The sequence below is a fragment of the Podarcis erhardii genome, assembly GCF_964252035.2.
Source record: "Podarcis erhardii genome assembly, chromosome: 3".
Classification (NCBI taxonomy): domain Eukaryota; kingdom Metazoa; phylum Chordata; class Lepidosauria; order Squamata; family Lacertidae; genus Podarcis; species Podarcis erhardii.
The window spans coordinates 98,841,428-98,913,516 of NC_138507.1; the positions used below are offsets into that span (position 1 = coordinate 98,841,428).

The 72,089-nt window shown below is 41.8% G+C and overlaps 1 protein-coding gene across 3 annotated transcripts; it reads left to right on the top strand.

Annotated features, from left to right (window-relative positions):
• Positions 1-413: 413 nt before the first annotated feature.
• Positions 414-52,000, top strand: LPGAT1 (lysophosphatidylglycerol acyltransferase 1). Of its 3 annotated transcripts, XM_081854942.1 has the most exons (9): positions 501-640; positions 2,424-2,653; positions 3,611-3,878; positions 28,019-28,137; positions 33,596-33,691; positions 35,327-35,600; positions 45,058-45,184; positions 48,518-48,624; positions 50,187-52,000. In XM_081854942.1, exons 3-9 carry the CDS (start codon positions 3,641-3,643, stop codon positions 50,336-50,338), a joined length of 1,113 nt encoding a protein of 370 aa, XP_081711068.1. In that variant the 5' UTR covers positions 501-640; positions 2,424-2,653; positions 3,611-3,640; the 3' UTR covers positions 50,339-52,000. The 3 variants fall into 3 exon arrangements, with proteins under 3 accessions (XP_081711070.1, XP_081711068.1, XP_081711069.1); XM_081854944.1 differs by lacking the exon at positions 2,424-2,653 and having other exon boundaries at positions 414-640; XM_081854943.1 differs by lacking the exon at positions 501-640 and having other exon boundaries at positions 2,281-2,653.
• The last annotated feature ends 20,089 nt before the right edge of the window (positions 52,001-72,089 follow it).

A 72,089-nucleotide genomic window follows, 5' to 3' on the forward strand; every position in this document is an offset into this window, starting at 1 on the left:
TGTGTCCGCGCAAACATATAGCAGCATATGTTTTATGTTATATATAGGGCTGCTATTTATAATACTGCATTTCCCCCTTCTGAGTGAGTGAGAGAGAGAAGGGGAACCCCCCGCACCCCACCCCACCCCACCCCAGGAGCCTTCCCCCTACTTTCCCCTCCGAGGGAAGGGCGACGCCGAGCGCGCGTTTCCCTTCCGGGCGCGGGGCGGGGGTCGAGCGAAGGAGGCGGCCTGCCGAGGCCCTGCCCGCCGCCGGGGGGATTCTCGGCTCGGCCGCCTGAGCCTGCCAGCTTTCCGAGGCTCGTTAGAGGGAGCTGTCGGCCGGAGGGAGCGGCGCTTGCTGCAGTGAGGGGCCCGCTCCTGCCTCGCTCGCTGCCGCTTCCACCACCACCAGCACCGCCGCCGCCTCCTCCTCCTCCTCCTCCTCCTCCTCGGGAGCCGGAAAGGAAGCGAGCGAGAGGGACCCTTCCGAGCGCCAAGAGGCGAAGAGGCGGCGGCGACGGGCCGTCGCGGCGGAGCCTCTTCCCGGCGCGAGAGGTGGGCGAGGGCTGGCCGGGCCCTGTGGCGGCCGCCGGCCCGCCGCTATGCATCCCGCGAGCTCCTGGGAGCCGGCCTGGGGAAGGCAGCCGGCCGGCCGGAGGTACGGAAACAGCCCCGCGACGTCCGCGCTTACCCGAGAATAAATGGGGCGCTGGTTGGGGGGGGGTGGCGGGAAAAGGGAAAGCAGGAGCGGCGGGCGCGCGCGCAGGCGTGTATGTGGAGGGGGGGGAGTCGCCGTTCATCCGCCTGCTGGGGCTTTTGGAGAGGCAGCTCCCTCGGGAGGAGAAGCGGAGGACGGGTTCCCGCGCCCCTGGGCGCCCTTGAGAGGGTCCCCGCTCCACAGCTACCGCGCGGGCCGGGAGGAGGCTCCCGGTGGGGCTTTCCCGGGGTCCTTCCTCCTCTTCTAGGGGAGGAGGAGGAGGGTCTCCCCCTGTCGCCCTTGAGATGGATTCCCCCTCAGGCTGAAAGGGTATGGGGTCTTCCTGCCCCCCTTCCTCGCTGCTGCTTTTCTACGCCCTTTTTAAGAGAGGGGGGTGAATATGCCACCTCCTCGGGCAGATTAAATACGGACATTGGTCCCTCTGAATTCGGATTGAGGGGGCGGGGGGGCCATCACCCCAATAGTGCCCTTGAGAGGCCAGCCCTCTCTAGGCGGGAGGGAAAGGGCTTCTCACCAGGGGGGTGTCCTTAAGAGCCTCCTCTTTCCCGACAACCGGGAAACTCGCCCCACTGACGCCCTTGCGAGGTTCCCTTTACACGGAATGCATGCATGGCGGTGGTAGTCATTGCCCTATGGATGCTCTTGGGGAAAGTCCCCTTATTTCGGGTGCCCTTGAGACAATTCCCCGCGTGGTGGCGGCGGGAGAGAAGGGAATGGGCAGTTTCAGGCTCTGGGAAAGGTCACTTCCCAAAACCGACAGCTCAAGGCGGGAGTACAAGGGAAGGACTGGACTACTTCTCGGGGGCAGCCTGACTTCACCCCAGCTTCTTTTCGTTGTATGGTGGAGAGACTGAGAGCCCACCTTACTGAGGAGCAGAATGGCACCGTTTCTGCCCTTGAGAGGACCTTCCATCCCGAGTGGCTCACCCCGAGGACCCCCCCCCTTCCCCAGTGGGTGAATACTCGACATGTGGGTCACGCCTGGTGCTCTGATCAGAGCCTGGGTCTTCCCCAGCATTGCCTGGCATCTGCCTCTTGTCGCCCTTGCGACAATCTATGGGATAGGTTGAGGTGGGACAGCGGATTCATAATAACAATAACAACAACAACAATAATAATAATCGAAGGTATCCGGCGTGCAACTCCGAGATTCCTTCCGAGAGCTGCCGAGCCCCTCCCTCCTCTCTGTGGGGCGCCTGCAGGAAGAGCACCGCCGACTTCTTCCTACTTCTCCATATTTGAATGGGGCGCAGATGCGTCCCTTTCCCCCCGGCTCTTCACAGGGTGCCCCCCCCACCTTCTGCCCCCAAATACGCTGCAGGAGCAGATCAGTAACGGGGCGGGGAGTTCCCGAGACGACCTCTAGCCTCCCCTTCCTCGCCGCGCCTCTGTACCCCAACAGGTGTCGCGCATGCTTCCTCCTCGCCCTCCGCCCTCTTGCCCTGCCCTCCTGCACCCCACCCACCTCGGGGGGAGATGCGGGGGACACCCGCCCGCTGGCCGCCAAGCTTAGCCTAGGAGAGCCGGGCGCCATAGGCCCTGAAAGCCGCGACTGGAGGAGGCGGCGGCGGCGGCGGCGGATTTAGCCGCAACCCCGGGACAAATCCTCTTGCCGGCGACCTCCCTGGCCGGGCGGGCAGCCCCCGGCGTTGGCGCCGCTTCTCTCTTCCCTCTCCCGTTCTCTCGCTCGCTCACTCCGCGCCTTTCTTCCCCCCGCACTCAGGGAGCTGCAGACGGAATAGGGAGCCGGCTCCCAGCCCGTTACTTTGGGGCCAGGCCAGCCACCTCCGTGTCCATGAGCCCGCCGCCCTCCTGTCAGAGCTGCTGCTGCCGCCGCCGCCGCCGCCACCTCCTTCACCAGCAGCCGCTGCCAACTAGGGCGCACATTGCTGCCGCCGCCGCCGGGCCCAGTTCGCTCGGCCCTGCCATCTCCTTCCCTCTGCGCAGCAGAAGGTGAGTGCTGATCCGCGGAGTCCCGTTGGTTGGCTTGGCGTTGTGGTTGCTCGCTATCCCTTTCCTGCCTTCCCCAGGCTGCTGGCACCCCCCCCCCGGATTCTCTGCCCTTCCCCCTCTCCTATTTATCTCTGCTTTTACCTACTGGCTGCCCCCTAATATGTTTGGATGTCCACTCTTTCCTGACTAACTTGAAGGCTAGAGAGGCCATTTCAGGTACTCTAATATCTGGCTTCAATGCTTATTGGTTGTAACTGATAAAAGGTCCTCTCAATGCAGCTGGTGGTTGCCTGTTTTCCCCTCAGCCACCTCCCCTTGTTAACTAAAGGGGAGTTGTCACCCTGCTTTTAGTGTAACCCATAATAATTTCCCACTTTGTTTGTTGAGGGGGGCAGACAAATGGACTGCCCCTTAGTGCACAGTTACTGCATTTGATTGTCTTCTTGCAGCATGGAATGTACAAATGTGTGTTTCCTTTTCATCCGTGCTATAACTTTACAAGACTGAATTATGTTGATGGGGTCCATTTACAGTTTATTTATGCGATTATACTCATATGTGTCTGTAAAAACAAAGTGAAACCCTAGATCCACAGGGAAGGGTTTTCTGAGATTTCTTTACAACCTCCACAAACATAGTTTAACAACTAACACAAGTGATCCTGTTGTAGCGAGGTAGATTTTTGTGTGTCAGTTTTTAAAAGTAAGCTTGGGTATATGCATTCTGTGCGGTAGACCCAAGTAAAAATCCTAAGCTCCTTATCAGGCTGGATAGATAGTTATGACTCAATAGATGATGTGTGTGCAAACAGGCCAATTAGTGGGGAAATCTTTGCTGTGGTGACTCAATACATACAAAGCACATAACTGTTTCTTTGAAATAAGGCCTTGTTGGACATTGGTAAGCAGGAAGTTGTCTTCTTCATGTTGAGTAATTTCTCTCTCTCTTATTCTGTAGGAAACGACTACAGACTCCTGTGTGAAGAGAATGGCTGTGACTTTAGAACAGGCCCGAAGGGCGGCCTATATATTTCTGAAAGCACTCTTAAGATTTGGCTTCATGGTTGCCAATAACCTTGTTGCTATTCCGTCCTACATTCTGTATTTAATAGTACTGCAACCTCTCCGATTGTTGGATAGTAAACGGTTCTGGTATATTGAAGGAGTATTATTTAAATGGCTTTTAGCTATGGTGGCTTCCTGGGGCTGGTGTGCAGGATATACAGGTAAGAACAACTTACTACTTGAAATTGATTATGCATGTATACAGAAGTAAACCTATATGTGGAAGTCTCCTAAAGTCTTTTTATGTATTAATAGAGATTTATATTCAATGCTTGTCGAATAGCAGAATTTTGGCTTAAAGATGCACTTAGCGAAAGGGAGGAGGGGATAGGACAGGTTGACTTCCGTGGGGAAAGAGAAGCCCTTTTGAAATGGGTGAGATTGGTTGCAAAGTAAATACAAACATAATATATACTTATAAGGCTTCCAGAATAGAAGGACACTTCATGCCCTTCCATGGGATCTATATTGGTGAGAACTCCTTAACTCGGTCATCAGGAGTGGTGGGTGCATTTTGCCCTCACTTCAAAACAACAATACTTTGCGGTTTTCCATATGGCTTAATAGTAAACATTCACAGGTTTTATTCTTCCTGAGCTCTATCCCAGATTGTGTCTTATGATTGTGATAAAGTGTAACAGAATATTGGGAACTGGCTTTTTAAAGTGCATGAATTATATGCGCACATGTGAGTGAATGATATTAAATGTCCAAACTGGAAAACATGGGCATTCGGTTATGAATGCTGACAGCTCTAGATATATTTTGTGAATACTTATGTACATATTTCTGTGACTTACCATTTACCAGATTTTGGACAATCGAAATTTGTGGATATGCCAGTGAACAACAATCACTTGTCTGTTTTTGTAAAAGGGGAAATAATACATATATTATAAATAGTTTGACTAGACAGGTTTCCTTTTTCTGAAATTCTTAATAAGTGACTTCCATTTTACTAATGGCTTCCCGAACTATAAAGATGCATGAGGACTGTTCTTCGCTTGCTTTTGTTTGTTAGAACAGTGTGTAATAGTAGCTTTTGGCTATTGATATGCTCACAGTTTGAAAAAAGAGGTAGATAACTCAGTATCTACAGAAAGTCCCATGCCTCTATGCTGCAAAAGGTTCTCTTATCTACTGATATATATGTATATATTTTGTAGAGCTTAGACATAATCATAGTGCCTCGCAGCAGTAACAGAAAGTAATACTGTAGGAATTTTAAAGAACCTGAGCTAAGTGCAGGCAACAACTGCTTTAGGCGCGTCTGAATGACATGCAAACGATCACATATGATGCTGAACCCAGAAGTGACACCCCCCCCCCGCAAAGTCATAAAGACGTTACAAAAAGGGAAGGGATAGGCTTATGCCTCCACTGATGTGTTCGGCGTCCAGAACATAACCCCCATGCGAAAAGAGGATTGCCTGTATGTTTATTGGGGGGAAATTTCCAGTAGTTCCTGGTCAGTATATTTTAATTAGAGTCTTTGTCAGTATAGCACTAGAATCTAGAAAGAACTTCCTCACTTCTCTGCAAAGTAGACTTCAAGAACAGCTGTCCTTTTTAATAATATGCCATGTTCTACTCTATTATGGGCTTTTCTGAGTAAAACTTTTTTTAAAAAAACCCCAGATGCTTTAAGATGAGATTTTGTTGGTAGTCATCCAGTGATTCCAGCTCTTGTTCATATTATATAATGTTCTCACTAAAGTTTTAATTGGCCTATAATGTGAATGTGAATGCGGTGCAAGTTTGTATTTTTGTTAGTCTTTTTGTCATTCACGAGCAACATTCACAAAAGGTACAAATAGCTGGAGCATGGCTCAAAGGCCCCTACGCTGGAAAGCATCCCACATCTTTGGGGCTTCTTGAGTATCGCAGCGCTTCAGAAGTGCTGTCCCCGTTATGGAGTTTATTCAGATAATCTTTTCATGCTGTAGATTTTAAAGATGTCTATTCAGAAAAAGTCTACATAGTATTCACAATGGAAAGTGTCCATCTGAGGTCTTCACACACACACATTGAAGAAAAACTATTCCAGCAAGGAAAGAGGATTTTGATGCTTTACTTGTTAGGTATGTGAAGTTTACTGTACGAATGATGAGGTTAAAGACCCCATTTATTATTCTGAGGATGTAATATGACAATTTTAGTTAAAATTCAGGCCAATTGTTCTGTGGTATTAGATGATGTTAGTGGTTCTGAAAGGCTTTTTTGTTTTTAGTTCATTTCTTCTGACAGCAGGTGATGGTTTTTTCTTCTGCCTGTTGCGTGAAAGGCATTATCGGCATGAGGTATATTCATAATCTGCCGTTGAAATTATGACAGACCTATTAGCTCTTTTTTCCTTTACAAACTTAAGAATTGTATAGGTTTGTTTAGGATTCATATATGGTCCTTGTTAGCATATCACACTAATAATGCACACCATGACTTAACCACTTTGCTCCTACAGTTCTGTCGATTTAAACCATGGTTTGGCTTAGCATGTCATCCATTCCTGAGCTCCAGGTTTAGCGCTCTCTAGACAAACCACAAGCTGTAAACCATAGTACAAACTTTGATTACAGCTCCTTATAAGCATAGGTTCAGACAACACATTATGCCAACCATGGCTAAAGCTGCAGAATAGCCAGAGGAGAAGAAAAGTAGTTGTAATCACCTCTCTGGGAGCCCACATATTGTTTGTTCACAGTAATGTTTTGGCTCATGCAAACTATACCATTGTCAACGAAGTGGTGATATCATTCTGTTTATGCTATACATGAAGAAATTAGTTGAACATATGAAATTGTAGGAGCCAGTGCCTTTTTTCCTGTAGATGTTAGTGTTAAGAAAGGAGAAGTACATTTCTTATTCCCTGTTTCCCTCCCCTCCCCAATTATCATTACCTCAGGCGTTCCATATACCTATAATACTTGTGAATATGTTCTTAAAAGACTTGATGTGCTTCTTAGTGTTTAGAAGGTAAGTGCCAGTGCTTATTTGCATAAGATCACATATTCTGGAAGATTTAGAAAGTGGCCCTAAAAAAGAAAAATTATTTCAGTTCTTTCTTTACATTTGTACCATGTGCTTTACAGTTATGTCATCTGTTAGTGTTTGTTCAAGCATTTGTCTTTAACTCCGCAGGTGTCAACATTTATTTGCATTCTTGTGCTAAAACAGAGCAGAGTTCAGATGCTTGCTTCTTCGCCTAAATATTCTATTTATGGTGACAAATTGGTTTTGCCACATGTGCAGAAACCCCCCCAGAAATAGTTTTGTGGCCTAGAATAATAATAATAATAATAATAATAATAATAATAATAATAATAATAATAATAATAATTTATTATTTGTACCCCGCCCATCTGGCTGGGTTTCCCCAGCCACTCTGGGCGGCTTCCAACAAAGATGAAAAATACACTAAAATGTCACATATTAAAAACTTCCCTGAACAGGGCTGCCTTCAGATGTCTTCTGAATGTCAGGTAGTTGTTTATCGCTTTGACATCTGATGGGAGGGCGTTCCACAGGGCGGGCGCCACTACCAAGAAGGCCCTCTGCCTGGTTCCTTGTAACTTGGCCTCTCGCAGTGAGGGAACCGCCAGAAGGCCCTCGGAGCTGGACCTCAGTGTCCGGGCCTAGTAATTAGCTGGCTTGTCTACTATTATAAGAGTACTTGAAAGAATTTATGCTTGGTTATATATTTCTGCTTTCAGCTGTTTCTAAACGTGTGCTCTTCAATAACACTCAAAAGAAAACACAAAGCTCTTGTTAACACATTGTTCTTTGTTTTCTGTTTTCAAAATAAGGCTTCAATATTAAGGCCAAAGTAGGCATAACAGTGCTTGTTCGCTGTCTGCACCCTTCACGAATAAACTGAAGGGTGGGTGGGTCTATATTTTTAACACCAAAGGAGGTGCACATGTGAGGAAAGCTGAACAGGTTCTCAGTATTGTCATAGGCATTTTTATTTTGTCCTTGGTTACTTCTGGTGTTGGAGTTGGGTTTAGAGATAAAGGAATTTGGGCAACAGACTACGTAAGAGTAAGGTAGGATGAAGTTCAACTGAGACTTCTTATTTTCTGTGACCAGTTCCTAGGAAGGGTCTTCCCAGAAAATTATATATCAAAACTAACTATACTCTTTGCTTTGAGCTATTCTTAGTACTAAGTGGATGAAATCATAATAGGAATGGTATTATCTCATTTCCTCACCTACACATCACTGATTATTCATGAACAGGTGGAACCATATGTCTGGATCTTTAACCAAGAGTCATGGTGTGCCATGGAAAATTGAGTCTTCAATTAAAGGAATTGGTAATGAGATCAAGACTGAGAGATATAAAATGTCTATGTACATGGGAAAAAGGTTCACTGAATTACAAAGGTATCATTTAGATCGGGTGGCGACTATGTGGTTAAATCTATAGAGAATAGAAGAGATTGGGGTAGATAGAATGAGAAGGAGGGATGTGCCGATGCTGAGAGAAGTTGGAAAAAGACACCAAATAAAGGGTGATTGGTGCCACGAAGATACAAAGGGATTCGTGTTAGAATAAGGAGGAGGAGTTAGGAGGTAAATAACAGTTCATTTGGTGACAGAACTTGCTTGAGAGTTTCAAAAGGGGAGAAAGAAAGCAGAATTAGAGAAGGAATACCCAAGCATAGATACCGAGCCCATTCAGCCATCATAGTAAGCCCTGAACTATGACTTACTACAAACAAGCAGTTCACTATTGCATACCATTGAACTGCTCCTGCTCTGCTCTACACTGCTGGGAGGTAGGAGCAACAGAACTCAGTGCTGACTTACTATGAGCTAGTGCTTTTGGTTTGTTTCTCTCCAAACAAGCCACAGTTGGTAAGCCAAGAGTGTTTTGATGTTTGTTGGGAGGTCACACAAGAACTTGGGGTTTTCTGTGGTCCATTAATAGGTCATAATTTGTTCTCATTGTATTAGGTTACAGATAACTTGGTCTTTTGTGCATCCACTAACCTGAGGCATAAAAGACCAGGCTGCTCTTTTTCCCATATAAATAGAAGGTCAGAACTGGCTTGGCAAACATTCCAGCTAGAGAGACCAAAGTAGGAATGTGGGGACAAAGTGGAAGTGACTTCGTAGACTCTGGTGACAGGATGTTCATAGGGAAAATAGTGCAAAGTTCAGTGCAGCATGCAACTATAGTTTATAATTTTACCTCTATCTGGTTGTGGAACAGTGTTGACTGGGTTGTAGTAAAACACCCAAGGGTGAACTTTGTAATTGCCATGGAATAACGCAATATGAAAAACCTAATACAGCTGGGTTTCTTTTTTAGTCCTTGTTTCTGAGTGTTCAGTATACTGTATTTTCAAAACTCTCATACGAGGTGGAAACACTCCTTTTCTTCAATAGAATTATTTGATTCTCAGGATTTTAAAGAACTATTTAGGCAGTATAGCTAGCACAAGTGCCTTGGGGAAACACATTGACTGCCTCCGCTACTGAAGAGACCGAAAAGCAACTTTCCATTATTGACACCATGCATAGAAGATGGAGCTCAAGAACTGTTAACATGGGGAGGATGTGACTATGCACACATGGTATACAGTTTTCCTTTCTGCAGTAGGCTTCCTAGGCTGTACCTAGTTTCTGGTAGATTAATTGTGGGTGGGAAATGACACAGTTGGAAAAAGTATAAATTTATAAAAGAAAGTGAATGTGTTTTACAGTTGTGGCCTATGCAAAATATCTCGTGGTAACCTCTGCCTTTTTTAGCTTCACCCACATTTACCTTAACTTATTCATATTGTGTAAGATGTGTGCCTTTGGGCTAGCTGGAAAAGAAGATCAGGAAAGAAATTTGCCTATTTATTACAGTGCTTTTCTTATTCATATTTAAAGCTAGAATCTAATTTAAAAAATAAATAAATAGAATGTGTTGCAGTAAAATTACTGAAGAATAAATCATCAGAGGATTTTTCTTGCCTGTCTCTGGGATTATAATATTAAAGGGAATTCACGTCTAACAGATGTGATTATGTAATTGTCACTTGACAAAGTGTCTTACTGGTGTTGAGTTCTAGAGTAGGTGGGCTGTGCCACTCAGAAGGCTACTTTGGTCCCTGCTGAAATTCAGAAACAGCTCAGGTCTCTCCAGCAGTTTTGGAGGGAGGTTACCATAGCAATCCATACATTATATTTGGCTCCTAGATTTCTAAGAGAAACTCCTTACAGTGGACGCTCGGGTTGCGAACGTGATCCGTGGGGGATGCACGTTCGCAACCCGCAGCGTTCGCAACCCGCATCTGCGCACGTGCGGGTTGTGATTCTGCGCATGCACAAAGTGCGATTTAGCATTTCTGCACATGCACGACCTCCGAAACCCGGAAGTAATCCGTTCCAGTACTTCCAGGTTTCGGCGGTCTGCAACCCGAAAAGATGCAACCTGAAGCGGCTGTAACCCGAGGTATGTCTATTCTTCTTTCAAACTTTGCTGGAGTTGTGGTGGAGGCAGGCTTCAGGTAGGCTTAGAGCCATGTAACCTATTCATTAGCAGAGAGGTGGCATATACACCTTTCATAAAGTTCTAGAGCTTTAATTGGTCTTAATGTATACAATTGTATTTTGATTACCGTATTTGCTTGGATTTTCCTCATTGTAAACTGCTTTGGAATCTGTTAACAATAAGTGATCTATAAATGGACAAGATAGATAATTATGGGCTATGGAACCCTGGCAGAATTCTGAGAACAAACATTTGAAGTGGTAGACATGAATTAGATGAAGCACTGGAAAATGGAAGTGGAGTTGGGAAAGGCCTTCAGGAGGTGTCCCTGAATGGTTGGGGGTCACATCGATGAGGACTACATTTGTCTTTAGGCACATCCATTTTTGGCTATACTAGAACCACCTCACTTTGAGGGAAAATAAAATGAAAACCTGTTTTCTATGGAATATCTCATCTCCAAAGAGTAAGGCGTGTCCATACAGAGAAGGATAAGTTTGCACTCGAACCATATTATCCACTGAGGGTGTGGTACATCTAATTTCATGTGTTATCAAAGGGGACACTGCTGCTGGGATTGTAGAAAGGGTAATAATACACCACAGATCACAACTGAGGCATTTGGTTACTGCACACAGAAAACTCTTCCGCAACAAGTTGATTCCCAAGGAGGAATATCAGGATTTCAGCTATTGATTTTGCTTTTTCTGGCAGGGACCTGCAACTTAAATTTGCTGGCATGCGTTTCGGTTTTTGTGTATGGATTATAACCTAGGGGAGTTACAATTGAGTTGAATTGGTGAGAAGATAAAAGGGTTTCCGCACAATGATAAGGATGATATTGCTGCAATTCTGAAAGATGTTTACCACAGCATAATTTTGAAGAATTGTCCCTTGTTTCAGAAGCATCCAGCATCCTAGAGCTTGGGGTAGCTATATTTCAGAACGTTGGACTTTCACATTCTTTCTTAGAATGGACACCACACTCAAGGCTGTGTGTGTAGCTGCCTTGAGTTCCACCAGGGAAAAAGATGTGGGCAAGTTGTTGTCTCTCATCCTTAAATTTCCCATCTGCAAAATAGGAATAATATTGAGCTTATTTTTTAGAGTATTTTCCTTTTTTAAAAAACACGTTTAACCCATGAGCTTCAAAATAGGGCAGAATAATAAAGCAAAGGAATTGCTGTAGTTGAGGATGTGCATTGCACAGAATCCAGAATGCACAACTTGTCAATTGTTCTCTTCTCACCTGGATTGTAAGGGAACTGCATACCTGTGCCTGCTGTCTGCACCCAGATGTTTGACATCCAAAATGGCTTGGAAAAGAAACAGATTTATTTGTTAGGTTTGTTTCCCCCCATCCTCCTCTCTGTCACTTAACTTGCCCCTAGTGAGTCATACTGCTGATTTTTGCTTAGAAGCCTGGGAGAAGAAAAAGAGAGGGGGGGGGCTGGAATAGAAGGGAGTGAATCAGTTGGACATGTTTTCCCTTCTGTTTCTTCTTCCTCTTCTGCTGTCACTTGGCTCACCCAGGGCATGTGTGCACCCTTTTTATTCTACTGGGCGGGGGGGGGGGGGGGCTAGCTCTGTACTCAAGAGAAAGATGAATGGTGACAGCACAAGCCTTAGGGAGTTCAAGTGACAACTGAGGCGGGTGGAACAGAAGGAAACACACAGGCCAAATTAATCCTCTCCCTTTCCCAGCCATGTCTACCTGTCTCCCCCAGGGTCAGTTGCAGGTTAAGAACACAAAGGATTAACTTTGTTTGACTAGATGATCTCTAGGCCCAAGCAGCTTTCTGTTTGTATCCAAAGGTGCTTTGTGCAAATAGGCACTTCTGCAATTCCACCAGTTTTCCTCTTATCTCGTTGCACATCATAGAGGATCCTTCTCCCTCAAACAGACTTCAAGTGGGCTTCAGTAGAGAAGAGAGGTGGGAAACTCCTTTTGCATGTACAGAAGTCTGTTTTCACTTCTTTGGGTCAAACCCTTCAGGTTGATGCCATGGATGCAAGATCAGTACAGATTAAACAGCATGTAATAATAATATAAAATCAAATAATTATCTAAATGGAATAGAAGGTAATGTATGTGAACTTGTATTACTTGGTGTTTGTTTGTTTGCTTGCTTGCTCAGTGGCCTAATCCAGATCTCGCTCCACACATAGAAGTGGAGGGTCTGGATCCATGAAGGGGTGGCTGTTAGTGACAGCTAGAAAGCAAAAGGGTTTCTAGTGCAAGAAATTCCCCCTTCCCCTTATCTTACTCTGATTGCTGTATACATCACATTGAAACTCACAGTTCTCCCATCTTCTGTTGGCTTAAATTCCTAATGTCAAGTCTTCCCTTTCTGGCATTCTTTCCCCATCCTCAGCCACCTCTTCATTCCTGGCTTTCCTTCCTACCATACCTTTTTATATAAAGGGAGTGGATGTTGTAGATTATTACTTGGGTTGCATTGTTGATAGCATTTTTCAAAAACTGATCGCAAATATTAAGCTCAATTTAGGTTATGCGAGGCAGGTTACTACAAGATGCGTATTGGAATGCATGTCGTGTTAAAAGCAATGCAGCGTGAATAGGCAGCTTTCTCTCTTAGATGCATGGATGGTTATTCATCCAGTGTACACTACAGTTGTCAATCTAAGTGATGTATGCATGAAAGCCTGCTTCTGCGTGCAGATTGGGGTTTTTTAAACTAGAGCAGAACAAATCCAGAAAAGCATGGAGTCACCGCTGGCGGTCCTACTGTTACTCTGCCTCACCGCAGCTACAATACACCATGCATGCCACAGGAAATGTAAGGGCAATGGTTCTAATGGATTTTATGGGCACCGCTTTAAAACCACAGCTTTTATAGACAGTTGGCAATAATTAAATTATGACTTGTTTGATTCTGTCAGGGTGCGTCCAGACTGGCAGATTTTTAGGATTCCTTTGCACAAACTGCATCTGTATTGTTTTTATGTCTCTCTTGCAGGGGATCCAATTAAATCTGTACTAAACAAAATGATGTGAGCGAATTCATACTGTGATACCAATTAAGCTGTGCTTTCTATAGTCCTGTGGTTAGATGAGCATTTCTTACTGGAAGCAAAGTGTTCTACCATTGCCACTTCTTGCATTATTATATGAATAAACAAGAAGTACTTCAGTTATGACAAGGATTATGATTTTTTCCTTTTCTGGCAATTGGGACCAAACGATTTCTCATGTTATTAATAATGGATTTATTCAGTGCTGTTTTTCTAGAGAAAAGAGGTGCCAGAACTCACCATGAACACCTCCCTCGCTCTCTTATATGGCGCCCACCTGAGAGGTACCAGAACTGAGTTCTGGCTAAAAAATTGTAATTCAGCATGCTTTTTGGGATGGGAAGTATGTGAGAGTATGTGAGAATGGAGACTAGAAACAACTGAAGGGACTTCTGCTTAAATGACACAAAAGAAGAAAATGTGCAAGTAAATCTTTTTATTATTTGCCTCTAGGAGTAAAACTTACCAGGGTGTTCTTCCTGAGGTGACTCTCTGAAGCGTACAACTTGTACACTCTTATCAGAATAATATGGACTGATAAAGTGCAGACTTGCTTAGCAAGCAGGATCACAGGACAGGATGGGTATAGCAGAAATGTACTTGTAAAATTGTATGTTTTGATTGTAGTTTTTTTTTTTTAAAAAAAATCCTATTGAGTTCCATAGAACTTAATAGAATTTTGGTTGTAGATTTAAATAACTAGATCAGCATGAAAGAGCTTCTCATATCCAAGAAAAGTGGAATGTTTTGTAACTTGCATAACGTTATCATTTGCAGCACCATTGCTGACAGGAGTGAGGCCTTGTCGGCATGTAACACCAGTGGACAGAAACCTGCACTGGTTGCCAATTTGCTACCAGGCCGGGTTCAAAGTGTTACTATTCGTATATAAAGACCTTAACAACTTAGGGCCAGTTTACCCATGAGATCGCCTTACCCTGAGAATGTCAACCCAACCACTTTGATCGGCGGAATTGGCACCACTACAGGTGCCACATAATACATGTTCCACATTTGTAAGGACTCGATTCATAGAATCATAGAATCATAGAGTTGGAAGAGACCACAAGGGCCATCGAGTCCAACCCCCTGCCAAGCAGGAAACACCATCAGAGCACTCCTGACATATGGTTGTCAAGCCTCTGCTTAAAGACCTGCAAAGAAGGAGACTCCACCACACTCCTTGGCAGCAAATTCCACTGTTGAACAGCTCTTACTGTCAGGAAGTTCTTCCTAATGTTTAGGTGGAATCTTCTTTCTTGTAGTTTGGATTGTTAAATGTGGCAGAGCCTACACTTTGGAACTCCTTGCCCCTTGAGTACTGTGCTTTCACAGGGCTCTTTTCTGCGCCTGTTAAAAACATACCTGTTTAGACAAGCCTATTTAGAGAGTCAGTGTGGTATAGTGGTTAAGAGCAGTGGACTCGTAATCTGGTGAACTGGGTTTGCTTCCCAGCTCCTCCACATGCAGCTGCTGGGTGACCTTGGGCCAGTCACACTTCTCTGAAGTCTCTCAGCCCCACTCACCTCACAGAGTGTTTGTTGTGGGGGAGGAAGGGAAAGGAGTTTGTTAGCCGCTTTGAGACTCCTTAGGGCAGGCGGAGGCAAACTCCAGCCCTCCAGATGTTTGGGGCTACAATTCCCACATCCCTGACCACTGGTCCTTAGCTAGGGATGATGGGAATTGTAGTCCCAAACATCTGGAGGGCCGGAGTTTGCCTCCGCCTGCCTTAAGGGGAGTGAAAGTCAGGGTATCAAGTCCAAACTCTTATTTTTCTATCCAGAAGCTTAGAGAGTTGAGGTAATTTTAACCCATGTCAGTATTGTAACTTTTGCATGTTTTAGAGTAGGGTTGTGAATCTTTCTTGATTTTACTGTTTTGTCTTCTGTAGACCGCTTTGCGGTGCATACATTTTATTAAATAAATAAATGACTAACAGTTACAGATTAGAGGTGTTTTGTGCCTTACGGGTGTTATTTAACCAAGTCTCACTCAAAGTAGACCCATTGAAATTAATGAATATGACTAAGGTCCGTTGCTACTAACATGACCAAACTACTAACCGTTGCTACTAACATGACCAAACTGCAGGAGGCAGTGGAAAACGGGAGTGCCAGGCGTGCTCTGGTCTATGAGGTCACAAAGAGTTGGACACAACTAAACGACTAAACAACAACAAGGTCTGTTAATTTCAGTGGGTTTACTCTGAGTAAAACTTAGTTGAGCTCCACCTGTAATTAAAGGTCAACAGCTTTTAAGCGATTAATTATAGTGGTGCCTTCCTTCATTAGTCCCATGCAGTGTATTAATTTAGTAATAACAGCATAGTAGTGAATGTTCTTCTTCGAACATTTTGCATTAGGGGTCTCCAATATTTGGCAGGTAAAATCCTTGCTGTACTAACCTTGTAGGAGAACAGCCAATGGTGATACACTGGCAATTTTTTCATATATAATGAGGAATAGCTTAGGTTTTCATGTCTGTTATTCTGTAGATTATATTTATAATATTTCTGTGAAAATGGAACAGTTGACCACAAGCAGTAGAATATTATACAGTCTCAGGCTCAGGCTCTACCACAGCACATTACAGAAGGCAGGAAAATATTGTAAGTGGTCTGTCAAGAACCTCAGCATTTTTAGTGAGTGGTGGGGAGTTTTGATCCCACAGCTATAAGTTATTGTATGTCATCTAGTCATAACTATTTTGGTCAGATTAGCAAATAATGAAAAAATATCACAGTGGTTCTAAATATATGCTCAAGGCTTAGTTTAGATGATGCCTTACTCTTCAGGGTCATTGGATCATAAATCTCTTTCACTGTTTTATTTTACAGGAGAATTCCATTTTAAAGAATAAATTAGAGACACCAGATGCTTTACCGTTATTTATTATGAACTCAGATTTTAATTTCCTCACCTGAAAGTGCTTACATTACAATTTCCTTATATAGTTAGTGAACTGTAACTATTAAAACCAATACGGCTTTTGATTGCCCAAATATATTTATACCTCAGTGATTTGTTGAGGCTTGAAGATCTTACATATGTGAAGGCATTCTCTTGCCACAGTGTTTATTCATAAAAATAACATTTGGTTGAAATCAGTATTGCAGATTATTATTATTAATTATTAAATTTGCAGGCAATCACACAATTGAGGGATTTAAGCTCGACTTAATTTACTTCTAGATTAAGTATTCTATTTCTGTCCCACATTCTCCGTAGTGGTTGTAGTAGTAATAGTAGTAGTAGTAGCAGTAGTAGTAGTAGTAATAATAATAATAATAATAATAATAATAATACTAGGTGTTGATGCCAGTTAAGCTTAGATCTTGAGCTTGATCCTAAAGAAGCTTAAAATTTGGACAAACGGTTTGTTGTTTGCATAGTTAGTTAGTGTGTTTGGATTTTTTATTCTGATACCCATTGTAAACTATTTCCATGATAGTAAAATTTGAAATCCCCTTTTTTTTTTCGTTCACTGCTGTCATAACTAATTGCCAATATACTGATTTGCTTTTTCAACTTTATTTCCATTATCCCTGAGACATTGAATGGTGGCGACGTAACTTCTGAATGTGGCTGTTTGGTTTTTGGGGGTTTTTTTCCGTTCTGCAGTACACCTGGCACATTTTGAGGATTACTTTGTTGTAGCAGTCTTCCAGCTATTGGACTTAGATAAAGTAGATAAGTGTGGGACACGGGTGGCGCTGTGGTCTAAACAACTGAGCCTTGGGCTTGCTGATCAAAAGGTTGGCAGTTTCAATCCCCGCGACAGGGTGAGCTCCTGTTGCTCTGTCCCAGCTCTTGTCAACCTAGCAGTTTGAAAGCACGCCAAAAAAAAAGTGCAAGTAGATAAATAGGTACCGCTCCGGTGGGAAGGTAAACGGTATTTCTGTGCGCTCCTCTGGTTTCGCCAGAAGTGGCTTAGTCATGCTGGCCACATGACCCGAAGAAACTGTCTGCGGACAAACACCGGCTCCTTTGGCCTGTAAAGCAAGAGGAGCGCTGCAACCCCAGAGTCATTCACGACTGAACTTAACTGTCAGGGGTGCCTTTACCCTTTACCTTTAAAATAGATAAAATATACCTAACGCCTTATAATATTGATACTTGTGATTGGCAGTTTATCCTTTTCCCCTGACTCAAGGGGGCTTACAGGATTGGAGGTAATTTCAATTACAGTGGTACCTTGGGTTACAAACACCTCGGGTTACAAACACTTCGGGTTACAGACTCCGCTAATCTGGAAGTAGCGGGTTAAGAACTTTACCTCAGGATGAGAACAGAAATCGTGCAGCGGCAGTGGGAGGCCCCATTAGCTAAAGTGGTATCTCGGGTTAAGAATGGTTTCAGGTTAAGAACGGACCTCCAGAACAAATTAAGTTCGTAACCAGAGGTACCACTGTACATTTTAAAAGCAAGCATAACATTTTCATGGGAGCTCTTACCAGGAAGACCTGGTCCTCAGTAAATTTATTGAAATGCTGACATGGATCATTGTGTTAGAATAAATTGCTTACTTCTGGAAAGGTCAGGGCTGAAATGTGCTGTGGAATTAGTTTTGTATTTTGCTGCCTTTTTATAGTAGATTGAACTCCTCCTTTGCTGTTCCTCAGTTTTGGTATGATGAGTACATGCCATGTGTTGAATGAAAACTGGAGATATCTTGAGGCAATTGTAGAAAGAACATGGTTTAGGCTTGGAAGATTCTTTTCTGCAGTCACAATGTTAAAAAGTACATCTTGGATTTGAATGTTGAATGGGCTTACTTGATTTTATCTCATTGTTATTCCGATAGGCGAGTTATTTTAACGGTTACTGTATAAAAAAGTTTTCTTCATCTTTGTTGTGGAAGTTGTCATCGCGTTCAGTGGTTTAGCTTTTTATTCAGTAGTGCTTTGTTATTTTCCTTTTTATCTTCATCTCTTGACTATTGGATGAATGGTTTACATTATTGTGATCCGGACCTGTTATCTCCTCTTGCTTGTTCTCTTCATATTACATTGAGAAAAAGACATAATCTCTTCTAGGCTGCTTCTTAAGCCCTTGGATCACACTGCAGTACAGGGCAAATATTACTTAACAGTGTTACATTGCAAATCTGAAAATAGCCCTGAATAATGACGGTCAGTAACCAAACTAGATGTGACAGTGGCAGAACCTTTTGTTTAAACCAGCTCTGAACCCTGTACATGCTACTTACATCTCTATAGTGATGAGGTAATCTTTGAGTGATGGGTTTAGTTCCCTTTCCTCTAAAAATCTAATCTGCTTTATATGTGATTGAGGCGGGCTTGGGCTTTGAACCCACCATATATTTGAAGCACCTACCCCTCCGAATTCTGGGAACTGTAGTTTATTTCTCTCAGAACTGTATTTCCCAGCACCTTCAACAAACTGCAGTTCTCATTCCTCCCCCTGCCCCCCCCCCCGGCCGGGTGGAAGCATGCTTTAAATGTATGGTGTGGTTGCAGTTTTAGACTGAAACGAATTAATCTTCTGCTGTTTGCATCCAATCTGGCCATAGACTAAGAAGTTTTTTTAGCATTCTTCAACAGCTGATCAAAAGTTGGTGCTTACCTTATTCCAGAGTGGAGGTGATTCCATAAACTGGGTACCACAACTGAAAGGGTCTTTTCTTGGTTGTTGCAAGACGGGATCTCAGCATGCTTTGACACAAACAGATGGGTCTCAATATACAGGTTGAGAGAAGGTGCTCTCCCAGGTGTCCAGCTTCCAAGTTGTTTACAGCTTTGTAAGTTGGCAAGAGAACCTTAAACTTGTCTCAGCAGCAACTTGGTGCCCACTGCCCAGTTCAGTTCTTTCAGAAGCTGTGGAAAATGCTCACGGCAGGTAGCCCAATCAGCAGTTTATCTGCTTTATTCTGCACTGGCTTTGGTTTCAGACCAGTGTTAAGGGCAGCCCTACTTAGAGTGAATTCCAGTAGTCTGCATTCCAGTATAGTCTTGGAAGTTACCAGTGTGTGGGTCACTGTGGCCAAAGTACCCAAGTAGATATAACTGGGTCGGGTCAGCATCCCCCCCCTATCCACATTTCGGTAATATACATCAGCCTCTTCATCCATAGTCAAATCATGAATGGGTCTTATTATGGACTGACTTGGGATGTAACAGTGAACCAGACAAATACAAAATTTAAGGTATCTACAGTATCAGGGGGGTTTTTTGGTCTACTAATTGCAAATCAACCAAAGTTCTGCACCCTGGAAAGCCATATCCTGCAAATTACATATTATGTACATTTTGCTGATTTGGTCTAACCAAATTCATCACACTATTTATCACTGAACAGAAATAGAAGCAGCTTATTTAAGATACTGCCACCCACGCTAGGAGAGCTGATCTGCCCCATTTGCAAAGTAGAACATTAGGAGAGAGGAATGTGCCTGCATCAGGATAAGCCAACATGGTGCTCTTCTGATGTTGTTGGACTACAACTCCCATCATCCCTGGTGAGTGGCCATGCTTGTTGGAGCTAATGTGAGCTGGAGCACAACAAGATACGGAGGGTACCATGTGGGCTTCCCCTGACCTATGCAGATGCGGAATGAAGAGAACTGTGTAAAGCAGATAGGAAGTGGCTGAAAAAGGAGATTATTTTTTAAAACGTCATTGCCCTCACTTGCATTCCCAGTTATATGTATTTTGCTGCTTCTTTGAAAGTTCATTGTTTACAGCTATATTCAGTTAAAAGGTGAATGATTTTGGGAGACTAGAAACTGACCTCTGACCTATTTCGTTCAGGATTTTGTCGGGCAACCCAAGTGTTAATGAGCAGCCAGAACTTGGGCCATGCCAAAGGTTGGTATACCAGTAGCAAGATGTGGTTAGAAGCAGTTCAAAGTCAAGGCTAAAGTAAACTTTGTTCTGCAGCTAAGCTTTTAAATAACTAGCTGCTTGTATATCACTGAACTTTTCAATTGTTCAAGCCTTTTTTTACATGGAACATCTTAATTTTTTAATTTTTTTTTAAATGGTAGACATCATAGAACAACTTGGATTGAAGCATTTAAAAATGTTCTGCCATAGATCAGGTATAAGGTGTACCAGACTGTGTTGATCAAGTTACGCCTACTTGGTTTGTACCTTATGTAATTTATGATGTCAGGTGGGGACAGGTAAAGACAGGCTTTGGCCAAAAGGGGTTTGCAGGCACCATTATTCAGCTGTTTGGCAATGCCTGCAAAGCCCTGTGCACTAGATTCTGCAAGCACCGATGATCAGATGATCATTGAGGCTTCCAAAGTGCTGCGTTTTTGCCTTTTTGGTTTGATTTCAACCAAAACAGCAGACAGTATTTCTTTCAGAATTTATATACTATGTCTTTATTTTTATTTAAAATTCTTTTCAGAACCGTGTTCATACAGCGTTAAAAACCACAACACGGTAATTATGCCTTGATTACTTTAATTCGCTCTACGCAGGGCTGCCCTTGAAGCTGACCCAGAAACTCCAGCGGGTACAGAATGCCGCGGCGAGACTCCTTACAGGGTCCTTGCCGCGGGATCATATTCATCCAGTGCTTTACCACCTGCACTGGCTCCCAGTGAAGTACAAGGTCAGGTTTAAGGTGCTGGTTTTGACCTTTAAAGCCCTGTGTGGTTTAGGACCCTCGTACCTACGGGACCGCCTTTCCTGGTATGCCCCGCGGAGAACCTTAAGGTCCATAAATAAAAACACTTTGGAAGTCCCGAGCCCCAAGGAGGTTAGATTGGCCTCAACCAGGGCCAGGGCCTTTTCAGCTCTGGCCCCGGCCTGGTGGAATGCCGTACCGCAAGAGATCAGGGCCCTGCAGGATTTGACATCTTTCCACAGGGCCTGCAAGACGGAGCTGTTCCACCTGGCCTTTGGGCTAGACTCAGTCATATATATATATATATATATATATATATATATATATATATATATTAATGGAACCCCTTATATGGGATTTGTATATAAATTTTCCCTCGGCTCTTTTTGCTGGCCCATGCATGGATAGTTGGCCCCAGTGAATATTTGACGTTTTCTCCCCTTATGGCTTTGATCTATGGGCTACCATTAAAATGAGGCTGCATTTTAAGCTGCTTTTTAAACTGTATTCTAACTTATATTTTAATCAACTATTGCTGTTTTTTACTGTTTTTACTGTATTTATATTCAGTGTTAGCAGTCCTGAGCCCGGTCTTGGCCGGGGAGGGTGGGGTATAAATAAATTATTATTATTATTATTATTATTATTATTATTATTATTATTATTATTATTAAAATATAAATCTTGGGATAGAATAGAATTTTGCTTGGTCTTTGTTTATAAGTGAACTGATATAATTCACATCGCCCTCACTAATGCATGAATTGGAACATAATTCTCCTTTAGTTTTCACCTTCTCCAAATTTTGCAATGCAGCTCTCAGATCACATGTAGAGCAAGTCCAGGGAGGCAAAGTCCACTTGAATTAAGGAAATCTTCTCAATTCCTTTGGTTGTGTCATACAAATGTGGACTTCTTGGAGAAGTTGTGAAAGATCTGGTTCGGGTTTTTATTTTGTGTTCTGTATTTTCATTATGTTCTCATTTAGTGTATCTCCATCACAGTGACAAACGTAAACAATGACTTACCATTATTTTGCTCCTCCCCGTTCATGTTAGCTGGGCACTGGTAGAAAACAAGTCACAATCCCTTTGATGTCCACACCAAGGGATCATAATTATTCTGCTTCCAACGAATCATGATTTCTAGCCAAAGTTTGTTCTAATAAATGACAATCAGTAATCCAAAAACGAAACAAAACCACAATCTCTGGTTCAGATAGGGTTTTTTTGGGTTTTTTGTATTTTGTTTTAAATTGAATATGAAGAGAAGACAAACAGGCCAGATAGGTGCATACATAGTAAACCATTAGCTAACTGCTTTGAGGCTTTTTTACATTCAAGCAGTATATAAATTCTAGTTTAATGTGGAGTGCAAACTGGGTCAGTTTGTATTATGTGCGCTGTAATAGGTAGCATGCATTAAGCTGCTCCATTACTCAAACATAAATCCTTTTAAAAGTCAATATATTTTACATACTTCTAATTATATGCTGAATAAGTAATATAACCATTAGCCTTTAAGGTCCCACGAAAGTCTTTGTTGTTCATACAAAGAATTGTAACATTATATTTTACTTTCATGCTTTGGTTTTAAACATGTTGTGACTTCCACTGAGCAATCAGGGTTGTTGGGTAGCTAGTTGTTTTTTTTTTTTTTTAACTGTTCATTGCAGTTGGATATGAACTCCTGCCTCCATAGCATGTTCAAACTACTGGGCCTCTCTTTTTTAAAAAAGGATTATAAACATTTGCTTGCTGCACAGTGTAATTCATTTCTCAGGACAAAGCAGGAGAAATTTAAACCGATGAATAAGAGCACATTTAATTGAATAAATTATTTGTTGAAACACATGGTTAAGCGAGGTTCCTCTTGGGAGCTTATTTTTCTGTGTGCACAGTGAATCAGACTCAAGAGCAAGGGAGCATTGTGGAAGCTGGCTGCAAGCTGTGTTCTTATTTCCTCTCTGCAACAGAGAAGAGACTAGAGATGTCATACATTTCAAGGCAGATAGGAATGAAAGGCATTCCTCAAACTCTCAGCCTACATTTGTAATAAAATAGGAGGACTTTGACTTATGGAGCTTGAAGGTTGGTGGGAGGAAGAAAGTCAAACTAGGCAGAAATAGCACAAAAATTGCCCAAGGCAGAACCATTAACATTTATAACATGATACACAGAGGGAGGTTTCAGAAATAGTTACTGATAAAGGCTGGAGTTTGCCCTACCTGGAGCAGAGAGTTACAAATGAGTTGAGTGAATAACTGATTTTCGACAGAACTTTAGAAAGATTAGTTTTCAAATGAGGCAATTGTTCCAGGGTTGCTGCACGTAGGAAGGGGGATTGAATGCCCCCATTGCTATTTACACTACTGATCCTAGAATCATAAAATTGTAGAGTTGGAAGGGACCCTGAGGATCATCTAGTCCAGCCCCCTGCAATGCAGGAATATGCAGCTGTCCCATACGGGGATCGAACCTGCAGCCTTTGCATTAACAGCACCGCACTCTAACCAGCTGAGCTGTAATGAGATGAGAGGGAGCCCGTAGGTATATGCAGGGGGAATAATTTTAAAAGTTGCTATCCTGCAGCTCCATTTCCCCACTCCAGGGCTGGCCCACCCATGAGGCAACGTGAGGCAACCGCCTCAGGTGGCAGCATCCACAGGGGCAGAAGATCTGGTCTCTAAGGAACGTATCACCTGCCTGACTTGGCAGCAGTGGAGGCCAGCATCCCTCATGCTGCCTCTACAGCGGCCTCTGCGCAAATAGGAAGCAGTGCTGGTCTCCTCCCAATCCTTGTTCCTGATGTAGATCCCTTCTTCCCTGGTGGAAGGAAACACCATTTTGTGGTTTGCCTCAGGTGACAAAATGTTTTGAGCTAGCCTCCCTGCCAGCCTCCCTGCTGCTTTGGGGGAGGGGTTTGGGGGGTGAGAACCATGGGAAATCTAATAATGGACCTCCGGTCCTCTCTTCAAGTTTAGCTCTCCACTTTGAGTGCAAGTAATAACCAAGAAATTGCAGGAGGGAGAGGAAGGTAGAAGCAGCATTATTGCACCTGGCAAGGAATGAGAGCGGCCTTCCTCACTTTGCCTATGTGTATTTTAAATCATTAATATCTGAATATGTTCTCATTTCGCTTTTTTGGTTCATGGATCTGTTTATATTGCAACTCTGTTGTGAATCACCTAAACTCAGAGCTATAGTTGCCTGCCCTCTGGTCCATGGTTACAAATAAACAGAAACTGAAATACTTTGCCATGCAGTAGACATTACTCCCTCCCTCCCTCCCTCCCTCCCTCCCTCTCTCTCTTTGGTGTACTGTAATTTATTGCTTGATTGTAGGTGCAGTCTTCAAATGTCCTCAAATGTCCGGCAATAGGAACAATTTGTAATGGAAGTGCTTGTTCTTGTTCAGTAGCCCTTTAAACAGTTTACCTCTGGATGCTCCTTGGCCATTTCACAGGGGAGCACATCAATGTTCTTGTTTAGTTGCTGCACTCCTGGTGATTGATAGATTGAGAGGTTTGTTTGTTTTTTAAGCCTTTATGCATGGAAAGAAGCACAAAACCACCTCCCAAACTATGTTTGTTTTCCTTGCTCCAGCGGTCTGAAGGCTAAAGGGTCGCTTGCGAGCATGACATTGTGGAAGGGAGGGTTTTGACCACAGAGCCATGGCAAACTTTAAACCCAGCCAGATTAAATATAATTCATTCGTTTCTGTACAGGTCACAAGCACTATTGATTCTGTCCTGTTGCTTAGGGCCTTATTGCCAGCAATAGGTTTGGATCTGGTGGAGTGGATTCTAGTCCACAAAACGTAACCCACTTTTATCAGACAGTGGGCCAGGACTCTCCACTGGCCACGGGCCACTTTTAACTGGGCCTCAGTGCCATAGCCTGCGAGCCATGCCATAATCTTTGGGTTGATTCCATAAAAGGAAGAACCTGTTAAGGAAAGCTAAGCTGTGGAATAGCTTGCCACGAGGCAAATGCCGCAGCAAAGAATTTAGCAGTAATCAAATATGGATTAGCTATTGGTAGAAAGTGGTGACAGTAATTGCCAGCTGATTATGCCAAGCTCTGCCTCCACCTGCCACTGTTTTGCGACTGGCTTCTCCCCTTTATCTCCCGTTTTCTATCTGGTGGGCATCAGTAAGCATCCCAAGTGGCTTGAGGATAGACCAAGTGGTTTGAGAACCCCTGGCCTGGCCTGCCATCAATGTCTTGGCTTTTAAGGTGCCACAATAGTGTCTCTGGCTTTTGCTGCAACACACACAGCAACCTTCTGGTACTTGTTTTTGGTTTGTTTGTTAAACTACTGTTTTTAAGCCCACCTTTCTAGAACTGCTTAAGGCAACCAACAATCAACATTTATGGGGAACATCATATCTATAAACGCAGAAAAAGCAGTGCAGCTGAAAAGTAGTCCAAGCTTTCCTACAGAGTAAAACTCAGGAGTGACTTTTTTAAAAAGCCATCAATTCCTCATGCCCCCAAGCTTTCCTAAATAAATGAGCTTTACATAACTGACAGAAAGCCGAAAGGGAAGTATACAATCAGGATTTCTGTTGGAGGTCATTCCACAGCCCTGAGTCACCACTGGGGGCCTTGCTCCAAACACCACATTCCTTTACTTCACTTAATCAGGTCCTTTGATAATGATGACAATAGGCAGATAGAGGTGCTCGCCAAGTTCCCAGGTTATGAAGTGTTCTCAGGTGTTTTGCAATATTGCTTAAACATGTTCATCTGCCACAGCATTCTGGACCATCTATGCTTTTCAGGCTAGTTTCAAGGGCAAATATATGCAGAACTTATTACAGTACCATAAACCCACAACTAGTGATGCTAAATTCTCAAGAATAATCTTTTGGAGAATATTCTCGATTAATGAGAATATTAGAGAATTTTCATTTAAAATAGGAGAATTTTCATTTTAATGCATTGAAAATGATATAATTAGTTAATATACATGTTTATTCATGGGTAAACTTGTTCAAGATAGCCTATTACAGCAACCAAAAACTGTAATAGGCTATCTTGTGCTTCTAATAGCTCTAGCACTTAATAACTGTTTTGGTGACTAAAACACAGCTTGATAAACAAAACTATATACATACATATAAAAAAGAAGCCATTAACATTAAATATATTATCATTATATGATAATACATTTCAGTATGTCATTCTCTGGTAAATGGCACCTTGTACCATTGAATGGCGCTGCAAAAACCAGTTACTGGCACTAAATAAAAATATAGAAACACCAGCTGTTTAAATCAAGGCCACCTCACATGCTGTTACTTTGAGTGTATAAAGCATTAAAGCTACTTTGTGTAAAAAAAATCATACTGTATGGCCAAGGGTATAGAATCGCTAAGAATAAGGTCACACCAAAATAAAAAAAAAAATGCTATTACATATAGTTGAAATACATACAAATTCAAGTGTTCATCAAATTAAATGAATAGCATTTTTAAAACTAAAAATAAAAAATGTTTTCTGTAGCTCACATTTCAGAACTGCCAATGGTGAATGACACAATGCCCAGTAATGTAACTGGATCAAAAAAATAATTATCCATTACTTACACTGGCAATATCATAGCTTGACTTATTATTTACTAGATTTTTTAAAATGTGGGTTGTGCAACTGGTTCTTACATTAGAATTTACAGTTTGTGGAAAATATTCTCCAGAGAATTTTCCAGCAGAGAATATTCTCGAGAATATTCTCATTCTTGAGAATTTTCTCTAGATAATTTTCTCACCTCATATCACTACCCATAACCTTTGCAGGGGTTGCATTCTGGGAATAGTGCCTAAAACCAAATTCACGTATGCTCAAAACACATTGAGTTCAGTGGCGGGTGAGATTGTCAAAGTCTTTTTTTCACGGATGCCTGTCCCCTTTCTACCCCACCCCCTTATTTAAATTTATTATTTTTTGCCAAGCTCATAATGCGGAATGTGCACAAGTTAAAGGAGCGTAAGTTGTGGGCTTACTGTATTTTGTTTGTTTGTTTACAGTACTTTAATACTAAATTGATCATTGTGATTACAAAAGAATGGAAAACAATGGTGGGGTCCCACCTTTCCAAGAGTGAGCACAGACTGTGCATTAGATGTAGCTGATAAATTGTGATGCTACTGCTGTCTTGTCCCCAAGAAGTGTGGGAATTATACTATCGAAAGTTTTTTTCCCTCTGCCTGCATTAATAGTTCCTTGGGTGGGGGGACCTTTTATCTGCTGCCCTTTGCTTCTCTGGCATGACTGCAGTGAGCTGCTGGTTTCCATTAACCACATCCAACACGGCATCCAGACTCTTAAACCAAGACTGGGAAACTTATGGCCTTCCAGATGTTGCAAGACTATAACTTCCATCACTTCTGTCCCTTGGCCACACTGGCTGGAGTGATGTGAGTTGGAGGCCAACAACATCTGGAGAATCATTGTTTCCCCACCTCTGCCTTAAACTATGGTTAACATTAACCACAGTTTGTTTGAACAAATTCGCTTCATAATCCATGGTTTGAAGTTGGCTTGTTTTAAACCAAACATACTTTACATTAACAAGTAGAAACAGAAGTGAAAAGCTTCTGAACTAGTCCACTTTAGAGGAAAAGAGGAGCGCCTACAAGGCCTAGGGTCACTGATTTGTTCTCCTCGTGCAACACCAGGCAATGTCTGATATCCTTTCTGCTATCTAGTGCATTTAAAATCTTCAGGTGTCAGAATACAGATTCCTGTTTTTGAATTGACACATTTAAAGTGCCTGTGTCAATTTCATGACGATTCCCCCCCCCCTTAAAGATAGTATGCTCTGTAACCAATATTGTCATCCTTACTTAATTACCAATGTATTGATTAGTGAATGTGTTCTTTCTGATGTTTAATTCGGGAACTGCAATTCAGTTTTATCTTACTGCTGCAGATTTTTGGGTTCTTTATGTTTGTTCTTCTAAGTTTATAGATTAATGTGGTCTGCTAGAATGCCTTTTGAATGAAATTGACTTTCTATTATGCTGAAGAAAATAATTTTGCTTAACTCATACACACACACACACACACACACACACACCAGTTTAACTTTGCTTGTAATGACATTTTTAAAGAATTTTTAACTTTTAAAAATATGTGGTTTTAAATAAGTTTTTCCTTTCCCTTTTTTTTCAAAATAGTCATAGAATGGGGAGATGATATTAAAACCATCTCAGAAGATGAAGCTGTGATGTTGGTGAACCATCAAGCAACAGGAGACATTTGCACCCTAATGATGTGCCTTCAGGACAAAGGCACGGTATGCTATTTTTGTATTCACCGCTGTTTCATACTGGGTAGGCCATATTGAGAATATGCTCTGAATCATAGCACTGGGGACCACTGCCAAGTCTGGTACCTAGCCCTGAGACTCAAATTCACATCCATTTAATGGATCTAGCTGCCCTCCTTCCCCTGCAGAGTGGCCCAGATCCTCCAGATGGCTGTGCTATAGAAGCAGGGCATACAGACACCAGAGTTGTTTGCAGGGCAGGAATCATTTAGCAATCCAAGTGGCCCAGGAAAGCAGATCAAACTAAGTGACTGAGGAAAGGCACAAAGTAAGAGATGCTTCTCTGTGTCCGCTTCTGGAGAGGAAAGGAGTTGAAATTGCACAATGAATGTTACCCAGGAATGGAAACCAAAGCAGGGGGCATTCAAGGATAGCAAACATCCTTTTAATTTTTCCTTCATGTACTGTAGACAATGCTTGCTGAATAAAAATGCACTGCACTGCATTAGTCTTTCATGATAAAATGCTCATAAACCTTGACTGCTATGTTCAGGTGATAAAATGGGAATTCTGCATTTCCCATTATCATCAGTTCTGAAAATGGGATATGGCCTGCAGACAATATTTGTTTAGAAATATTTATGGTCTTTACTCCAAGATGGTTGAAATGGGAAGCATTTGATTTAGTGTTTTATTTCTAGTTAGTGCAAGGCTATAAAAGTGAATACATGGCATCCATCCATCTGTTTGTTTGTTTTTTCAATCAAATGAATGTGGGTTGAAATAAATTGTTCTGAACATCAGTCCAAAAATGAAATTGCTTCCAGTAGTTTGTGTGCGTGCATGTAATTGTGAGAAAACCAGAATTCTTAATTAGTCCGTTCAAATGGTAAACTTAGCAGGTTTATAATTCCTGTTTGCATAATGAACCCTGACTTGGAGCCAGTGAAATTTATTACAAGCTAAACTCTCTTTTCTGTGCCTCTGTCATCTGCGTGGAACTCCATCTTTTAGCAAGCTCAGATGTTGCCTATTGTAACCCTTTAGTTACCGAAGGAGATGAAAATATCTCATGTTGTACATGTTCAGAGAAATTTTCCTTTTACCACTTTGGTTCTTTTGACAAAGTGTAGCAAAGCAGTTTAAAAGTTTGGATCAGAAACTATACAACCATCAATCACTTTGGAGAATCAGACATGTTGATTTGCACCATTTCTTTCTTGCTCGTGGTTGGGCATTCTTTTGTCCTCCAGCTAGTTACTACTGATCCCCACCCCCACCCAGTATCAAATATAAAGTTTCTTTTTTCTTTTTTGTAAGTAAAGTACGACTTGACTCAGCTTCTGGGTGGCACTGTGAAAGGAGATGAGAAAGGCAATGCATTCTCTGTGTGTTCAGGCTTTTGCAGTATGTGCATAAATTCCTGCCTGTTGTCCTCCCCAACACCCATCTCCACACAAAATTGTAGCATGTGGAATTCAGTTCAGTCTGCATCAAATGCTAGCTAGGAAGCAAATCTGGTAGCCTAATGACCCCAGGACAGTGGAACTCAATAATTTCAAGGGGTTAGATGAGATGAACCTCGTGGTCCCTTCCAACCCTACAGTTCTGTGGTCTATGTGGCTTGTAGAGTTAATCACCATGGGAGGGAACCATTATCCCTTCTTGATAAGCTGTATTTTGGAGCATTTATCCATCACTGTGTCCCTCAAGAGAAGTCGTCTAGAAGGAACTACTTTTCAAACAGCAGTTTTTGCACTTTCAGCTGCTGTTACAAGATGCTCCCAGTACAAACTTTGAAGATGGCATTGGTGGGACCGTACATCTCACCATAGATATTTGCAATAGCTAATGAGTACAAGACTACATGTCTTGTTACTACTCATTGGTTCACAGTTGCAGATATGGGCAGTCTGGTGAGACAGCAGGTGGTTCCAAACATATCTGGATTTGGCTGTGTACATGCTGCAGTCAGTGTTGCATGCAAACTGACAGCAGTCATTCAGTTGAGTCCTGATTCCCCAGCCTGGATTTCAAAGCAGACAGTGCAACAAACATTATGAAGATACAGTATGATGGTAGGATCCAACATACCTCACTGTTAAAACATGGTTTTGAAGGGCAAATCACACATAAAACTCCAAGGATTATTAGTGATTAATTCAAGCAAACTCTATCTTCACAAACAAGACTGAAAGATTGAGACCACCACAACAACTTAGCACTGTGCTGCCTAGTGTAGGATGTCCTTGCAGGTTGGAACAGCAAGCTGCAGTAGTATTGTACCTCTGCAAACAACCCAAATCAATGGTGGGTTGTTGTTTTTTACAACTTTCACTTCATTCCAAGGCAATAGGAATAATAAAGGACCTTTCTCACAAGCAGCCTTCTGACCAATAGGCATATCAAGGCAGTTCAGGGGGAGATTATCTGGTGGACTGCTGGTTACCTTACCCCAAAATTCGTTAACTATTTAGGGAGGAAGGTCCTGTTTAAAATAAGTTAGGTAGGATGAATGAGTATCTGGTGGGAGAAACTGTGATGGCTTGTCTTGAAACGCACTAGGTGTTTGTAAGGTACAGCATATGGTATCTGATGCACTGAGTAGCAATTTTTTAAAGGTTATGGAACAAATCTCAGCAACATCCAGAGACACTGAGACTGATCCCTCGTTCGTCTTCCAGAAGTCCCAGGTGGATTGTCTGGGACTCATAAATGAAAATGATTCTTCACCTTATACCAGACATGAAGCTGCAGCAGCGACAAGGCAGGAACTTGCGATGGGGAGGGTGTGCCAGAATTTAACAAAGCCCTAAGGACCTATATGCTTTATCGGGAACACAAGTGGCATTTGTAGCACTCAGCACACACTGTTTCTTTGGGCTCCCTTGCTAGCCCTCCCACCAGTATCCACTCTGAGAGTCTGTTCTGCACAGCTGGAAGGATTGTAACAGGCAGCATAAATAATCTGCCAGCAGAGAATGTTCATATTTGAACCAGTCACAGATACCAAAGATGCAGCCAGTGGACCCTTAAAAACTCAGTTGGGGCTTCCCAGCACATGTATCATACAGCAACAGCAGAAGCAGCAGACGTGGAGCAGGAAGATGAGAAGAAGAAAGGGCCAAACCTTTATCAAAGAGCCATTTTTGAAGAAGTCCTCATTGAAGTCAATAATGAACTATTTTTCAAAACAAGCATGAAAACCCACAGTTAACCATCATGTTAGTTTAATGCACAATAAAGTAAAGCTGGTTATCTACAGAAACAGTGTTTATTATTTTTTATAATTGCTGAAACATGATGTTTATATTTCCTGATTTTATATTATTTTAAGTACAAAAAGGCAGGAAAGGAAGTATAACAAAAACCAAACAAACTTCTAATAATGAAGCAAAAATTGGTTATTTCTGTCTTAAAGTTGCTTAATTAGGCACTTTTAGAGTTTTTTAAAATAAATAATACATTGGATGAGAATACAAACTTTGTCATTGTTACTATTTTAAATAATAAAAATAAGTGAAGGAGTCTAGCACCTCTGCAGTTAACTGTCCCCCCCCCCCCAAGAAATAAATACACTTCTGGAATTGGGAACAACAGCTGGCAGAAGCAGTCTCCACATTGACGACAGCAGCATACTGAGTCTTGCAACAAATAGGAATGGGCATTGTCACTGCTTCTGCTTGTTTGGCTTGTTCCATAGCTGCTGTCTCTGCCTGTGGTTCCCTGTTGATCTACTCATTATTGTAAACGAAGCCCACATGAGAAGGATACCTTGTGATTCGTGGGTTTGGAAAAAGAATGCCAAATTCACACTTTTGTTTCCAAGATCTGCTTTGGTGACGTGCACATGCAAAAATTCAGAGATGCTTCAGAAGATTGCAGACCAACACGGCTACCTATCTGTAACTGACACAGGAAAGAGTTTGCCTGAGTTTATAACCCTGGACTGGCAACCTAGCTGCCTGATTCTGAATTATAATGGGTCAATTCGCCCATCTGTAGTTATTAATATAACTAATATAATATACTGGTATGGCAAAGTTTAAACAACCTATTCCTTGATTAAATACTAGCCATTCGCTCAATGCCAATAAAGCATATAGGGTTAGGACTTTTGTTTCTCTGGCCCACTGGTCTTTGGCTGTTAGTTTGGGGCCCCCTTGTGCTTTGCAACTTGACATAAAGTGGGTCACAGCAGCAACACTAACACCTTACAGATATATACCTTACAGATATATAGTGTCCCATTAAGTGTATATTTGAATGAAAGATGTGTCCTTGGTATGAAAAGGTTCCAGAATATAGATCTTGCCCAATATTGTTTTCTCTGATTGCCAGCATTCCAGATTAATTTGAGACTGAATGGTTGGATGTTTGTTGGGTAACTGGATTAAGGGGGAACCTGAATTTTCTATCCAGAAGGTTTACAGTCTGAGAACTATGTAAACACTACAAATTTCCTAGATAGAAACTGCCTACATAAAAAGTATCTTCATATAGGAAGAAGTGTGAAAAGTTCCTTGAATGCATCTGTTTTCATTGCATATTTTTATGTTGAGAAGCTGGTGTTCCCTACACTTCCCCACACTTAACATGTGCAGACAAATAGGTGAATGTGATTAACACATACAACTTACATGGTCTTCATGGCTTTTCTTCTCTTGACCGTGCTTTCTGTGTAGCAAATTTGTAATGTTCAAAGTATGGTGGACGGAATGTATACATAACACTGTTTAAGGAAATATAATGGTAGGAAAAATTATATTATTTTCTGCCAGTGTCTTCATATTTCAAAACTCCCTTACCTCATTGTACACCTGCACAGGTCTTTTAAAATTAAATAGTGTAGATATTCTCCTTCTGAAACAGAACAATATAAAGATGACAATAGATAATTCATTGAATAGGTGCTGTTCTTGTATAGCTTATCATGAGAAGCCCATCTTAGATTTTTCCTTTATATTCTCTTGCTCTCCCTTGCAAGAAAGCAAGCCCATCTGTTCAATCAAACCAATTCGAGGAATGTATTCAGTTGAAAGTAAGGACTATTTAAACTAATTTTTTAAAAGTGCATATGAAAGTCATTGTAAAAGCTTGTTAATACAGATTAATTGGAAGTGACTGATTTTTTTCCCAAGAATCAAATGATTTACCCAAGATGTTTAACAAATAGATATCAAATCTGTATTTTTCCCCTCTGTAAAATGAAAACTGTGAAGATGCTGGATTGAGTGGGAGTAGAATTCTGGGAGATTATGTTTTTGCAAATAAGACTTTGTTGAAAGGTAATACTCTTTTAGTGGTTACATCTGCACAAAGATATTCCCGATGGCATTTATATTCATACTTCTTAGTAAGGAAAATGGTTTTCTGCTAGCTAATGTGTTCTGAAGGGTTACCATGTTTTACTTTGTACATTGGCTTGTTTATTTGTTGTGTTACTTTGGAGTTCACTGACATTTTCTTGTCTGAACTTCCCCAGGTTGTTCGTAAGATGATGTGGCTGATGGATTATATTTTTAAATATACAAACTTTGGAATTGTATCTCTAATTCATGGAGACTTCTTTATAAGACAGGTAATGGATGTTTGTTTGTTTGTTTGTTTGTTTTGTTTTTATAAACTGTATCAGTAGCATCATCTGCTTTCAAAGTGGTCACCCATTTCATCGACTATGCTAGGTAGTCATAGTGTATAAAAACATTTCCACAGTGTACCTTGGCACAAAACCAACTGTTTATCCCCAAATTAATGTTTCAAAGATAATATATTATTTAGGAGTACTTTTATCCTACTTGTTCCCCAAAATTCTTCAGGTAGCTAAAAGAGAACTGGGGAGGAGAGAAGAGAGAATGCAGGAAACATATGGCAATACCTAAATATATAGTAGTTGAAATGGAATGTAAAGAAATGTCTTCAGGGCAATTGAGCCTGCCTCTTCATTCCTGGAAACTAGTCAATACTTTCTGTAGAGCAGATGTGGGAAACCTGTGACCCTCCACATAGTAGACTCAATTCCCAACCGCCCCAGTCAGCATGGCTAGTTATCAGGGATAATGTGGGTTGGGGTCCAATGACATGTAGAGGGTCACAGGTTTCCTATCTATGCTATAGAGTCTCGGGGGCTATTTAGGCATGGTGTGAGCAGGCATAAGCCTCGCGTTTCCTCCTCAGGTACAATATTCTTTCAAGCCTAATTGCACCTAATTTGGTGGGGGTATTACTGATAGGACCTTTTGACTGACATAAGCTACAGGTCAGTAAAATTCAGCTGCTTGATCTAGCCATTTGACTAGAATTGGTGGATCTGGGAGTGTTGTATAGCTGGTGAAGAGGGAAGTATGAAGTAAAAGGTTGTGTTGCTTGTAGGATACATGTCTGTAAGAAATGGCTAGCATTGACCCCATCATCATCCTCTGAGATGTGATATGAATAAACAAACTTCCATCAATGAAGTCCTGATGAGAGATGAATGGATGCAAAAACTTAGGGATTACGCAGAAATTGTGAAACTTATCAGAAGAATAAGAAATCAAGATGACATTTTAAAAAAATAAAAGAATGGAAATGGTTTATTGAACATCTAACTAACAAATTATAAACAGATAAAAGACATTGGCGGGATTATTGTAATAACCTGCAATTTATATATTCTTTTAAAATAGATGAATAAAAGAATAAGTTAATTTAAAATATGCAGGAAATGATAAAATAAATTTAAGGAAGAGGAGGAAGGAAGTCGAGATTTGAAATGTTAGAACTAATGTTAAACTATTGAAATGTATATAAATGAAAACTATAAATATATATATTTTTTAAAACTTCATCAACGCTATATCATGTTTCTCTATATGTTCGGATTTCAATGAAGAAATAACCCTGCAGTTGTGAGTTGGGCAGCCTGAGGGCTCTAGACCAGGCTTCTCCAACCTGGTGTCTTCTGGATGTCCAAAATATCTGGAAGGTATCTCATTGGGGAAGGATGTCACAGACTATGTGGAGGGGATCACATTATCTTTCTGATAGTATGTGACATGAGTATTTACATGGAAATAGGGGTGGATAGGAATTCTCTCCCAACTCTAAACTCTAAAGCCAAGTGAGATAATTTGTTTTGGGATTATTATTTCTTTTAAGTAAACAATAGCATTATGAAAATAAACTTTATTAGAAAGTTGTACTTAAGTGTCCCTATTTATCATTTGCATTTTAGGGGAAAGCTTATCGTGACCAACAGCTTTTGCTTCTCCAAGAACATCTAGAAAAACATTATAGGAGCCGCGATCGGAAGTGGATTGTATTGTTTCCAGAAGGTGGTTTTCTTAGAAAAAGAAGAGAGACCAGTCAGGCATTTGCCAAGAAAAACAATTTGCCATTTCTTACACACGTTACACTGCCAAGACTGGGGGCCACACAAGTTATATTGAAAAACCTGATAGCTCAGCAAGAAAATGGAACTCTGGCAGGTGGCGATGCTCCAGAAGCAGGTATGGGTCATTTTAACTTTTTATAGAACCAGTTGCCAGCTGATTGGGATCTCAGAATCAGCATCAGGTCAAAATGAGTGTCAGGTTTTATGTTTTACATAAAAATATTTTTTAATGTAACTTTTTTTAAAAAATAGAATTGGATTTTTGGACCATCCAAAAATATATAGCACTTCCAAGCAATAGCAAATTCAAGTCATCCCAGAATTAACAAATGCTTATTTTTTCCTTTTTTAAAAAATGCCTTAAAATATCTGGTGCTCCTTGGATTACCTAACCACATACACTTAACTGTTCTGGGATCAAAAGAGTACTGTATATACCTATTAGTGTAGGAGGGAAAGTTGTGAGTGTGTTAGGAGACTGAAGTGCAAATTACTACTTCTATATTGTTGACTTTCCCCCTGTTGTGCATCTATTATAAGTCTGATTGCCGGAAGGAGAATATATAGCTCTCACCTGCAGCGTTTCAGAATTCAAAGTTCTTTGCTGTAGGCTGCATTTAAAACACTTCTACTGCAGTCCTTTCCTCCTACCTTACAGGAGTGATCTCCACCATGGAGCCTGTGGGCTAGAAAATGGAAAGCACCCGCTTTTATCTCATGGAAACAACTTATTTAAAAATAAGTTTCCGTTACTCCCCTAATAAGAGAAATTTCTTTTCCATTGGCTATCAGTTTAATAACACTATCTGGGCATCTTTGTATGAACAAATTAATTCTGGACCAGGGGTGAAGAAGATACATGAGCTGAGGGAAAGTTATTTTCTCCCACCCAATTGCAAAGCAACCCCCCCCCCAGCCCACTTTGCAGCCAGGCTTCTCTGGATGCAACACATCCGTTAATTAGCTTTGTGTCTTCAGTTATTGTTGCTGTTTCTCCCCCCAGCTCCTTTACTGTGTTAAAAACAAAGGAAGTATTTTGGATGTGTTTCTTTGCCACCTCTATTCCATCACTCCTAATCTAGTGCATCTAAAGGACTGCCACCTTATCTTAGATGGATTCTTCATGAACTGGGCCCTTTTGGTTGTGCTGATGCTGTAGTAGAATGTTCTTCCCTAGAGAGGCCTGCGTAATGTCAGCAGCTGATGAAAACTTGGCTCTTTAAAGAAGTATTTGGGGGAAACTGAACTGATCATCTGTTGTGTTTGCTGATTCCATTATTATGATATTTTATCATGCTGTTTGACATTGCCTAGATTATTTGTACCTTTGTGCTGCTACTTATTTTGAATTTCCAGAAGAAAACGGGGGTAGAAATTTAATATATATATGATATATTTCGCTCTTGCTATGCTTGTACATTATTTGAGTTAAAACTATCCACATACTGGCAACGTCCAACTTTCTTTTTTCCACCAATTGAGCAAATGATTGTGTTTTGGCAATTCCTGTACAGTGCATTATAGTAATGTCGCCTGGATGTTACTTGTGCGTGGCCTTGTCATCAGAAAAAGAATTTCCACATTATTTTTCTACATTACTTGTTTCAGAGTGAAGGTGTGTTGAATTTGTAGTATTGTTTTTACGGGGCTTTGGAGGTATGCTTTCCAAAAATTCAGCTGTGTTCAAAATTAATATGAGAAACTGGGGAGCTTTCTCTGTATTTTGCTTTGCAAAACAGTCTCTGACTTTTTGGAGATACAGCAGAATTTAACAAGCAATTTATATTCACCATGTAAGTGAAATTACTTATTTAAGATCTGAGACTCAGCTGAATTTAGGTATCTGTAGGAATGTGAGTTTACAAGGGAAAAGGCATATTCATTCATTTGCGTGCAGTTCTTTGTTACCTGGCCAGCTTCTGGCATACCAAATGCGATTTCTTCTCTCTTGAGACCTTGACACTGACAGTTGGTCTTGCTCAGTATTTGATGAAGCATATTGTAGTTCCTTGGCAGTTTCATTGGTCTTGCCAGCAGTGTCCTGTCTACAGTCCTTCCTTTCGTTGTTTTATATAACTCTACAGGATATCCTAAATCTTTTCAAGAATGTGGTGCATACATAGCAAGTTCTTTGGTATTCCTCAGGGTGAGAGTTTTCGGTTTTTCACCTGGACAGCATTTTACAAGGTTATAGTGTCTGATTATATGTAAGTTTGGTTTTCACACTCCACTGCTTCAAGGTTTATCTTGTTTTTTAATGACAATGTGGACTAACAGAAACTTTATCAGAATACTGGACTTTGGCAGCATAAGCAGTTTCCAGTTGTTGTCCATTTTTTAAAGAGATGCCTTTGTGTGTCACGATTCATTTGGGCTCTTTAAAATAATTACATTGCAGAGTCAATTTTCAGGAGCACGTTTCTGCTAAAGATTGTGATTACTGATTGTTGTAAACCTGCTATTGGAGTATTGTGTTTATCCATTATTCCTGATGTGTTAGAAAGTCTCATTAGTAACATCCTCATTGGATCAAAATGGGCTTGCAGATACCTTAACATTGAACCTGAGCAATTAAGTGTTCAGTGACAGAGGTATAATGGAATGAAATAGTTGAAGTTCGCAAAAAAAATGTAGCAATGCACTACTTGCTGATACTAAAGAAAGTTTTTATTAATGTAGATAATGAATAAATCTCATTTACATAGATCGGCATGTGTTATTTATTGAATTATGACCTCATATGATAGAACTCTGGTGTCATTTTAAAGAAGTGTTTTCTTTTGTGTGCAATAGCTGACCCAGTTTAAATTTGTGAGTTTGTTATATACTGCACACAGATGGATGCCTCGATGCCTCCTCACCCTCAAACATGCTGCTTTCTGCCTAATTCTAGTTTTGGCCAGGCTTAATTGATTTAAAATTAATTGTTTACCTGTATGAACCCAGCCCTAGTTGTTCTTTACCTTTTGTTTATGTTGTAATCCTGCAAAGAGCACCAGCCCAATATTTCTAAGTTACCGTATTTTTCGCCCAATAGGACGCACCGCCCTATAGGACACACCTAGGTTTTTTTGGGGGGGGGATAAAGAAAAAAAAATTATTTCCCCCCCAGGCACGGGGCTGGCGCGGGGGAAGCCTGAGCTTCCCCTGACCCCGGCCCCCAGAACAGCCTGCTATCCGCAAGCCTAGGGAGCCGCGCCGGTCTCCCCAGGCTTGCGGAGAGCTGTGCAAAGCCCAGGCACACTCTTCAGTGCGCCCGAGGGTTCGGAAGGCAGGCAGCTCTGCGCAACCCTCCGGAGCCCAGCGCGGCTTGGCACCGGGCTCCAGAGGTTTGCGCAGAGCTGCGCGGACCCCGGGAGGGCAGGCAGCTCTGCGCGAAAGCCTGTATTCGCCCCATAGGACGCACCCACATTTCCCCTTCATTTTTGGAGTGGAAAAAGTGCGTCCTATAGGGCGAAAATTACGGTACTTAGGGCTGGAGTTAGCCTATGAAGAGGAACCAGGAGTGAGAAGTAGAGATTGTATAAGAGATGAACAGTACAGGAGGTGAAGGAGTAGGAAATAAGATAAGTTTATGAGTGAGAAGTGGGCATAGTGTTTGAGAAATCTAAATTAATGGGGAGACATTCAAGTCACTGCTACAATGTGCTACTGCCACCTGTTGAACAAATGAATGGAATATCCAGTCTAAAACACCTGTATTACCTATTTTGGTCTATAGGCAGCAGCAATATGCTATAACAATGCCTTCCTGAATCGTATCAGATGGGGCTAAGATGTGCCCGGCTATTTGTTGTTAATACTTTAGAGCTTTCATTTGAAATGCAGTGTTAAATATTGCTGGCTTTTAATGATAAAAATTGGGTAATGATAGACAAATATTGGATAATCTGCTGGCGTATTTATATTCATCAAATTGATGTTTACCCATTGAATGCAGGTAGAATACCTTTTGTAATCTTCAGTGCAGTTCACAACTGAAGGGGTGTCTTGTTTGGTTTATGTGGGAAGATAAATATGCTCTTCGTTTTAGATTTGGAGTTTGCTTTTTCTGGTCTGTCAGCATGCATAACCAATGAATCCTATCCTGGCTCTAGATATCAAGTACAGCCCACACTGCGTGCTTTTAAGCATTTAGGTCCCACAAAATGAGAAACAGAGTTGAGTGAGACCCCATCTTTTTATTTCAACCAACTATTATTATTTTAAAATCTTTTCATCAGGTTGGATATTCAAAGGGGGAAATGATCTTGAAACATACTGGATCAGACCACGAATCCGTCTTATAGTCCTGCATTAGATCAGACATTCACTTCCACGAAACCCACAAGCCAGGGCATGATGCCAGCAGTTCTGTCACTTTGTCAATTCAGTGTTTATCCCACAATATTTTGGCAGATTTTTAATATCAAGACACAGGAATTTATTTAAATCAAATGCTTCCATTTAGATATCTAAGTCTGAGCTATACTATTTAGTGTCAGATGGGCTTCCCTGAGACAAGCAATATAGCTATTATTGCTGTATTTAATAAATACTACACTTTTTCTGCTCTCCCTTCCAAAGCTATGACGCCCAATTATATTGGTGGCACAAAGATGCCTTACTTTTCGGGTTGCTAAACTTCTAAAAGGAGAATGTATACGTGTGTTATGTATTTGTTTGTTACTTGGCTGGGATTCATGTAGCCCAAAATGTTATCCTTGAACGGGTAGTATTGCTAAAAGACGTTTCTTCCTTTTCTGTTTCTTTGATTGCTCTGAGTGTTGTGAGAATTTGCCTTGGCACTGGATGAAAGCATCCCTACTGAAGAGCACATTCAGAACGGCTAGGCCAAGCTATTGCACTTGGCAGCCCCTGACTGCAAGGAACCCAGAGGGAAGGGAAGGCCTGTAGAGAGTGATAGATAAATACATGCCGCAGCCTGCAGGGTTTCCATTCAAATCCCTGTGGGCTAATTTACTTGCTTCCAGAGGAAGCAAAGACTAAGAGTATTCTCGAGTGGAGCAACACTGTAAAAAAAAAATAATAAATCTTTTTAGGTATAGTCTCTGAAGTATTTACAAAATTGTATTTCTTCTGGTAGCACAACTGGGATTTCTTCCGAAGCATTAGTCCCTGATCTGCTCTTTACTCTGGCACTTTTGTGGTAAAAGCTGGAGGCCAAGGAGGTGAGCTTGCTCTTTTGTCTCCTTCAGCTCTGATGCCATAGCACAGGTTTGTCTTGGGCTCAGAGGCCTAAGGACACAATAAGGGGGTCTATTGGTTTGCTTTTGCTTTTGTTTTATTCTGTATTTTGTGTTCTCATTTTGTTTGCTTATATTGTGAACCTCCCTGTGATCTTTGGACAAAGTGCGGTATAGAAATGTTAATAATAATAATAATAATAATAATAAATATACCCTACAGTGAGTTATGGTCTGAAGTGGAAGGATTGGGGGGGGGTGATGAGCAGCCTTGGCCCTCCTTTTGCCCCAAATTAATTTTAAGTACTTCTTTGCTGGACTGAGGAGGAATAACTGGTGAACCAGTTCTTTCCATTCATCTCTCCAGATTTTGGGCCTTAGCTGGCCAAGCTTTGTCCAGGATTTTTTGGACCCTCCCATGTGTTTTGGGAGGAGGCAGGCAGAGGCAGGAGAAAGGAAAGGCGAGGGCGTTGAGAGCCATGGGACAGCAGTAGAGTGTGTCTCTGTGCTGCTTGGGACGGGTGTGTACAGGGTGAGGGGTGTGGCAGGGTGAGGGGCAGAGAACAAAAGCAAGTCTAGAGTGAGAGACTAGGATAAAATCCAGTTTCCACAACTTCTCGCGAGCTTTCTATGGGTGAGTTGAGGGTTTGATTGGACCCTGGCTGAGAACCCGAAGGCTGAAAGGGAGGGTGTGTTAGGAGGAAACTGAATTGGTATTGATTTATAAACAACAACAACAACAACAACAACAACAACTGTCTTTTCCCAATATTTTGTTTTAATTGTTGTTGCTTCAGTTTTTTGTACACCGCTTAGAGGTATTTTTTAATATATTAAACTGCATAGAAATTAAATAATCAAAAAAGTATGCTTTGTAATTGTAAAATAAACTGGTGGGCAATCTGACCTTTTAAGAAGACCTTTGCAAGACTGAATTCAGGGCACTCCTGGCCCTCAGAGTATAAGAATTACCTCATGCAAGCAGATGCAGCCTTTGAGGGAATGGTCCTGGCTCAGTGGTGGAGCATCTGCACAAAGAAAGCCCTTTGGTTGTGTCTTTAGCATCTTTCAGCTAGGGCACGAAAAAAATCCTCTGTTAGCAACACCAGAGAGCTGCTGTGTAAAGAGCTGCTGCCCATTTGCCCCATGCAGCACCAGATCCTCTCAGGCTGGCCTGGGCAGGAAGGGGTATAAAGCACTTGATTTTTCATCTGACCCTTTTTCACACCACAAGGTCTACCTGACTCTGTCACAACTTGCCTCTGTGGTCTTTTTTGCTGGCCCAGACCCCTGGCTTGTTCTCAGGTACTGATGGTCATGGAGTCCTGACTCTCCAGGCCACTCGCTGCCTGTGGTCCAGCCTTGACATGCCACTGGTCTCATAGACAGCACTGAGCTAGATGGACAAATGGTCTGACTCTGTATGAGCCAGCATCTTACGTTCGTGGTCCCCATCACTGCACACTAGGACACAGATATTTCTCTGCTTTCAAAAAAGAGGAAGAGCGTGGAAGATGTGGCAACAGTTCTTTTTGCTTCTCTAGTTGGGGAAGTACAGTAATACAGTGTGGCTGTGGAGCTTGTGCATGTGCTCTCTCTCTCTCTCTCTCTCTCTCTCTCTCTCTCTTCCCCTTTCGCCTCTGGCAGAGACAGAGTGTGCAGATCAGGTCACTGGTCAGGGCACATCAGCACACTGTAGCTATTGCTTTTATAGTGGCTCCCTCAACTGTTTGCAGAGTGTGTACGTGTAGGTTGGAGCTAGTCCTGCTTGCAACATCTCCTTTTCTATCTTCTGGTTTTAAGAACAGAAATGGAGAGAGCTACTTTCTTCATTCTGCAATTTCTTTCTGCGATGCAATTCAGCCTATACTGGCTTCCAATGTGTGTAGATGATCCTTGGGGGAATTACGGGTTTAATTTTCCAGGGTTGCTTGAATATCAACATATATAGCATGGGAGAAGTGGAAGCCAGGATGAAACCTGAAGCAAAACAAGCAGTCCCTGGAGGGAAACGTTGATGTAGCTGGCTACTAAGTCCAGCACGCCAGGGTAATTGGACCATTTGCTGAAAAGAAACTCTCAGTGTCTTCTAATGCAGAACAAAAGTATTTTAATTGGAAAGATCAAAATAGCTTGGCTGCTTGAGATCTGTGTGTCAAGAATGTAAGGAAGGGGTTTAGGAACCATCTCTTTCCTGTTGCAACGTTGTCGCTCTTGGCAGAAATCCTAATGCATTACACATCTTTATTGAAACAAATCAACCTATCCTTTGGCTTAAGGTTTCTCAGCAGTCCATTATATGCATAAGAAGTATGCCTTTGAAAGGCATACATGTCACAGAGTTACGGGCCAGTGCACTATGTGGAGAATAAAGCATACAGTTAAAATGTGACACATGATTATATTACAGTGGATGCTCGGGTTGCAAACGTGATCTGTGCGGGATGCACGTTCGCAACCTGCAGCGGTGCGGGTTGCGATTTGGCGCTTGCACAAAGTGCGACCAGCGAAACCCAGAAGTAACCCATTCTGGTACTTCCAGGTTTCGGCGTTCCATAACCCAAAAAAACACAACCTGAAGTGTCTGTAACCTGAGGTATGACTGTATTTTAACGGCTGCTTTTGTCCGTAATTTTATGTCTGCGCACTACAGGCAGTGACAAATTTGCGTGTGTCCAGTTGACACACGACTGCCAGTGAAGGGGTCCTTTTGGACCTGGAAGAGGGCAGAACGGTGGACAGAACAGGGCAGCGAGGGCATTTGTGCACTCTGCCGACACATGCGGGGGGCAGCAGTGGAAGCCCCCCCCCAATGGTTGCCACCTGTAGTTTATTCTCCTCCTGTTTTGCATTTTTTATGGTGGTTGAGTTATTTTGTGGCTAAGATACCTCGAATGCTATTTAGCTGAGAGGCAACATATAAACCTTTCAAATAAGTTAGCCAATTAATTTGGGTGAAAATAAAACATGCTTAACTTTATCTCAGTTGCTCTCTCTCTAATATTTTTATGGTAGTTTTGTCACCATAAACCAAGTTGGCATACAGTACTTTGGTTCTTGTTTCTATGAAGACTTCCTTTCTTAGGTATGATGATGGCTTTTTCCTTGGCGTTGAGAATATCCGCCAGTCATTGATTGTGAATATATGGTTTCCTGTGATTTAAAACATCTACTTAAATAGTAATGAAGTGTTAATGTAAATGGGCTATAAATTAAAATGTGTATCTATATATTGTTGTGTTAAAGAGTTATTAAATAATAGCCGCTATTTTGTTTGCTAAAAAAATATTTTGAAAAGGGCTCTGTAAGCATTGAGAAAGTGTGACGAAGAAGCTTTTGAAAGCCTGAAAGAGAATGAGTAACTAAGAGAAGAAAGGTCTCTAGGCGATGAGAACTTACGCCAAAACAAATATATTAGTAGGTTGCCATGTCTTCTTTGATACTACTTCATACATTCCATGCTGATCCTGGTATTGAAAACAGATTTGTGTACTAAGCCTGTTGAGACCAGAGGTTGCAAGCACTTGCAGGCTTCAGCGGTGTATCAGACGTATGTCATTTCCTCTGCCCAGGGAGAAACTGCTCCTACACCAAACATGGCACTAGGTTAAGCTTTTTAAGTGCTTGCCTTAATTAGCATCTCACTTGTTGACAGAATGCCAGAAATTTAATGGTGTACCTTTAATGCTTACTGATAATTTAAATCATGTTGGTTAGAGCATGGTGCTGATAGTGCCAAGGATGCTGGTTTGATCCCCGCATGGGACAGCTGCAAATTCCTGCATTGCAGGGGGCTGGACTAGATGATCCTCAGGGTCCCTTCCAACTCTGTAATTCTATGTTTCTATGTTGTTATTAAAACATCCTCACATTGTATATCTGAATAATCCTACTAATGTACATAAGCCATAGAAACATCAATGTATTTCAATAAGAGAAGTTCTTTAAAGCAAGCAGCAGTGCTAATAATATACCTTGAATTATTCCTTCCTAGGGCTATATGGAGGATACACGGTAGATTTTGTGTGTGAGAACAGGGCGAGAGGGATTGGGGAGCGAGGGAGATGAAGTGGAGTCTTTGGCTAACCAGAATTTAAATAATTGAAATGTATGATGTCATGATCAAGGGTAGCCATTTTTGTATATTATGATTTGGAATATAAGGGAGTTTTCTGCCAATTCTCTAATTTGAGAAGTAAGAGCTGAACATGTTCCTGCCTGATTTGGCATCGTGTAGTATGGAGGTATTTCATCAAATCATAGAATGCAGATTATTATCAAATGAGTTGGCATGATGTACTGTATTAGAACAGAAGTATGATACTAACAATTGAAAATCATACTCTTTCTGTTTCCTTTCTTTTGTTCTATAATCCCCTTTCTTAGAAAGTAAATCAAAAGGTCTTCAGTGGGTGATAGATACAACCATTGCATATCCCAAAGCTCAACCCCTAGACATCCAGACCTGGATTCTTGGCTACAGGCGACCAACAATTACACATGTACATTACAGGTAGGAAAAATATGTTTGTCTTCTGTTAATTTTAAATCAAGACCAGGGAAAAATATATTAGGTACTTGTCTTTTGGAATATGACTGGCTTGAAATAAAATTTTCCCGTTGCTTTCTTCCTCAAAACTCTTCATTTTTGGACAAGCAAATAATTTTCAGTAACTTGGGGTGTATGTTTGTAGATAGAAGTTTCTGGGAATAGGTGGGATTTTACCTCCCAATAGCATAAGAAAGTCAGACTATGACAACATACTCCTTGAATTAAAGCCAGTACTTTAGTTATGGTCAAATGTGTCTTTTGAAAACCAAAGCAAGGAAGTTGTTCCTTGCTTGGCTAATAATTGGTCGTAGAGACCCTATCCATCCATCCATGGTGATCTTACATAACATCATACAATGTGGCTCTTGCAAATGTGGCAAACATTTACTGGGTCTGCCCATGACATCTGTAATGAAGAATGCTGAATGCCAGGTCAGTCTGCAATAAACCATGCGGATCCATGCTTTGATCATGGATGAACAGGTGTATCACCAAGACCTGCTCATCAGGTGTGACGTCAGACATCAGTCCTGCACATTTGCCAAAGAATTCTGATTAGTCTTGCGTTCACCTGCCATATGTCCACCCTGCATTTACATGTATTTGCCCTGCAATCAATAGTAGTGTTTACTACAAGACTTGCTTTCAGTGTATCTACCCTGGATTTGCCACACACAGCATAAAGTGGTCCTCTGATAATGGCACAAAGCAAGTTGATAGAGGCTTTGGAAAAATTACTGAATAGTGGGGGCCAATTAAATTTAGTTTTAATGCATAAAGCCTACAACTAACAGACCACTGAATGCAGGCTAGAGAGTGGGGGTTGAGCCCACCTTTCCACAGTGACTTGTCACTAAGTCTGGCTGCTAAGTTGCCTCTCTGTTGAGTTGCCTGAAATAACTTGGGAGAAATATATTTGGAAGAGAAGGGTCAGCATTTACTGTTTTCTTCTCTTCTTTCTTTCTCGGGTCCAGTTTGGACAACCATTCCTGTCTGGTTTATGAACCCAGTAACAAGTGCTCCTCCCTTACCCCTTTGCTCCTTCCATCACACTCTGGCTTCGCCATGAAGATTCTGACCCGCATTAAGCCACATTTCCCCACTTTTTGTGTGATTCAAAACTCTGCTTTAGAACAAGCCAAGATCTTCATGCTGAAGCTGGCATACGGCGGAAGGAGAGAAGGGTTTAAGGAGGGTTATTATATTCAATACAAAAATAGTCAAGTGGGTTTATTATATTTATTTTAGAAATGTATGTTCCCCTTTTTCTTCAGTCTACTTACTGTTCTAGAGTTCAGCTCCGTAGAAAATGTTCTGCATAATTTCAGCAGAAGCCAGCTGTGCACAGGTTCAGTTGCCTGTGATACTATCAAGGAACATTTTATCCTCCCATGTAACCCCTGGAGCAGTTTTGTACTTTATATGGTGACAATTGAAAGGCATGAAGCATTTTTAAACATTAAAAAGGTGTACCTTCCACTTGAAGCATTAAGGGAGAGAGGTAAGACCAATGGTCAAGTCAGGAATCTACTGGTATGCATGCAGTTGTGAATCCAGGAGACCAGGATGACAGATCAGTGGGGGAGAACATTTGAACAGAGCTGAGACCTGGCACTTAATAATCCTATTCAGTCACCTCCCAGGTCTCCCTTGAGAATGTGTATTGTATAAAACATTGCACACACAGCTGCAGCCTGTTCCTGCAAATCTTTTCAGTGTTGTGAATTAGAGTTTAAATAGCACTCAGAAATCTGCTGAAGGTAATGAAAACATAACAGTGTAGGAAGGGCGAATGAAAGGTGGAATGGCAAACAGAATCCTATTATGAAAGACTTTTTCTTTTGGAGACTAAACTCAACTAGTCATTTCATGCCTTTAACTTGAAGGCCAGTGCACAGCAGTCTTACATAAGAGAAGCCAAAAGGCACTTACGTTAAAGAGCTCGCTAATGAGAGTGGAGAGCAGCTACTTTCTTGACCTTTCGATATCTTCCAGGCTTGTTGAAGCTAAAACCTAATAGCAAGATCCTGGAGAAAAAGAGAGGCTGTGATGATGTGAATGGAAATTTATTGGTGAAATGAGTAAGATAAATATTTGGTGGTTGAAGTGAGTGTGAAGTTTTCCATTCAGTAAATTAACTTTTTGTCATGGGGCAATGAAACGATGTTCCTCTAGCTAGCCACCCTATTATGATATGTATAATGAAGGCTTGAGAGAGGGTGCAATTTGATCTTGTGTTTTGGAATATTTGGGGCATAGGGTTAAGTGCTATGGTGATGGCACAATAGGATGCTCTTACCTGGCTTTCCTTTGAGGACTGACCCTGGCTGTTGTGGCATAAATGATGCTGTTCTGACATTAAGGGAAAGTCCTGTTTGGTGCAGAATTGCCCCCCAAACACTCTCATTTGTGGCAGGTAGCGGGGATAAAGGGCCATACTAGTTGTCTGTACTTTGCTTACTAGATTGAAATTCTGAATCCAGGGAACTACAATGAGTTCAGGAACAGAAGGCACTGCATGTGTGCAGACATGTTTTATTTACATATGAATAGAATGATAAAGGTTGAAGATGCAATGGGAACTGGCCTTGAGAAAGGAGCAGAGGAAAGTTGGAGAAGAACTGTGCCAGGATAAATATGCTTGATGGACGCTCCTCATTGTGAAATATGAATTGGACTGGTTTGGTACAGGGAACCAATGTTTGAATATAAGAACTTTCAGAGTCTGCATTTTGCAAAAAATGTGTTGACAAGGCGGTAGGAGAGCTTCCTTAGTGGCTGCACTGATTGCATCTTCCTTCCTAGGGAGAACTGTTTTGCCTCCTCTTTAATAGTCTTTCACCAACAGGTGAGGACTTTTTCTTTCTTTTTTTCTTTTGCTTAGGCATGCCCTCGGATTGATTGTATTTGACTAATTAAGGTATTTGAAAAGAAGTGTATCTGAAGAAGTGTGCATGCACACGAAAGCTTATACCTAGAACAAACTTTGTTGGTCTCTAAGGTGCTACTGGACAATTTTTTAATTTTGCCTGTGTCAGACCAACGCCGCTACCTACCTGAATCTAAGGTATTAGATGGGTGCCCCTAAAGATTGTTGCAAGAGATGAGTCCAACAATTGGTCACTTTTTAAAAAAGTGTAATTGGTTATGCAAACAGTTCTTCTGAGAATAGAATGAATAAATAAATAGTGGAGAATATGCCGGGTCCTGTTCCAGAGTTCACCTGATTCACCTTACAGATGGGAAATTATTTCATATGTCTAGTGTACTGTTCTGTCTGTCTTTGAAATGCAGGATTTTTCCAATTAAAGATGTACCTGTTGAGCCTGCAGCCCTCACTATTTGGTTGTATCAACGGTTCATTGAAAAGGAGGATCTTTTGTCACACTTTTACAAAACAGGTAATACTTTCTTAAGATAAAAAACAAGAATTTTTAATATTCAGCTCCTTTCAAGCATGCTTTCACTTAATGGTCAACTAATTAGAAGTCCAGGATTAAGCTGCCCACTATCCTTAGAGATGTGAAGGTGGACATTTTCTCCCAATTTTTCTGTTGGTTTGTTTTCTTGTTCTACCTCCGCCCCTACCCCCAAAATAGAAAAATTGGGAAAGCCCTATGGTTTCTCCCAATTTTCCTGGGTTTCCCCAAGCCACCCCATCTCTAGTTATGATCTCAGGTCTTAGACATTGCATTTCTAACGTACCTGAATTTTGCGAAACTTTTTCTTTTTTGTATTGTTGGCTTTGTTATGTGCCTGTTAATAAATAAAATACTTAGAAATGATTCTTTTAAAAAAGTATTGAACGTGCCACTTTCAGCCCAGTCCTCTACATGTCTACTGAGAAGTAAGCCTCATTGAATTAAATAGAGCTTTTATTGCAGCATGAATTTCAAGATTGCAGGCATGGGATCAGCCATGCGGGTAATGCAAAAGTTGGTGTTACATATTCTCTTACTGTCTTGCTGCACTTCGTGATGCTATTGCATACGAGTCTAGATAGAGAGCGGCATGAGCCTTTGGGAAGGGCAACTGGAAAATTCTCCTTCCACAGTAGCTGGAGGGAGTGTTCTGACATGTGAAGAGGGGAAAGCATAACTTGTAAACAGTGGAAGTGCTGAAGTGGAGGAAGATTCCCCAGTGAGCATTGAAGCATTTTAAAATGCACGTGTTATTTTAACTTTATATGCTGCTACCATGCTGCCCGAGGTAGTTCTTAACAAATGTTTACAATCTCATTCTGAAAGCCTAACCCAGGCTTCCTCAGACTCAGCCCTCCAGATGTTTTGAGACTACAGTTCCCATCGTCCCTGACCACAGGTCCTGCTAGCTGGGGATCATGGGAGTTGTAGGCGAAAAACATCTGGAGGGCCGAGTTTGAGGAAGCCTGGCCTAACCGATTGAGCCCTTTTTCTCTAGGAAGATCCAAGTAATCAGTTCCCCACCCTATGCACATTAGGGAAATCTGATACCATCTGTAGTTGGAGGTTCCTTTACAAATAAATAGTTTAACCTGCCCTTTGGATCCTTTCCAACTCTACAGTTCTATTTTTCTAATTGCTACATACGCCACACATCCAGTATATTAATGTGTATACAAATCTGCCAAGCCATTGTCATGCTGTCTCATTGCAGAAATAGCGCAGCCATTGCTTCCTTAATTTCACTTGAAATTCAGGAAAATTAAAGAGGGCCTAAGAGGCTAAATAAATCTGAAATCCTGTAGATCCAATTCTGCCTTTTCTCTTACTGCAGAGAAGAAGAAAACACACTAGCAAAACTTAATTATGTTATGAGAAGGATTTTTAAAGTCTGGCTTGTTGAGTAACCCGTATCTTGATGAATGAGAGCCAGTGCTATGCTACATCTGCATTGCGCCGAGTTCTTGTTCTGTCCATGATGTGGCAACACTCTGAAATGGCAGCTTGAATGTGCAACTAACAGACTGTTCCTTCTCTTCCAGGAGCGTTCCCCCCTTTGCAGGGACAGACAGAAATTGTTTCCCGGGAGATGACCCTTAGCAATTTGTGGCTAATACTCGTACAGTTGTTTGCGTTTTTGTCAGGTGGTATGTGGTACTGCATTCTTCAGTATTTTTATCAATGCCTATTTTAAAAGGTGAATGAATGGGACCTAAGAACAAGAGGAACTTGGTACTTTACAGAGTGCATCATGTTATGTTCAAATGTGAATATACCAGGATAAAGGAACATTACTGGATGGACTTTCTCCCCCTTCGGGAATTTTAAACTCCGCTAGGAGAGAGAATCAGTAACACAGCAACCTAATGATGTATTTTAAGAACTGTCCATATTTTTAAAGGGTGTGTCTTCCTCGCACATCCACGTCAGCAAATTCGGTGTTTGAACAGGAGATACAATTATACAACCACCACAGGTGAACATCTGCAGCAAGATTGCTTTCACCGCAGGTAGTATTCAGCATTGTAGTAAAAACTCGGAATCTTCAGCAACTTTCTCTCCAGTAGCCTGTACTGCAAGTCTTGTGGTAGAGATCCCTCATCTGCACAAGCTCAAGTTGTATTGTAATTAATCATGCTGGATCTGTTTAATGTACTCTGCAGACCTGGTTATGGTATTGTGACTGCCCCATGTTACCTATTTAGTAGAGACCTCTCTCCTCCTCTTCTTCTTCTTCTTCTTCTTCTTCTTCTGAAAAAAATATCTCAGTGAGATCTTGTATGGGAAAGCTAGAAAAGGAAAAGCGCTCTGCAAAAGGCATTAACTGTGTCATGAAGTATTGAAGAAATTGTGCATACCTCATTGACCCATCTGTTCTTACCATGTTTTCTGTCTTCAAATCTCTTGAGAGCATCCTCTTGTAAAGGTACTTCACATATGGCACATCACATAACCCGCTTCCCGTTTTTGTTTTACAATGCATTTTGTAAATTGGGATCTTTTCTTCCTTTCTCTTTTTTTGCAAAACAATTTTGAAAATGCAATACAGTCATAGAAAAGAGCATAGCTTGAAAGGAATTTAGAAGCTGTCCATGACAGATTGGATTCTTGATAGCTATTAGCAGTTCAGAAAGGTCTGTGGATTGCCATCTCTAAAGTGTACCTCTTGCCACAGTCTAGCCCAGATGATATGGGTGGGTGTTGTTTTTAACCTTTATAGAGGCCTTTATTTCCATTTGACACAACAGTACCTGGAACATCCATGTGAGGGTTTATGCCAAGCACCACAATTCTTTGCTTATAGGAAAAATAAAATAAAAGGAAGTTAGCAGGGTCATGAAACAGTATATCTAGTCACTGGGTAAAACGTTTGCTTTACCATCCTGAAGTAATGTAAAAATTCTCTGAACCATTAAGAGCGTTATGAAATCTGCCATCTTGCTGAAAAATGTCACTGTCATAGAAAGGGAATTTTAATTTAAGAGGCAGACTGGCACTAAAGCAGGATTTCAGGTTATAATGTTACAGTTTTATAATGGTTTTGAAGGAAAGATATTTGTTACCTATCACTCTTGGAACGTTTGGCATCCTGTCTGTATCACTATATGAAGATATATTTAAAAAGAACCATTCCTAGGAAACAGTTCCTAATTTCCACATACAGACGTGCAAACGAAGCTTGAATGACAGAATGTTGTCTTTTTATGGACTGTAAGTTTTTCTAAGAGCCAAGCCAAGCCAACAGTAGTTGTCTGTGCTAAGTTTGAGGTATATATTCTCCTGGTTTTCCCCTGCCCAAAATCACATGAGAACCAATTTTGGTGAGTAGTATACAAAATAAAAATATAAAACCACAGCATCATCCTTTTTTCTTTTGCTTTGAGTGGGGAAGAGGGGGAATGGGAAGAGATGAATTTCCCCTAGCTATGGGAATGAAATGTCACCTTACTGAACACAGGTGAATAGTGTTTTTAAATAATGAAATGCATTTTAGCATGGATGATGGCAACATCCGCCATTCATTCTAGAAGATAACTCTGGTACATTTCACTGGAATGAGACCACCGCAGATACAAGGCAAAAAGTCAGTTTGCAGTTCAGACCTGCTTTTTGAACTTCATGCAAACTTAAGGATAAAACATAGAAATAAAATCCATTTTAAGTAAAGCACTTCTTGCAGAAGGAAGCCTTTGGGGGGTGGGAGTGGCCAGAGTTCTTTGGTTTTTAATCCTCCTTGCCTTGTTGAGTTATAGGAAGCAGTTTGCTTCATTTGTTACGGAGTTCATTTCTGGTAATGATGTATGTAGCTTTGATCCTGAATGACAAACATCTTGAACTGGGATGCAAAGCAGCAGCTGCTGTTTTAGTGTATAATTTATTTGGACATGCAACCTATTTTAGGAAGGGCATGATTATTCTGAAAACGAAGACTTGCATCCATGGGCGTAGCCAGGATTTGGGGGGGGGGTGCAGGACTTTTGTTAGGGGAGGCAGAACCGACATGATTGGTCAGTTAAGTATTTCTATTGTTTTACTTGATGGCGGGGGGCAGCTGCTCCCCCTGCCCCCTCTTGGCTATGCCCATGCTTGCATCTAAATGTAGGCAGTGAAAACTAGGTATGCATTGTGCTGCTTCATCAGACTTCCTGTTCTGCTATAGCTGCATTGAATTCAGCAGAACCAAATCCAGAGTACATTTGGGGAATACAGAAGAATGGAAAGTTAACAGAACATTTTAAAAATGTGTGTGTATATACATGAAATGCTGTATATATGCAGTAGGTTGGTCTAGTCTGTTCTGAGTACAGTAGTTCAGTTGAAAACACCCTGTGTTAATGGTGGCTTGAACCTTCCATTTAATACAGCATTTCATACTGAGTGAGGCTTCAACATAGGCATCTGGTTGGCCACTGAGAAGAGGATGCTGCCATTGGCCTGTTCCAACAGGCTCTTTTGTTCTTATGAGTGGACATTGTCCTGGGTTGTCTTCTTCTTACAAAGAGGAGACAGGGGATTCCTTGCGTCTTGGAATATAATGAGCTTCCTCGACATCTTTTGCATCACCTAATCCCACATAAGACAGTACAGTGGTGCCTCGCAAGACGAAAAGAATCCGTTCCGCGATTCTCTTCGTCTAGCGGTTTTTTCGTCTTGCGAAGCAAGCCCATTGACAGCTTAGCAGATTAGCACTATTAGCGGCTTTTAGCGATCAGCTGTTAAGCGGCTTATCAGCGGATCAGCTGATAAGCAGCTTAGGGAAAGGGGGGGGGGAGGACAAAAACCCCGCAGGAACTCGCAAGACATTTTCGTCTTGCGAAGCAAGCCCATAGGGAAATTCGTTTTGCGAAGCGCCTCCAAAACGGAAAACCCTTTCGTCTAGCGGGTTTTCTGTCTTGCGAGGCGTTCGTCTTGTGGGGCACCACTGTATCTTACAATTCTGTATCCAAATTGTAGAGTTGGAAGGGACTCCGGGGGTCATCAGTTCCAACCCCCTGCAATGCAGGAATTTCAACTAGATCACACTACCAATGGCCATCCAACCTCTGTTTAAAAACCTCCAGTGAAGTCCACCAACTTCCAAGGGAGTCCGTTCCACTGTTAAACAACTCTTACCATCAGAAAGTTCTTCCTAATAATAATAATTTTGTTATTTAAGTCCCACCCATCTTGAGTTGTCCCAGCCACTCTGAGCAGCTTCCATCACATATAAAAGCATAATAAAACATTGGGCATGTTTAGTCGGAATCTCCTTTCATGTAACTTGAATCCATTGGTTCGAGTCATCTAGATGAGCACCTCGCAGTTCCATCTTCGCAGCAGCTAGCTCACATTATAATTCATGTTCCTCTATGTAAGCATACAATGAAAGAGGTGCATTTATATAGTGGTATCAGAATAGTTGGAAGATTAGAAAGGGGCCACTAATTTGTGTTGAACTACTTCAGTAGGCACCCTTGCTTTCTCTCTGAAAAACATAGTGTAGAGCCAGCTCATCCCATGCTGAAGCTTACCGTACTTGTATGCCATCATACGGGCATTAGCAGCCATGGGACATATCTTGATGCATTGGGGTCATCATGCAAAACTCACCTGGCAATTCAGACATTGTGACAGTCTAACACACACTGCATTTTTCAGCAGCGTGACTGGAGGATGTCATGTTAGAATTGACTCTGAATAATAATTATTTTATTATTTATTAAATTTGTATACTGCCCTTCATCCGTAGAATTACAACATAAAGAACACAAAGTACATGATAAAAATAAGAACAAAAACACATAATCCCTCCCTCCCACATCACACTTAAAAGGGCATCAGATGTTAGTTGGCCAAAGGCCTGGTTGAAGAGGAACGCTTTCATCTGGTGCCAAAAGGTGTATAATGAAGGCACCAGCCGAACCTCCCTGGGGAGAGCATTCCACGATAATGAGGGCTGCTTTGGCAAAGCCTGAATGGTGGATGGCAAACACCCACTCACAAAGCTTGTTTTACTATGGCCTGCATATTTATTTTCTATGCAGAATAGTTTATGTAGAATAATATGCCCAGCAGAACATTGTTTTAACAAATCTTAACAGTTTTACATGAGACAGTTCCATTTAAGCATTATGGAACAGTAGAAAACACAAGGATAAAAATTACGATGCTTTCTCAGGTTTGGTGTGGGTGTTGGAGATTCAGCTGAACCTATTCTTAGTCTTGCAAATTTGCATCAGTATGTTAACTAGGTAGTGTAAAACATCAACTGAAGTAAGCGTTTTGAAGGCTAACCATTTATTAACAAGAAACCATCACGGCCTTAACCGTTTTAAAGTAAAGTGATGCGTGCCATTCACACTTATCCCTTCCTCCCCACTCTCTGAGTTGATAGTCACTGTTCTGCAAGCTTTCTTAACGTTTACGCGTTATTCTTTTTTTAGCAAGAACTTAAGTTACAATTGTAAACCTTACTTTAAAGATCCAAAGATTTTGTGGTGTTCAGGAAGCAAGACCACACTCCTTTCAAATCCAGCCAAAATATGAGAGATGTCAGGTCTGGTCTGCAAACGTGTGTTTTTGCGACTTGGTTTGTTCAGCATATGACTCACAACTGAATGTGCGAACTGCTTTTATGGAAAAGCATTGCATTGCGAAGTAATGTTAAGTGATGGCTCATTGAGAGACAGAGCACGAGTCTGTGAACTGGGGCAGTCTAATACAATTATGCAAACCATGCCTAACCTACTGACATCTACTCCACAGCTTCTTTTCATTTTAATGGGGACCCCCTTATTATATCCTAATGTTGCAGCACTTGGTGTTCTGTGCCCCAAAGCTGCCTTCCGTCCTCTTGGCTGTTCAGTGCATCGTTCCATCTGTCCGTAGAAAACAAGGATACCAAACAGCTGTGTGGGGCAGCAGTTAAGGCTTTGAGAATTTCCTCTAGACAAAATGTTACATGCACTTGGGACCAAAGTTAATGAATTTCTTTCTGGACTTCTCAGCATACAGGTTGGTATGAAGGAATGGCACTGACACTTGGCCTTTGGCCGTGGATTTTTGTTTCTACCAAAAACAAACAAAATGACGCTTACAGCTGAAGGTACCATACTGGCGAGAGGTGGGGGGGGGAGCCACATGAAAATGTACGCATGAAATACCATGTTTTGCAGAGTTACATGCTTGGTTTTGCAAGGAGGGAGTTCGAAGATTAAACTGCAAGGTCATCACAATTAGTTGTGAATTACTTTCGTTACTCTTGTACAAAACGTGTAGGTTGTCCTGTTGTATACCTGTCTGTGAAAATTCCTTAAACATATGGTGGCTTTGAGAAAGTCTATGCATTTTATTGTTATACTTCTTAAATGTCCAGTACAACCTTGCATTGAATTTCCTCCTTGATGGTGATGAAGATGATGGGATTTGGGATGCCGTATTCTTTAGTTTGGTCTTTCGTCCTCTCTTTTGTGTATCTGTTTTTCTTCCCCTTTTATTTTATGCCATATGTGATTGGAATGATTACAGGCACCATGATGTGGGTCTGTTAAAGGACTGGTCACATTTGGATTTTGTGCTTCGAGTTGATTTTTCTTTATCAAAATAAATAACCAATCAACATTCTTCTTCTTTTTTATACTTCCACAGATACCAAAAATGCTTTCCTCTTCGCAGGCAAATATATGGCATTATTGGGTTTGGAGTTTCTGTTTTCCATGTTACAGTTGCTAATAGACAAGAAAGGGAAATAATGTGCCGGGTTCATTTTGTTTCCCATAAAACATTGAATCGGTTGTGTTAATTGTTCTTGCTGCAAGTTTGTATGCGTGTTAGCTAAATATATGGTTTGTTAATTCTGCTTCCAGCTGGAATAGTTCTATTTATAGCTCTCAGGAATAGCATAGAGACTCGTCTTTTTCTGCAAGAAGGGACTGGATTGTCACCTGCCATTTTAACTCAGTCACGGTAATAACTGCATAAATGTTTGCAGAGATCTAGCGACCAATATAAAGGTATGAACATTTCAGAGTTGCTTAAGGGAAAGAAGGAGGCTGCTGCCATAACGTATCTTTGTTTGTTTGTTTGAAATGTATGCAACCACTTTAAAGAACGTTTAGCTTAAAATAAGCAATACAGGGTGCCATGGTGCCAGGGACTTACAGTCCTGCGATGCAGTGCTCTAGTAACACTAAGGCCTGGTTCAGGTTAAAAGCAACCCCACAAGGAGAAGGTGTGGCTTTGTAAGCTGGCAGAACTACTGTAGAGACACTAATTTGCAAGAGCAAATGAGCGTTGCCTCTATGGCCATGATTGTGCAATGACACGACCCTTTTTGTGCGTTGCCACTGTAGCTCAGATTTGCACGTGGCTGGGTAGGGCGTGCTATAAAAACCATCCGAGGTTGAGTCCTACGCAAACCTGGTGGAAGCCCTGGTTGTTTGCACGGAGGCGCCATTAGTCTGAACCCTTAGTCAAGCGGTGTCAATGTTTTAAGCAAAGTGGCCGTAATAGGAAAGTAGAAACAAATGGAACTCTTAGGAGCGAGCCGAAGCACATGCTCAGTCCAAAGAACTGTGCATTGTGGTTAATGTCTACCTCTTTGTTTCACCTCTGGATTTTGTCTGGGTTTGGATATGTGTTCTTTGTGCTGATGATGAAAGTATTATTTTTTAAATCAAAACGAGGGTAGGGGGAAATGAAGTTTAAAGCACTACAAGATCCGGTGCTGACCAGCCCTGTTCTGCACGTCCTTGACAAAAGCCATTGTTTTTAATTCCTAATATAAATAATGTTTGTAAAGTTCCTTCCTGCTAGGGGAAAAATATGTATTTTTAAAAGGGGGGGGGAATCTGTCTTTTGGCTATAAGAATGTCAGCTGTATGAGCAGGTGTGATCATATCATAACATGCTGATTGGATATAAATCAATAAAGTTTATACCTCTCAGGACTCTTTGTGCTTGGTCTTTTGGGTAATCTGTTAGCATGCTCTGTGGATTCCCCAGCTCCAACATGTGGGCAGAGAGAATGTGATGCACTGATTCTGGTCATGTGAATTATGTAATGTACCTTGACCAGAAACTAACACAAATTTGTTGACTTGAGTACCAGAATGGCACTGGAAAAATAGCAAAGACCACAGTGGAAATGAGGTTAGAGGTTGCAAAGGAGTATGTTGGAAAGCATTTGCCAGACTTTACAAGCCAGTCTAGATCTAAGTACAGTGGTACCTTGGTTCTCAAACTTAATCCGTTCTGGAAGTCCGTTCCAAAACCAAAGTGTTCCAAAACCAAGGCACACTTTCCCATAGAAAGTAATACAAAATGGATTAATCCATTCCAGACTGTTAGAAACAACCCCTAAAAGAGCAATTTAATGTGAATTTTACTAGCTAACGAGACCATTGATCCATAAAATGAAAGCAATAAACAATGTACTGCAGTCACACACAATCAATCAATCAGTAGCTGAACTAGGTTCTACACAGTCACCAAAAAACCCCCCACAAAAAAACAAAAACGCAAAATAAATAGCAAAACCAGACCTAAGCATAACACTCAAAACGGAAGTGTGGCACTCAAATCGGAAGCGTAACACTCAAAACGGAGCATGTTCAGCTTCCAAAAAAAGTCTGCAAACCGGAACACTTACTTCCAGGTATGCAGTGTTTGGGTTCCAAGTTGTGCGAGTACCAAGGCGTTGGAGAAGCAAGGTATCACTGTACATCAGAAATGGAGAAAGCTACCAGGAGGGGCATTCACTTTCGTTTTTACACCACTGCTGAAGGTTTTGCTGGGTGTGTCTACTCAAACATGTTTGTAGATGATCAGTGTTCTAAAATAACAGGTTCAGGAAGGAGACAGGGAAACTCCTGTGCTGATCACTGTCGCTCCTCATGGACTAGAAAGAAGGATTAGCACTCATGAGTTACCATAATACCAAAACAGCAACAATAGGTCAATGGCAATGCTGCTTAATTTCCTGCTTCCTTTTTACTTCCACCCATTTTTTGAGAGACCGGGTCTGCAACCCCTGAATAGCTGGCCTACTGTAGGTGCAGTGCAATTCTAAGAGCATAGATGTGCCAAACGAAACAAAAGAGGGGGAAGCATATTTATATGTTGACAGACATAAAGTCTAAGAAATTTGTTGTGTTCCTTTGTAGCCAGTTGTATCCTTGAGCCATTCCCTCAAAGCTCTGTAAATAGGTGTCCTGGTTGTAACAGCAGGGGGGATTCTGCGCTGTTGTTATTTTTGGGTGAGATTCAAAATAAGGTTGCGCAAAATAAGGTTGCGCAAAATAAGGTTGCGCAATTAAAGCTGTTTTGGCACACTTGCACAACAAACTTGCTTCCCCCCCCCAAAAAAAAATAATCAGACACTTTGAAATTAGGAAAGCAATGGGGTATTGCATCTGGAATGTGTGGGATAACACTGGACAGAGGAAGAGTTTATCACTGCCCTAAGGAGTCTCAAAAAGGACGCGGGTGGCACTGTGGGTTAAACCACAGAGCCTAGGACTTGCCAATCAGAAGGTCGGCGGTTCGAATCCCCACGACGGGGTGAGCTCCCGTTGCTCGGTCCCAGCTCCTGCTAACCTAGCAGTTCGAAAGCATGAAGTGCAAGTAGATAAATAGGTACCACTCTGGCGGGAAGGTAAACAGCGTTTCCGTGCGCTGCTCTGGTTCGCCAGAAGCGGCTTAGTCATGCTGGCCACATGACCCAGAAGCTGTACGCCGGCTCCCTCGGCCAATAAAGCGAGATGAGCGCTGCAACCCCAGTGTCTGTCACGACTGGACCTAATGGTCAGGGGTCCCTTTACCTTTACCTAAGGAGTCTCAAAGTGGCTAACAATCTCCTTTCCCTTCCTTCCCCACAACAAACACTCTGTAAGGTGAGTAAGGCTGAGAGACTTCAAATAAGTGTGACTAGTCCAAGGTCACCCAGCAGCTGCATGTGGAGAAGAAGGGAAGCAAACCGGGTTCACCAGATTACGAGTCCACTGCTCTTAACCACTACACCACACTGGCTCTCAGAACATCATATAATCTCCCCGCTAGCTAATCCAAAGGCATGCTTAATAAATATCAGGTGCTGCTGAACCTCCCTACAAAGTTTGTCTAAACATATCAGGATTAATGCTCGATAAACTATGGAAATGACCAATGTGTCTATTTTGGAGTGGGGCTTCTTTGTGTTATTACACTCAACAAGAGAGGGTGAGATTCTTATTTAATGAATGATGGCGGCATCCAATACATGGAGAATAAGTGGTTGAAATGTTAAATCTTTTAAAGCATTAAGTCTTTTAGCTCAGCCTTTTTGATGTGATAGGGAGGACAAACCTAATGCAAAACTTGAGTGTTCGTTAAAGGTACATGCAGCAAAGTCAGGAGACCAGGTGCAATAATTAGCACCAACGCTGATTTAAGAACACAGTCACATGCTTCTTGCTGTTTATCCAAATATGCATTTAAGGAGTTTAGGTAGCACATTCATCTATTTTTATCTATGTTTTATTCAGAAGTTAAATGTAAAGCTGCAAACAATAAAGAAGCTCATTTTCAATTAGACTGCATGTGGTTTCAAAAACGAGATATATGTAGCATGTGAAAATGCCATACAATATTTTGTTGTTGTTGTTTAGTCGTTTAGTCATGTCCGACTCTTCGTGACCCCATGGACCAGAGCACGCCAGGCACTCCTGTCTTCCACTGCCTTCCACAGTTTGGTCAAACTCATGCTGGTAGCTTTGAGAACACTGTCCAACCATCCCGTCCTCTGTCGTCCCTTTCTCCTTGTGCCCTCAATCTTTCCCAACATCAGGGTCTTTCCCAGGGAGTCTTCTCTTCTCATGAGGTGGCCAAAGTATTGGAGCCTCAGCTTCAGGATCTGTCCTTCCAGTGAGGACTCAGGGCTGATTTCCTTAAGAATGAATAGGTTTGATCTTCTTGCAGTCCGTGGGACTCTCAAGAGTCTCCTCCAGCACCATAATTCAAAAGCATCAATTATTCAGCGATCAGCCTTCTTTATGGTCCAGCTCTCACTTCCATACATCACTACTGGGAAAACCATAGCTTTTACTATCAAGTGCCAATTCCAAGACTCAAACTGAGGGTTACTTTCTTTTTAGAATTCTCTTTATTTTTGTAAACTGTGTAACAGTTATCTTAAAAAAATAAATAAAAAATCAAGCAATAGGAAGCATGGGTTCATTGGGGATTACATCCAGATTGCTTGCTTATTTATTTACTAGCAATGTTATACCAGGCATTGCTGACGAAATTCCAGGAAACCAAGCCATCAGGGCAATTTTGAAATCTGTGGTTAAAATCAATGCAGTTTTGAAAGGTCTATTCCATCACCTTGATTCAGAACAACATCCAACTCCATTCAAAGATAGATGAAAGTCTGCTCCCTCATCTGATACACAAACAACTTCTCAAAATATAGAGTAGATTATTGTGTTTACACTCCACCTTTCCTCCAATAAAAGGCATTGGATCGAGAGACTGTATGGCCAAAGTTCACCCAGTGAACTATTTGGCTGAATGGAGAGTTGAACGCTGTGGTCTCCCAAGACCTATTCAAACCCTTTAACCATTACATAACACTGACTCAACACCATGGTTGTCCCAGCAAATGGGGCAAGGTACAAGTTCTTCTTTTTCATTCTGGATTCAACATTTAAATATTTGTATATTCCCCAGTATTGTAGCTGCCGGCTGATTTCCTCACCCTTTTCTGTAAACAGATAAAGGGTGGTCAAGCTGTCAAACAGTCTGGAAGCCTCAGTCAGAGGATGGCTTTTTCCTATAGCTGTTTTCTTCCGCTTTTTGAAATCTTCAGAGTGTATGAAAACATGAGTTGACCACAATGCGTGGAATATGGCATGAGGTGTTCTGTTTTTGCTCTGGGCACACCAGCTACAAATATAATGAATAAGTGTATTTCCATATTTTCTATAAGGCCCCCTCTGTACAATGTTAAAGGTGAACTGCAAAAGGAGATAAATTGCAGTTGGCACCAGTGCTACACTTACCACAACAGTACTGGAGTCATATTTGAGCATGCTCAGAAGAGTTGCAATTTGGGGGTTATGGTAAATACCTCTACACTATCTGGAATGAAGAAATACAAGCTCCCTTGATTCCCATTCTGAGATGTTTTATTTCTAAATGGGGAAAAGGGGTTGTACAGGAGAGAGTGCATGTCCAGCCCATCCCCATATCGTAGAAATGGGAGCATACAGATTCGTTTCCCTTCTGTATTCTAAGAAGGCAGCAATGGCTGATGCCCATTAGGTGGAAGGTGGAGAGACCCACAATAGGTAAAGGTAAAGGTACCCCTGCCCGTACAGGCCAGTCGTGTCCGACTCTAGGGTTGTGCGCCCATCTCACTTAAGAGGCCGGGGGCCAGCGCTGTCCGAAGACACTTCCAGGTCACGTGGCCAGCGTGACGAAGCTGCTCTGGCGAGCCAGCACCAGCGCAGCACATGGAAACGCCGTTTACCTTCCCACCAGAGTGGTACCTATTTATCTACTTGCACTTAAGGGTGCTTTCGAACTGCTAGGTGGGCAGGAGCTGGGACCGAACGATGGGAGCTAATCACCTGCCTCAACAGAAACCCTGCCCCCTCTGACCTTTGCACAGGGAGAGCAGCTAATCAGCCACAAAGAAACACACACACAAGAAAACCCTCTAGGGCTAGCTCCCTAAAGCTGAGCATGGTTTAGCCCTGAACAGCTGCCCCCCACTCCAGTATCAGCTGAACTAGAAGAAAAGTCAAAGCAGGGTAACTGACATCAGAAGCTGACATACCCTGTGCTTTGGCAAGAACACTTGGATCTTGAAAACATGGATCCCAGATGGTTTTGGGATATTGAAGCTGACCTTTTATTTTCTGAAGATTAACATGTTAATATCTTTTTTCCTTCTTCAACTGTTACTTGGAAAGGAAATAAAGGAGCAGAAAATGAAGTAGCTGTACTTCCAGGGCCATTTTAATTTAAAAAAATGAAGCATCATGCCCTTGCTATATCTAGTTGGAGAAGAATCAATTATGTGAAGTCAACAGAAAGATGCAAATTTGCTTTATTATTTACATTGGGGGTGATGAATCTGTGCTCTCCTGGTGTCTCTGGACTCCAAATCCCATGAGCCCCAGCAAGCCTGACCAATGCTCAGAAGTTGCAAAACGACATCTGAAATCTTCAATGTGCTCAACTTTGGCTGGCTCATTCTTAGAGAACTGCTTCAGCCAAAGACACCAGAGTGTCTGGATTTGTTCATTTCTGCTGTTTTTATATAATACACGTCAACCTTGAAAACACCAGCCTCTCTCTTGACATAAAGAGGGGTGGGGGGAGGGCAGGAGGCATATCACATCTCTAGCTAGAGCTAATTAAATAAGAACCTTTTATTACCATGAAACTTCGCAGATAATTTCATTACCTGCTGTGGGGAGAGAGGGTGAAATTAGAAGGTGGAGGAGATGCGTTCTCCATTTTCATCTTTATGAGACTTCATCTTATGGCCAGCTTCAAACACAATTGTAAACTTGTTCATTTCATAGCAGATAAGCCCAACTGTGGCTGTTCTGTCTGTCTCATAATAATGTATAATAGAAAGTTCTCAACAGGCTGGATTACTGCCATGCACTCTCTGTGGGGCTGCCCTTGGGCTTGATTTGGATGCATCAGCTGGTGCAGAATGTGGCAGCTAGACTGTGGCCAAGGGGGGGCGTCAGAGCATGTGACCCCATTGTTAAAACTGCGTGCTGGCTGCCCATCTATTACCAAAGCAGGTTCAAGGTCCTTATAGTAATTTACAAAGCACTGAACAACTTAGGTCCAGGGTACCTCAATGGACCATCTGAACCCTTACATTCCAGCTCAGTCACAGGGGAGCATCATGGTGAGGCTCATTTGACAACAACAAAAAAACCAAGCATTTAGTTTCATTGGCTGGGTATTGTGGAATACTCTGCCAACAGAGATTCAGCAAGCACCTTTCGTTCCAATTTTTAAATGCCCACTGAAAAGTTTTCTATGCCATTGGGCTTATGCAGGCAACTAAGAATACAACAGTTAGCTGATTTCTGATTTTAACATTTTATATAGTTTTATGTACAATGGTTGTAAGCCGCTATGGTTTATTCGGTTTGTTTGTTTGTTTTTAATAAAAAAAGAATAACGGTCTATCAGTATTTTTATAAATAAAATTAATAAATGAACATTGTGTCACATTTGACTGTGTCCAAGTAGCAGGTCCCAGGATGGTGCTGTGCAGCTAGAACATTTAAGTTGCTCTTAGAGATGCATGGGTCAATGTTAAATTTGACTCTTAAAAAGATTCACGAGGATTATAGAGAACTCCCACCACTGCACTGGAGAACAAAATGATAACACTGCACTAGCATTTATTTAATTTTTTGCCTTGTAGACACAGTTCAACTTTCCGATAGTCAAAGTCCAATATATTGAGCCAATGCATGACCTTGCACCTCTTGCATACCTTGAACATAGTTGGCAGCCAGAAAACCTTTGGAGCCATGCCCACAACACGGCAACACTGAACAGTGGGTGGCATGCTTTCGGTGCACAGACAAGATAATATAATTACCGGATTTTATATAAATGGGACACAGTTGATGACCGTAATAAACCTCTCTGCATATTAGTAGCCCTCAGGGCTGCACCAAATGTTCTCCCATTTCATATTTCAGGTTGGAAGTAGTGCTTTCAGAGTTTCCCTCCCCAACCCTCCAATTTATAACTTTTTCTTGAATCTCTCTGCTGCTGTTTTCCAATATCCGCTGCTGTACCAGCAACTTTTCCTCCTTTCCTGTGCTGTGATGAGCGAGTTCCTGCCCTCATCTTAATTTGGAATGTGCTCAGTTTAAATGTCTTATTTAAAATAATTTTTAAAACCATCAGAAAACTTTGGGGTTCTTTTGCTAATTACTGGTAGCACGTTCCTTTTTTATGCTCCCCCAGCCATCTGAGGCAGCTGCAGAGGCACCTCATGGTGCCCCAGATTCAGGCCCATGGGCCAATTCCAAGTTTACTGGGAAGAGGTATTGCTTGTTAAACCATAGAACCACAGATTGTTAGAGTTGAAAGGGACCACGAGGGTCATCTAGTCCAACCCCCTGCAACGCAGGACTCTTTCACTCAATGTGAGGCTCAAACCCACAACCCTGAGATTACGAGTCTCATGCTCTACTGACTGAGCTATCCCAGCTCTAAACCACTCCAGGAATTATTGCTGTGGGAGAGGAGTCGTTGTCTCCTAACAACTGTCAGCACCCTTAGCAAACTACTGATCCCAGAATTATTTGGTGGAAACCATGACTGTTAAAGCAGTATTGAGGTGCTTTCAATATATGGTGTGAAGGGTTTTAACTTATAGCACCTCTTTTGCAAGGTATGACATTACACTCACGCAGGGGTAGGAAGTAGCTGTAGGCAAGGATAAAGTTTCACCTCAGCTCTCATCTTCATCTCTGCCCGTTTCTCCCTGCTGCTGTCCTGCCACAATATGGGTTTTTGCTGAAGACACCCCCCCCCCCAGTAGCAGTGCAATGGTGTCAAAACACTACTGCAGATTATTGGCATGCCTCTGAGATCCAGGAGGGCAGGGGAATTTAAGAGTTAACCTACCTTCATTCAGTGGGCATAAATCAGAATAGAATTTTTATGCTAGACAGAATCAGGAGCACTAAAATCCTTTATTAAGCTGAATCTGAAACTGCCAATTGATTCCTGGAACAGTATGCATTTTCATTTGAATTTTTGTCTCTGTATGTGTGTTAATTAGGTCATTTGAATCACAAGCTGCTCAATAAATACAAAACTCAAATGCATATTTACTCCCCATCCCTAAGGAAGTATCCACATTGCACAATCTGGCAAAGAATACGCCTGGTGTCCCTGGTCCCCAAGGCACAGAACCCCCTAATGCTCACGAGTGTGGAAAGTCCCCAGCTTCGTTAGCATTTGCTAATTCAATTTCCTTGGTGCTCTGCAACTCCTCTATGCAATCTGCTAATCCTGATATCCTGAGAGGTCATGCAGCTAATATGCTCTCTTGCTAAGGGTGATGATTAAATTAATTAGACATACTCCATAGGCTGTGGAATTGGCTGAAGAATGTATTAACCCAAAATTGTAACACTGGTTTCAAGCTAAGTTTATTATGGCTCAGGAGATGAGGAATGACTGCTGCCACTTGTCATTGAGCCCCAGACCTTTGCACTATACAAGCTAAAGAAGAGATGGAGAACTTGTGGCTCTCCAGATCTTTTGGATTTCAACTCTCATCAGACTCAGCTAGGGGTGATGGGAATCGCACAGCAACTTCTGGAGCTGGGTCCTCGAGACACGGAGACTTACGGCTCAAACCAAGTTGTGCTGTGGCAGGCCGGTAGAATCCAGGCACCCATTTCTTGGCTGTGCTCTAGAGGCATGCAGGCAATAGATCTATCATTCTGCCAGCTTGCTGGTGTCGTCCAGCCTTAGGATTCCATTGTTGCAATCCATCATCAAGCTCTCATTATGATAAAACAGAATAGCAGCTATAAGATTCTAAAGGCAGTGATCCTATGCCGCTGAAATTTGAGAACCCAAGGTCTGCCACTGCATAAATTTACCCACCAGTTTGTTTGGAACGGTGATGGACAGCAGAGCTAGGCACCCTTTTTTAAAGTGAAGAGCCTGTTTGTACTTTTTAGAGCACTACTAGAACCAGTAGCAGCTGGAGTGAGATGGCTGCAAGCCATCAGTACCAATAACAGCTTTATCTGTCATGGAGTGGCTGGATGCTGAGGAGTGGAGGGAGACACCAGCTGGGGAACCCCCAGAGCCAGGGGATTGGTGATGGGGCAATAATGCACGGTCAGAGGGAGATGAGGATGGAGCCACAAAATACAGGACAACAGAACCTTAGCTTTCTGAGGAACTAAAAGAGGCGCCTTAGGGAGCGGTGGAAAGGCGGGGACCTTCAGTCCTCGCAACTGATTCAGTGGGGCAAGACCTCCTGGGATGGGTTGCTGTGAGCACTAGGACTGAGCTGGTTTTGTTTCTTTGAATAAAGTGTTAGCATCACTGACATTGGGTGCTTTATTGCTTGACCTATGCCTGACTCCTGACACCGCCCTACCACTTTATTTGTTGCGACAAAAATCTTCTTTGTCTCTCTCTAGCTTAAAAGAAGGTAAGAACTAATCTTTTCCAGAGCACTGTGGTTTAGAACAATTTCCTCCAACCCACCCTCCGTAAATTTGCTGTTGGGTTTTAAAGCGTGTGTGCGCTATGCAGCGCTAAGTGGCCTGGTAACGTTCTAATTAGCCTGACTTCATTTGCCTGCCATCCCTTGTAATGATTTTCACAGAAATGTTATGATTAAGTTGTGCTCTGCAGACTGGAGGTCACCCTAATATAATAATGTTTCTTCCTCGCGGCCTCAAGCATTAATGAGAGCAGAGAAGGCTGACCACCTGACAGATTTTCATTGGGTGTTTGTGAACCACCCCATTGTTTACATTTTTTGAAAAAGTGAGAAACCCATTTTGACGCAGTTTTTCTTCAGGCCCTACAGTTACGCTAATGTAAACATTGGGGGGGGGGGAGACGGTGGAAACTCATGGCAAATACCTCCCATGTGCAGTCTTTTGTATCCATATAGGTTCCCCATGCATTTAGAACTGTGATTTTCCAGGGTTAGTTCTAGTGATGACTAGCCATTGCACCGCTTGTGTACCAGAACAATGCAGAATTCAACTCTCCCCGCCCCCAACAGTTGATGCACAAGGATGGGGGCACCAGTCTGGGTTCACTGCTGCTGTTGGATCTGGTAGCACTTCAAAAATACCATACCCCATAAGTGTCCCGGAAAAAAACGGGACATCCCATTTTTTCTCTTGCGGAAAGATGGCAGCCATTTTTGGTCCCATGATCTCAGGCAATTTCACACCATGATCCCCCTTGAAAAAGTGCTTTTTAGGGGGCCATGATCTTGTGTAGCATCCCAAAATGTGTTATTGTTCCCCAGGGGGAAAACATTGTGTGAAATCGTGTAAGATTAGAGCGCCCAAAATGGCAATTGGTGAGAGGAGAGGGTACAATTCTCCATCCACTCCCTGAAGTGACTTGATTTGCATAGATCTCAAAGTAGCTGTTCTATTACAACTGTTTGTTCTATTGTTTTACAACTTTTCTATTGTTTTACAACTGTTTGTTCTATTACAAACAAGATCTCAAAGTAGCTGTTCTATTACAAAGGAATTTCAGAAATAGACTGGAAAGAGAAGCTGCTGAATTGCAACTTATTACCAAACTTAAAACCATGGAGAGACCTGGTCTGAACAAAGACATTGGATTCTTATCTCATTATACATGACAAAGCCATTTTTCACCTCACCCCTTGCTTTTTCCTGTAAGACCTATTGCAGTCGTTAAGAGTCGTCAACAGGTTCATCACAGCCATCTGCCAATCACCCAATCCCACCACCCTTCTGAGTAATACCCCTCCCCACCTTCTCACTATATAGAAGGGTCTGGTGACTTCTGTTTCAGTGTATCTGAAGAAGTGTGCATGCACACGAAAGCTCATACCTAGAACTAACTTAGTTGGTCTTTAAGGTGCCACTGGAAGGAATTTTTTTTATTTTGTTTTGATTTGCATAGATCCATTGAGGGTGGGTGTGCCCTGCATTTATGTTTATCCTATACAAGGCATATGAGTGTGTTTGTGTGAGAATGTGGGGTGCCTGTGCCCGTTTTGGCCATGCTGATTACAGGCATGTGGCCCCTGAAGGGCTGACCGAAGATTAATATGGCCCTCAGACAAAAAAAGGCTTGGCTATTGTTGTTACGATAATAATTATATTTTATTATTATTTCTATAATTATTATTACCCCGCCCATCTGGTCGCGTTTCCCCAGCCACTCTGGGCAGCTTACAGCATATATAAAACATAATAAAACATCAAACATTTAAAACTTCCCAATATAGGGCTGCCTTCAACTGTCTTATAAATAAAAGTTATGTAGTTCTTAATCTCCTTGACATCTGAAGGGAGGGTGTTCCACAGGACAGGCACGGCTACCAAGAAGGCCCTCTGCCTGGTTCCCTGTAACTTTGCTTCTTGCAGTGAGGGAACCAGCAGAAGATCCTCAGAGGAGGACCTCAGTGTCTGGGCTGAATGATGAGGGTGGAGACACTCCTTCAGGTATACTGGGCTGAGGCCATTTAGAACTGTTATAAGAAAAAAAACAACTGCTCCTTTTCCCTTATGGGGTATCCAAGAGCCCGTGTAGAGTAGGTTCCCTATTGGTAGGAGAAAATAACAGAGGCCAACCAGAGAATATTGAGAAGCAAAGCAGCTAATAAGCCTGGTCTTTATTAAACTGTTGCAACAGGGTCCCCCACAGGGAGGGAGGAGAGGAACCCCGAACAATGGTGTGCAAGCGCTTATATAGACTTTTGAAATTGCCCACCCTGTAGCTCAAGACCACCCCCAAAAAATCATACATACATCACAGAAGGAGGCGGTCTCCAACAGAAATACATCACAGAGGGCACTCTACCACAGAAATCCTGTTTGTCAGAATACCTGATAATGGTCACTGATTGCTCCACCTGGGCAGCCTGGCCATTCCTTTTGAGATGCTAAATACTTAGTTCCTGAATCCAGGTCACAAGCTCACCTTATTTATACACAAACACGCCCTTAAGACAGGATTTGAGCAAAGGGAAAATGGGGAGGCTTTCCTATTTCCTTCCTCATTGCAGAGAATATTTGAGGTCACTGGAAGAGTCAAAATGGCTTCAGGATTGCTCTCCTGTACTATTATTTATATACTTTGAATGTAATTGCCTTGTAAGTTTATGAACATGTGATTTATATATATATGAGACCTTAGAATTCCTATAACAGGCTTTAAAGGTCAGCACCAACACTTTTAATTGTGCTCAGAAATGTACTGAAACTAAAGTCTCAGGGAGACATCCCCTCCCCCAGCATTACCAGGGCAAAACAGAAATTTGAGACGTGTGCTTTAACAATGGACGATAGCCTTTGTGGGAGATTATGAAGACCGTGTTATTCAAATAATCATGATGTTGGTTTTAAACAACTCTTTGTCTGGAATCCTTGGGGTGAGGCAGGTGGCTGGGGAAGCCTACTCTACTGGTTTACCGTAAATGGGATTGTTATCCTATATGTGTTTTTTGAGATTACTGTACCTGGAAATAATAGAGGATGAAACAAGAAAAACTGGTCAGAGAATAAACAAACAAAAACCTACATGCCGATTGTTAAGAGAAATGTCTCCTTTGTTTGCCTCTGTGTAGGTTTCTAATCTTTTTTTCTCATGCTATTTTTTTGGGGGGGGGGAACTGCTTTGTGCCTTTTATCTGTTTCATTTACTTCCTCCTTTTCCCAGTTAAAGTTCTGGTAGGCGGGCTTCAAAGTACTGGGGACAACAGCTCGCATATCTTAATCAACTTCTGAAAGCAAAAAATTTATCTTCCCAGCTCTCTCGACATTTTTGCTCAAATGAGGTGCACAATGCTATCGCTTGATAAATTGGTATGAACCTACATTGTTGGGATAGCTCTTTTGTCTTGCCATTTTTGCATCTCTACAACCTCTTTAAAATACTCTTGAAAACATCCCCCCCAGAAAATGTCATTAGTATAACTTGCTGTTGGCAAGCCTGTATATTTATTAGGGTTAAATATGCACTGAAGAATCTTTAACAGAAGTCCTAGGTACAGACACCAGTTGGAGATAACGTTTATTTTCAGGCTGTGAAAATTTTCGAAGGCCGATTTCTACACACTTGTTGTTGTTTAGTCGTTTAGTCGTGTCCGACTCTTCGTGACCCCATGGACCAGAGCACGCCAGGCACGCCTGTCTTCCACTGCCTCCTGCAGTTTGGTCAGATACACACTTGTACACACTTGTAAATGTATCAGAGTAGCCTGGCATCCCCCCCAGCCTATGAGTTGGCAGTCCTAGGCGTTACGCATCAACAAATTCTTATATAAAGGTACTTATTTGCAAGTTACTTCTTCTATGCTAGGTAAATCTGCCTGGTAGGATCTGCAAAGGATAATAAACTAGATTTGTTCCAAAGGACAGCCCCAAGGCTGTCTGCTCTATTTGCGTTACACTAGAAGGAACCTGAGGACAAGAGCACAGCTCATTTGGGGACTTTATGTGGCTTGATTTGGGCTGCAACTGCTCCCATCAGCCCCAGCCAGCACAAGCACAGTGAAGATTTTCACAAGGAAATAAAACATTATTGCCTGTTAAAGTCTGCACATTAACTTGCAGTTAAAGGCATGGTTACAATGACCATGTATAAAAAATTCCAACCCCACTGAACCCTCTTCTGCAGTCTAAAAAAGCACATGGATTTCATAGAATTGTCTGGCTGGGAGAAACCACCAGGGTCATCTCATCCAACACTGCAACACAATAATATTTCACCCAATGTGAGGCTTGAACCCACAACCCTGAAATTAAGAGTTTCATGCGCTACCAACTGAGCTATCAACTACCTTGCAGTTAATAATTACCAGTTTATGAAACTGAAGTTGCAATGTCCAGTGATAAAGGTTTGACTGAAGCATATAAATGGAGAGATACAAGCAGAATGACAAAGCAGCTGTGTTCAGACGTTGTGCTAAACTGTGATTTATTGTGAGTGGGAATTTTTTTTTTTTTAATAATATTTATTAAAAATTTTCAAATATAACAAAAAAGAAAAACATCCAAATTTAAGGCCTTATTTTCAATGTCATCTTTCCAGGACTTCCCCTCCCCTCCCCCTCTTGTATTCCAATTCTTTCAAATAGATTCAGCAAATTCTTACCCCAAGTTTTAAAGTTATTATCATTAACCCAATTTAAAAAATATTTTCCCATCCCCTAAGATCGACCTGTTCCCTCCCACGAGTTCCCCTCTTTAGTATACAATACAGATTAACATAAAAAAAAATAGAAAAAAGAATAAAATGTAATTTAACACCCTTTGGATTCCAAATTTCCCTCCCCCCTTTCCCGGTTGCGTTCCCAATGTCCGTCAATGTCTACTGTCGTCCTGGAGCTCCCACATCTAAGCCATAATCCTTCACCAGTCCGCTTTGCCGTCTTTTTAATAGTCTTTGCCGTCTTTTGGTCATCTTTGATTTCGAATGTCCAATCTTGGAAGGGGTCTATCTTCCAACTTTGTCCAATTCTTGTTATTCTTGTTGTTCTCTCTTCTCCTCTTTTTTTTTTCCCCCTGCTCTCCTGCACAAATGTTCTAATTCCAAAAAGCTTGTAATTCCTCTACAGAGGCTTTGTTATTCAGGAACAAAACATTACGTCAAGTCCCTTCCATTCTTCAATAGATAAATCTATTGTCTCCTTTAGTGTGTAGACCTCTGTAGACAAAATAGTGTTCCATTTCTGC

Bases quoted from the DNA above. Each gene is read 5' to 3' on its own strand.
- LPGAT1 (XM_081854944.1), top strand. From the start codon at position 3,641: ATGGCTGTGACTTTAGAACAGGCCCGAAGGGCGGCCTATATATTTCTG. The intron at 3,879-28,018 runs GTAAGAACAACT...TTTTCAAAATAG, and splicing joins CTGGTGTGCAGGATATACAG to TCATAGAATGGGGAGATGAT. The intron at 35,601-45,057 runs GTATGGGTCATT...CCCCTTTCTTAG, and splicing joins TGGCGATGCTCCAGAAGCAG to AAAGTAAATCAAAAGGTCTT.